At 52.9% G+C, this 65,587-nt stretch overlaps 3 protein-coding genes across 3 annotated transcripts; all 3 read left to right on the forward strand.

Moving 5' to 3' along the window:
- Positions 1 to 2,237: 2,237 nt before the first annotated feature.
- On the forward strand, positions 2,238 to 16,147 carry ZFP28 (ZFP28 zinc finger protein). Its single transcript, XM_079760148.1, has 8 exons — positions 2,238 to 2,520; positions 3,809 to 3,900; positions 5,117 to 5,243; positions 5,361 to 5,456; positions 6,943 to 7,085; positions 7,946 to 8,051; positions 8,293 to 8,388; positions 12,046 to 16,147. Exons 1-8 carry the CDS (start codon positions 2,301 to 2,303, stop codon positions 13,734 to 13,736), a joined length of 2,571 nt encoding a protein of 856 aa, XP_079616274.1. The 5' UTR covers positions 2,238 to 2,300; the 3' UTR covers positions 13,737 to 16,147.
- A 5,348-nt stretch (positions 16,148 to 21,495) lies between these two features.
- ZNF470 (zinc finger protein 470) lies at positions 21,496 to 34,426 on the forward strand. Its single transcript, XM_079760174.1, has 5 exons — positions 21,496 to 21,601; positions 22,440 to 22,553; positions 27,362 to 27,488; positions 27,663 to 27,758; positions 30,766 to 34,426. The coding sequence occupies exons 2-5, from the start codon at positions 22,527 to 22,529 to the stop codon at positions 32,685 to 32,687; spliced, it is 2,172 nt and encodes a 723-aa protein (XP_079616300.1). The 5' UTR covers positions 21,496 to 21,601; positions 22,440 to 22,526; the 3' UTR covers positions 32,688 to 34,426.
- An 11,373-nt stretch (positions 34,427 to 45,799) lies between these two features.
- On the forward strand, positions 45,800 to 48,975 carry SMIM17 (small integral membrane protein 17). Its single transcript, XM_079760305.1, has 3 exons — positions 45,800 to 46,121; positions 47,001 to 47,071; positions 48,044 to 48,975. Exons 1-3 carry the CDS (start codon positions 45,872 to 45,874, stop codon positions 48,152 to 48,154), a joined length of 432 nt encoding a protein of 143 aa, XP_079616431.1. The 5' UTR covers positions 45,800 to 45,871; the 3' UTR covers positions 48,155 to 48,975.
- Positions 48,976 to 65,587: the final 16,612 nt, after the last annotated feature.

Consider the following 65,587-nt stretch of genomic DNA (forward strand, 5'->3'; position numbering starts at 1 on the left):
AACGAGACGTGCCAGTCCCAGGAGTCGGTATGATGCCTGTCAGTAACGGTACTGAGTAATATAACGCAAGAGAAAGAATAACTTAAAGTTTTTTTGCTTTAAGACATGAACTAGAACACAAGCTGTTTTTGAAACACTAGAGGCCCAATGCATGAAATTCATGCACTTGGGGGGGGGGGCGGTCCCTCAGCCCGGCCTGTGCCCTCTCATAGTCTGGGAGCCCTTGGGGGATGTCCGACTGATGGCTTAGGCTGTGGGGATCGGGCCTAAGCCATCAGTCGGACATCCCCCAAGGGCTCCCAGACTGCTAAAGGGTGCAGGCCGGGCTGAGGGACCGCCCCCTTCCCCCCGCATGAATGCTGTGTACCCGGCCTCTAGTATTCTTACAAATGAGTAAACCCCAGTTAATGCTGGATAATGGTATGTAGCAAATTTAAAAGGTCATGAGGGCTGGTGTTTGTGCCAGGGAGGCAGGGTAGCTCTCTCTGAGGAGATACCCAGACGAAAAATGTTGGGACAGCCCTACCCTAACCGGTGTGGCTCAGTGGATAGAGCGCCGTCCTGCATACTCAAGGGTCCCAGGTTCGATTCCGGTCAAGGGCATGTACCTTGGTTGCAGGCACATCCCCAGTAGGGGGTGTGCAGTAGGAAGGTGATCGATGTTTCTCTCTCATTGATGTTTCTAACTCTCTGTCCCTCTCCCTTCCTCTCTGTAAAAAAAATCAATAAATTATATTTTTTTAAAAAGGAAGAAAAATGTTGGGACAAATGAATATTATTTTTTAAATTCAGGTAGTATGGAGTGTTGTGAAGAAAATGAAATCATCCATAATCCTACCACTAGTAACATTTCAGTCAACGTATCTGTATACTGAACTATCCTATATAATAAAAACCTAATATGCTAAGTGACCGGTCGTCCAGTCATCCATTCAACCAAAGGGTAATATGCTAATGATATGCTAAGGCCACTCAACTGCTCGCTATCATGTGCACTGACCACCAGGGGGCAGACACTCTGATCAGTAGGTTAGCTTGCTGCTGGGGTCCGGCCCATCAGGACTGAGTAAGACGGGCTGGACATACCCTAGAGCCTTCCCATGGTCCTTCCCCGGCTGGCCAACCTCCTGTTTCCCTCCCTGCCCCAATCGTGCACCAGTGGGGTCCCTCGGCCTGGCCTGCACCCTCTCACAATCTGGGACCCCTCAAGGGATGTCGGAGAGCCAGTTTCGACCCGATCCCACAGGCCAGTCTGAGGGACCGCACTGGTGCACAAATTCGTGCACCGGGCCTCTAGTTTTTACCAAAAAATGAGATTATAGTATATTATAATTTGTTGTTGTTTTTTAACTTAACATCATGGGTAACTAAATGTCAATAATTCCACGTTATCATTTAAAAAGAAGAAGTAGAAGAAGCAGCAGCTTGCTCAGACCCAGTACAAGGGGAGCCGTCTTGCCCTAGCTGGTTTGGCTCAGTAGATAGAGCGTCTGCCTGCGGACTGAAGGGTCCCAGGTTCGATTCCAGCCAAGGGCACATGCCTGGGTTGCGGGCTTCATCCCCAGTAGGGGGCGTGCAGGAGGCAGCCGATCCATGATTCTCTCTCATCATTGATGTTTCTATCTCTCTCTCCCTCTCCCTTCCTCTCTGAAATCAATAAAATATATTTAAAAAAAAAAAAAAGGGGAGCCATCTTGGGAGGATGGGTGTGGCAGGTGGGGAGAAGGGGCCTCCTGGGGTCAAAGGTGGGCTCCAGGCACAAGAAGACACACTCACACCCACATGCCATCGGAGTCCCTGCGTTGCCCTGCGTTGCTGTTCCCCATTCTGTCGACAACCACACCCCATAGAAGCCCACCTGAGCCCCCCACCCCTACCTGCCCAGCCTAGCAACCGCTCCAACCCAGGCGCCGACTCCCAGAATCCCCTGGGGCGCGGCTCTGTCACTGGGGTGGCCTTTAGTTCCCGTCTGGCCAGGACCAATCGGCCCTGGCGGGAGGGGGGGGGGGGGGGGGTGTCACTGAAGGAGGTAAAGTCAACCCGGGTTGGACCTCCCAGTCGCAGTCTGTTCTGCTGGCTGCCTTTGCAACCTCGGCGGGACTACATTTCCCAGAGGGCGCGGCGGCGGCGGACACGCCCACTTCCGGAGGCGTCGCGCTGTGGGCTCTTGCGTGCCGTGCTGGGTGGTGGGCTGGGCGGCCTGGGTCCGGGCGGGGGCGGGGGCGGGGCCGGGGCCGGGGGCGGGGGGTGGTGCCGCGGTAGCCGGTGGTGCCCCGAGTGGGCAGGGTGTCCGCGGGGTCATGCGGGGCGCAGCGAGGACGGCCGGGAGCGCGGGGGCCCGCGGGCTGGGGTGTCGGGCTCGGGGCGGCGTCCCCCGCACAAAGCCCGGGCCGGGCCGAGGCCCGACGGCGGCGACCCCGGCCCCTCTGGCCCGCCGGGGCCCGGGAAGGCCGCGCTGCGGGAACGGCCTCGCCTCCCCGGGCCAGCGACGAGCGGCGACCGCGGGGCCCGAGGACAGAGGTGAGGGGGACCCTTCCCCCCCTCGCGGGGCGGGGACCCAGAGGTCTGGGCGCTGAACGGGAGCCAGAGCATCGGCTGCGGTGCCGGGAGGGACTGGGCTGGGCCCGGGGTCACCTCGCCAGGCACCCCGATCCCGTGCTCCCGGAGACGGACACCCCGCCCCTCCCTTGGGAGTAACGGCCCCATCCCAGCGGCCCTGCACAGCTGGCCTCATGCTGCTGGTGCCGTGTATTGGGGTCTCCACCTGCCCAAGCCCTTTCTTTTTTTATTAAATATACACGGAGTGGCCAGGTTATTATAATCTCTGAACGCATAATCATCTGGCCACTCAGTGTATATCCTATAGGATAAAAGGCTAATATGCAAATTGTCCCCTCGACCAGGAGTTCGACCAGCAGGCAGGCCGGCCAACCGCCCATGTCCTCTCCCCCTGGCCAGGCTGGCCGGACCCCACCCATGCACAAATTCATGCACCGGGCCTCTAATATATGTGTGTGTGTGTGTGTGTGTGTGTGTGTGTATACACACACACACACACACACACAATATACACACACACACTGAGTGGCCAGATTATTATGTGTTCAGAGATCATAATAACCTGGCCACTCAGTGTAGAGTCCCAGTGCATGAACTTTGTGCACAGGTTAGGTCCCTAGGCCTGGCTGGCGATGAGGGTCGATCTGTGGGGCGACCAGCGGGGCGATCGGCCCCACTCCACTCCCCTCCCCCTTCCCTGGCACCCGCCTTGGCCAGCCTGGCACTGCCAGCTTGCTGGCCCTGCTCCCTGAACGCCCCCTGCAGGTCACCTCCCTCTGCAGGGACCTTGGTTGGCTTGGGGCCTGTGGGCTGGGGGCAGCTCCTGCATTGAGCGTCTGCCCCCTTGGTGGTCAGTGTGTGTCATATTGACCGGTAGTTCCCCTGTTCAGTCGATTTGCCTATTAGGCTTTTATTATATAGGATATTATATAGGACATTTCTATTGATGTCAGAGAGGGAGGGAGAGGGGGAGAGAGTGGGGAACATCCATGATGAGAGAGAATCATGGGTCGGCTGCCTCCTGCATACCCCCCACTGGGGATCGGGCCCACCACCTGGATATGTGTCCTGACCAGGAATTGAACCCTCACCTCCTGGTTCATAGGTCAGCGCTCAACCCCTGAGCCAGGGGAAGCCCTTTCTGAGCGTGGCTGGGGAAGACTCCCCTGGGACCCAGCGTGTGCAGGCTGGTGATTTGAGACCTTGTAGACCTGACCACTCCTTTCTCTCCCCCTCCCCACCCCCCCAGCTCTGCCTTGCAGGGACCCCGCCCTTCTCCAGCCGCGGAGGCTCACGCAGGAGGCTGTAGGGACAGGAAATGACCGCCAAGTCACGTCCCAGGTGAGTTAAGTTCCTGTCTCCTCGCTGAAGCGCACCCTTGCTTTTCTGGACTGCGTACTGTTTATTTTTTTAATTGTTGAGGTCACTTTTTCCCTTTATTTTTCAACTAGAGGCCCGATGCACGAAATTCGTACAAGGGACTCGGCCCCCGCCACTGCGGAAGCTGACTCTGCCTCAGCCCCCCGCAGCCACAGCTTCTTCCGGAACAACGTCCAGTCTAATTAGTGTATTACGCTTTTATTATTGTAGATGACAGTTGACGTGCTCTATAGTATTACTTTCAGGCGTACAGTACAGTGACTAGACGTTTACATAACTTACAAAGTGACACCCCCCACACACACACACACCATTTCCAGTACCCGCTTGGTACCATACATAATTGTTACAATATTATTATTATTTTTTTAAATATATATTTTATTGATTTTTTTACAGAGAGGAAGGGAGAGAGAGTTAGAAACATCAATGAGAGAGAAACATCGATCAGCTGCCTCCTGCATACCCCCTACTGGGGATGTGCCTGCAACCAAGGTACATGCCCTTGACCGGAATCGAACCCGGGACCCTTCAGTCCGCAGGCTGATGTTCTGTCCACTGAGCCAAACCGGTTAGGGCAGTGGTCGGCAAACTGCGGCTTGCGAGCCACATGCGGCTCTTTGGCCCCTTGAGTGTGGCTCTTCCACAAAATACCACGGCCTGGGTGAGTCTATTTTGAAGAAGTGGCGTTAGAAGAAGTTTAAGTTTAAAAAATGGGGCTCTCAAAAGAAATTTCAATCGTTGTACTGTTGGTATTTGGCTCTGTTGACTGATGAGTTTGCCGACCACGGGGTTGGAGCATCAGCGGTTTCTTTTCTCACGGCTCCGGTGGCCACAAGTTCAAGTTCAGGGTGTGTGTGTGGGTGGGGGGGGGCTGGTTCTCCTGGGGCCTCCTTGCTCAGCGTGCAGGCTGCCCCCTCCTGCCGCCTCTGCTCCCTCCTTCCTGCTGCTGCTCCCTCCTCTTCCAAGGACACCAGTCCGATTGCTGATGCCCCGGCCCGTGACTCCACTGAACTTTTCCTCGCCTCCCGGGGCCCTGCCTCACATGCACTCACACTGGGAGGCCTGGGGGTTAGCACCTCCCCTTCGACTCTGGGGGACACCCTGCAGTCCATCGCAGCCCCTGTCACGAGGGGCCCGTGCACCGGCCGAGCAGAAACGTGGTCTGTCCTTCCAGGGCGCCGTGACGTTTGGGGACGTGGCCGTGGCTTTCTCCCCGGAGGAGTGGGCCCGGCTGAGCTGCGCCCAGAAGGCCCTGTACCAAGACGTGATGCTGGAGAACTACCGGAACCTGGTGTCGCTGGGTACGGCCCCCTCGCTCCCACTGCCCCACCCCCTTAGCACCCGCCCGCCCGCCCGCCCTCTCCCCGCGCACACACACACACCCCGCATGACCGCCTCTGCTTCTGTCTGTTCCTCAGGGCTTTGCCGCTCTAAGCCCGACGTGATCTCCTCCTTGGAGCGGAGGGAAGCGCCCGGCGTCGCCAAGAACAGGCTGACAGGAGGCCGGTGCCCAGGTGAGCTGGGGAGACCAGGTGGGGGGCCCCTCCCTGGGGGTCACAGGTCAGCAGCCTCAGGCAGGCGGGGTCAGCAGGAGGCTCCTGAGCTCAGGGCCTGGAGGGCCAGTCAGTCCTCCTGGGACGGACTCCCCCCGCTTTCAGCCGCTGTCTCTGCTCTCCAGCTTCCCCGTCCCTGTAAGCATGGCTGCGTGCCTCCGCTCCCTCCCGCCCTCGCAGTGGGGCTCCCGTGGCCGCTCTGGTCTTCAGAGCCCCTTTGCCTGACGCCGTGTCCTGTTCACTGCCTTACTCCTCTTTGAGGAAGTGGCTGGCTTATGGGATTTTTAAAACAGTTGTCACCGGCCATCCTTCAGAGGGACAGGTGATGCTGACAGGACGGGGCCAGAGGACACCTTAGGGTGGCTCAGGACGGTTAGGGTGGGGGGTTCCCGCAAGGTTTCCATTGTGCAGCCATGGTTATTAGTCATTTTATTAGCAATGAAGCAGGAGGCTAGTGAGCTAGAGAAGACATTTTTGTTGAATAAAATGGAGGAAGAGTCATAGCGAGTGTTGCTGAGTAAACTCAATTAAGAATTAGACCACATTTCCTCCTGTGGCCTCCTCCCTCCCCGTCTGTCCTCCCACACTGCATCTCAGCTGCCCTCTCTGAGCTCTCTGCTCTGACCTCCCAGTCCTCCCTCCTCCCCGTCTGTCCTCCCACACTGCGTCTCAGCGGCCCTCTGAGCTCTCTGCTCTGACTTCCCAGTCCTCCCCACTCCCCGTCTGTCCTCCCACACTGCGTCTCAGCCGCCCTCTGAGCTCTCTGCTCTGACTTCCCAGTCCTCCCCACTCCCCGTCTGTCCTCCCACACTGCGTCTCAGCGGCCCTCTGAGCTCTCTGCTCTGACTTCCCAGTCCTCCCCACTCCCCGTCTGTCCTCCCACACTGCGTCTCAGCCGCCCTCTGAGCTCTCTGCTCTGACTTCCCAGTCCTCCCCACTCCCCGTCTGTCCTCCCACACTGCGTCTCAGCGGCCCTCTGAGCTCTCTGCTCTGACCTCCCAGTCCTCCCTCCTCCCCGTCTGTCCTCCCACACTGCGTCTCAGCGGCCCTCTGAGCTCTCTGCTCTGACTTCCCAGTCCTCCCCACTCCCCGTCTGTCCTCCCACACTGCGTCTCAGCGGCCCTCTGAGCTCTCTGCTCTGACTTCCCAGTCCTCCCCACTCCCCGTCTGTCCTCCCACACTGCGTCTCAGCGGCCCTCTGAGCTCTCGCTGACCTCCCAGTCCTCCCTCCTCCCGCTGACAGCATGGTGTGCCTGCTCGGTCAGCATTTGGGTGCGGAGGCTCACCATGGAGCAGTTAAAGCTCCAGAAACGGGGACGGGAGGTTGGTTACTCAGGGGACAGCTCTCCCCATGATCGCCCCCTGAGGACGAATTCCTCTGGTTGCCGGTGGAGTGCTCCTCACCCTGGCCCCGTGCACGGCCGCTTCCTGTCGGGGTGTCTTTCAGGCGGGAAGGCCCTGCCAGAGGCCCCGGAGGTGCCCGCGGAGGAGGGGCCGAGGGAGAGTCAGCTGTCCAGGGCCGCCTGCCGCCTGCAGGGCTCCGTGCGGGGGCAGCGCCGGGAGGACGAGGCTCTGCTCCGGAGGCAGCCGGTGAGTCAGGCCGCGCGTGGGGGGCAGCGGACGTGGGGGGCAGCCGGCAGGAGGAGGCGTGGGGGGCGGCAGAGAGGGCTCCCAGGCACAGCTGTCGGACCCCCGGAGACAGCGTCCTGCGCCGGAGGGAGGAGGGAGGAGGGAGGAGGGAGGAGGGAGGAGGGAGGCCGGGCCTGCCCTGAGCCCGGGAGGCCTCTCCTTCACTGTCGTGGTTAATCCTCGCCCAGGATGTTCCCCATTGACTTTTAGGGAGAGTAGAAGAGAGGGCAAGACAGACAGACACAGCGATGGGTGGGTTGCCTCCTGCAGGCACCCCGACCAGGCCCCGGGCTAGGGAGGATCCTGCAACCAAGGTACCTGTCCTGGACCAGAATCGAACCGGGACCCTTGGGTCCGCAGGCCCACGCTCTACCCACTGAGCCACACGGGCCAGGCGGGAAGCTCTCCTTTGAGTGCAGGCTCCGCCCAGGGGAGGCGGGAGCGGCCCGGGGCCCAGAAAAGCTCAGTGCAGTGAGTCACAGACACGCGCACCCAGGTCAGGCCCGTTCCTCGAGCGGGTGCTGCGGGGAGGGGACCCAGCGGGCTCTCCCCGTCCGCTCAGGCGAGAGGAGCCCCCAAGCACCCCTGAGTGGGGGAGCTCCTCCTCCTCCACAGGACCACACAGTTCCCACCGGAGAAGCGGGGGTCTCCTGTCCCCCCCCCCCCCCACGTCCGTACTGTAACCGGAGCAGCCACCGTGACCGCAGCCCCGGAACTTGTCCCCCAGGGGCACGGCCGCCTCCCAGAGCCGCGGTGGGGTCCGGGGTCCGGGGTCCGGGGTCCGGGATGGCCTGGTCCCAGCAGCGTCCCTGCCGTTTCAGGGCTTGGCGACCATCACGCCTGCGGCCATGGACTCCTGCCCGCAGCCAGGCCCGGCGCGGGGGCGTGTCTGTGAGGGTGTGACGGGGAGCCGGGACCGGGAGGCCGGTGAGCGCCCCTCCAGCCCACTTCCTCTCTCCGGGTGGCGGATGGCGGGGGGTCCGCGGGCTGAGCCGTAGCTGTGGCTTCTGAGGGTTTGGCTGGCGGAGTGGGAAGGTGTCTCGCTGGCCTGGGGCTCTGAGCTGTGGGCCTCACTTCCCTTCCTGCCCCTCCGTGCGGACAGACACGTCTCTCGGAGCCCAGGGGCGGGTTCCCAGAGGCCGCGCTGACGGACCGTCTTTCCCCGCAGGACGCCGTGTTTCCAGGCCGCACTGGCTCTCGCGGCTGGATCGAGGGCAGGGGCCCCGGCTGGTGCAGGGCGAGCTGGCGGGAGGCCTCTGCTCAGGTGAGCGGGAGGCGGGCATGGGGCGGGGGGGTGCCTTCACAGCGGGGGGCAGAGCGCCCCGGCCGCAGGGTCCATGCTACGCACAGGAGTAACGTTACCCAGGCCTATAGGCTGGAGGGAAAATGAGGCCTGCCTGTTCCAAGTTATTTCCCCCCCCCCACCTCCTCCCCTCCCCCACCTCCTCCCCCTCCCCCTCCCCCTTCTCCTCTTCCTCCTCCTCCTCCTCCCTCCTCCTTCCCCCCTCCTCCTCATCCCCCCTTCCTCCTCCTCCTCTCCCCTTCCTCCTCCTCCTTCTCCTCTTCCCCCTCCCCCTCTTCCGCCTCCCCCTCCTCCTCCTCTTCCTCCTCTTCCTCCTCCCCTTCCTCCTCCTCCTTCTCCTCTTCCCCTTCTCCTCCTCTCCCCTTCCTCCTCCTCCTGGGTGGTGGCTCTGCGGGTAGCCCTCCTCCCGTGTCTGGCCACTCGGACGTGCATCAGCCGCTCTGTTCCTCAAGTGGCCTCTCCTGACCCGTGGGCTTTTGAGCTGTCGTCCCAAGGTTTCCTCCTCCACGGTCAGAGGCCCCGTCACTTCATTGCCGTCCATTCCCGTGAGAACCACAAATGGACAGTTCACTGAGGAGGCCACTCTGCCTGGCACTGGCAGGTGGTTGGAGAGAGACGGAGCTTGCAAATACGTTACTCAGACCATTACTCTAACAACAGGAGGATAAGACATATTCATGGATAACTGGCATGAGGTAGAAATTGCAGAATTTCCCATAAGGCATTGCAGAGGCAAAGGCAAGGATCCGGTAGCGTTCTTGCAGTTGGACAGGGTGGGTGGGAGTCGGATGGCAGGAAGGCATCAGTGGTGGGGAGTCCCTTCCTTGTTGGATACATGAAGGAAGGAAAAGAAATTTCTTTGACAAATAACGGTTTGGAAAATGTAATCCTATCACCTATCTGGATGACCCTGTAAACACAGTGTGTTATCAAAGCAACTTGGACCCCTTTCAAGTCACGATAAGCACATATTTTTAATATAGTGGGAATTGTAGTGTATGCTCAGTCGTGATGAAAATGCTTACTCATTATTTGAAGAAAGATTCTAGCGGAAGTTACTTTTTTATTATGAAAACATTTGAATACTTTCCCTGGATTTGGTTATTCTCTTTATCCTTTTGTAAAATGTTTCTCATTTACACCCACTTATCTATTCATGTCGTTTATAGTCTCAGGGACTTTTCTGTAAAGCTTACTAGTTTTTTGGTGTATTGTCTCAAACTATTTTTCACATCCTATATATAATAAAAGCCTAGCGACCGAACGGCGGAATGACTAGAATGACCGGTTGACCAGTCGCTATGATGTGCACTAACCACCAGGGGGCAGACACTCAACGCAGGAGCTGCCCCCTGGTGGTCAGTGCACTCCCACGGGGGGCCAATCCCCGCAGGCCATGCCCCCACCAGCGCACGTATGGTAATAAGAGTTTTTGTTTTAAGGAGACCTTTTAAAAATGTAAAACTTAGGAAATTTTTACATAGCCTCATGTATTCTTTTATGATATCTCCTTCTGTTTATGTCCTTAGAAACTTGATACACGTAGTTCTTTTTTTTTTAATGGCTGTCTAGTATTACAGTATATAGACACAATTCACTTAACTGACTTACTATTGAGGACATTTGAACATTTAGGTCTTTTCCAGTTTTTAAAAAGTGGTCCTGTTTGCACAGATCTCTTTGCATGATCAAAGTATACATATTTTTAAAGTTTCATGGATATAGTGCTAAACCATTGGTGAGAAACATCTCCCCCAATAGTATTTGGTTGGTTGGTGCGTTTTGTTTTCTTAATTTTTGCCAAGCTGTTGAGTGAACATTGAGTTTTATTTAATATTTATTTCCCAGAAACTCGTGGTGTTGAGAATGTATGTATTTAAATCCATTTGGCGTTCATATTCATTACCCACATTTCTATTGGGTCCTAATTCCTTGCCTTTATATAGTATGAATGTAAGTCCTGTTTTGTGAATGTGATACATTTTTTTCTTAGTTTTGTGTGGTCTCTTAAGTTTGCATGATGTTTCTTGCTGTACAGTAGTTTAAATTGGGTGGTATCTTCATTAATAGAAGCATTTACTCCATTGACTGCTTTTACTCTTAGTTTTTCTTTTTATTAATAGATATAGTAAATAATACATTTGGTTCTTTTTTCCTTTTCTTTTTTACATTTGGTCTCCTTTCTGTTGCTTACTTAATTCTTTCTTGCTCTCTTCCTACCCATGACATATTGTTGAGTCTTCCTATCCATGAACACAGGATGTCTTTCCATTTATTTAGCGCTCCTTAGTTTTATTGAGCAATGTTTTGTAGTTTTCAGCATCAGTCTTGCACATCCTTGGGTAAATTTATTCCTAACTAATTTCTTATTTTAATGCTATTTTTTTATGGAATTGTTTTCATAGTGTTCATTCTGAGTGTATACAAATGTAGTGATTTTTGTGTGTTGCTCTTGTAACCTGCAATTTTGATGAATTAGCTTATTTAACTCTGACACTTTGCTTGTGAATTCTTTAGGGTTTTTTATATATGAGATAATACCATCGGCAAATTTGTTTCTATATCTAATTGTTCTGGCTAGAACTTCCAGACCAATGTGGAATAGAAGTAGTGAAAGAGGCATCCTTGTTTGGTTTGATCTAAGAAGGAAAGCTTTCAGTTTGTTTGTTTTTTATCATTTAAAAAAAGAAGTTTTCCTTTTCTCTATCTTACCATCATCTTTTTACAGACATTTGTCTCTCTGCATCATCTCCCAATACAATTTCATCTATGTATATTTATTAAGATACAAATGCATATACACAATTTTGGGTATATGCTAACTGATTTAGCAAAAGGATTTCAGATATATACATTCCTCCCTATATCCTTAAAGTACGAGATAAAACATACTTTTTCAATAGTATATCTGAGCATAATTAATTATAATATTAAGACTCACCATTATTGTAAAAACAATCTCTTCAAAATGAGAAATTAAATTGCAAGACCCTATCCTTACTAAATGGCCAGGAAAGAAGCGAAGATTTTGTCAGGCTTATGGGAAGTAAACAAATGGTCAGTGGACTGAGCTTTGGCCATCAGCTGGTAATGTCGCTTTTGTTGAAATTACTCAAATAAAATACCGTTTACAGAAGCATCATTTTCTGGTCGTAGGGCAATAATCGGGCTTTCAGATACTCCTAATGCACGCTACAGAGTACAGTCTCTTTTTGTGCGTTTGGCATGTTTCCTAGAACAACTTTTGTGATGTGATGACTGCTGCGGCATCCAAAGCAAGATGGACAGAGAGTGAATGAACTGAAGTCAGTGAGTGTCATAGGGTATATTTTTAGGTGGTGTGATTGCAGAACGTTTTTTCCACTCCCACTCTTTTGATATGTAACCAATCCACATATATATTTTCTTCTACTCATGTCTCCTGAGGTTCCTGTATGGATTCAGTCTGGGGTCTCTCATATACATTGTAGGCTGCATGTTTAAATGCAGTAGCTTTTACAAATGCATAGTATATGTGGTTTAATTCACCATTTAGTGAATCCATTTACAGTTTTCTTTTTAGCATATTTTTTTCTAGTCCATGATAAAGGAACTATTTGTTTTCTTGATATGTTTCAGGCCAACAATCTGTACATGAGACCTGGGAATTATTTCCAAAGCAGGATTTATTTGCTGATGTGGTAACAGACAGAACTATAAGCACTAATCTGGAGTGTTCCACTTTCAGAGAAAATTGGGATTCTGAGGGTGTGTTTGAAAGGAAGCTGGTAGGCCAGGAGACACAATTCAGGCAAGAAACAATCACTAATAGCAAAACCCTCTCTAAAGAAAGAGAGCGTATGTATAACAAATCTGGAAGATGGTTCCCTTTGGACGTTTCAGAAGAGAGAGCTCATAATCATGATTCAATTAAGAAAAGTTTCCCCAAAAATACAGTGGTGATAAAACATACAGGAATCTACACAGGAAAAAAACTTTTCAAATGTAATGAATGTAAGAAAACTTTTACCCAGAGCTCATCTCTTACTGTTCATCAGAGAATTCACACCGGAGAGAAACCTTATAAATGTAACGAGTGTGGAAAGGCCTTTAGCGATGGCTCATCCTTTGCCCGACATCAAAGATGTCACACTGGCAAGAAGCCCTATGAATGCATTGACTGTGGGAAAGCCTTCATACAGAATACATCCCTTATTCGTCACTGGAGATACTATCATACTGGGGAGAAACCCTTTGAATGCATCAACTGTGGGAAAGCCTTCAGTGACCACATAGGACTTAATCAACATAGGAGAATTCATACTGGAGAGAAACCCTACAAATGTGATGTGTGTGACAAATCCTTTAGGTACGGCTCATCCCTTACTGTTCATCAAAGGATTCATACTGGAGAGAAACCATACGAGTGTGATGTTTGTAGAAAAGCCTTCAGCCATCACGCATCCCTCACTCAACATCAAAGAGTGCATTCTGGAGAGAAACCTTTTAAGTGCAAAGAATGTGGGAAAGCTTTTAGGCAAAATATACACCTCGCTAGTCACTTGAGAATTCATACTGGAGAGAAGCCCTTTGAGTGTGGGGAATGTGGCAAATCCTTCAGCATCAGTTCACAGCTCGCCACTCATCAGAGAATTCACACTGGAGAGAAGCCCTATGGGTGTAAAGTTTGTAGTAAAGCCTTCACCCAGAAGGCTCACCTTGCACAGCATCAGAAAACTCATACGGGAGAGAAACCATATGAGTGTAAGGAATGTGGAAAAGCCTTCAGCCAGACCACACACCTCATTCAACATCAGAGAGTTCATACTGGAGAGAAGCCCTATAAATGTGTCGAGTGTGGGAAGGCCTTTGGTGATAACTCATCCTGCACTCAACATCAGAGGCTTCACACGGGCCAGCGGCCTTACGAATGTATTGAATGTGGAAAGGCATTTAAGACAAAGTCCTCCCTGATTTGTCATCGCAGAAGTCACACTGGAGAGAAACCTTATGAGTGCACTGCATGTGGCAAAGCCTTTAGCCATCGTCAGTCCCTTAGCGTGCATCAGAGGATTCATTCTGGAAAGAAACCGTATGAATGCAAGGAGTGTAGGAAAACCTTCATCCAAATTGGACACCTTAATCAACACAAGCGAGTCCACACTGGAGAGAGGTCCTATAACTACAAGAAAAGCAGGAAAGTCTTCAGGCAGAGTACACACTTCGCTCATCAGCGAATTCATGCCGGAGAGTCATCCACACGCCCTTCTTTACCTTCGAGGTCAAGTCCTGTGGACCTGTTCCCCAAATATCTCTGGAATCCATCCTGACTCCCATCACCGGAGACTCAATATCATTCTTTCAGCTAGACTACTCCAGTAGTGTACAGACTGGTCTCTCTGCTCTTTTGTTTTTGTCCTCTACAAGCTTGTTTTTCACATGGCAGTCAGGTTGGTTTGGGTATGAATGTAATTCACTCACTTTTGATGTAAAAACTTGCCACGACACCCTCTAAATTGGTTACTGCCTAAGATGCTCTTAGAACAGTGCCTCGTCCACACTAAGTCTGAGTGACTTTAGCTCCTTTAAGAACATTATTCTGGGACATTGAAGCATTGCCATAGTTAGCTCTGAATAACAATGGTGCATAACACAAGACCAGGCGGAACAAGAGTTTAGATTGGGAACAGGAGTTTGGGGAAGTCAGTGAAGCTTTGCCTATGTTGCTTTAAAACTTGATTCCATTTTGCTGAGTTCGTGTTGTGGGTTTCCACCTTATCTGTATAAATGTAAGGTGCACTTGTTGAGAAAATTCAGCTTTACATCTGACAACAGTCTTAGGAAGTGTGTAGGGAATATGGATGAGTAGGCCACCTGGAACGACCAGAAAAACGCAAGCTTTATATGAATAAAGTTAAAACTACAGACATGTTACTCGAGAACTAGAAAATTTGGCAAGACTTGATCTATTTAAAGTCACCTGGACTCATGAATGAGTTCTCTTAAACTTTCCAGGAACCATTAACCTGAGGTATACTCATTAAGAGTAGGGATCAGCAGCCCTAGCCGATTTGACTCATTGGATAAAGTGTCAGCCTGAGGACTGAAGGGTCCTGGATTTGATTCTGGTCAAGGGCACATACCTCAGTTGCAGGCTCGATCCCTGCACCTGGTCAGGGCTCATGCAGGAGGCAACCAATCAATGTGTGTCTCTCACATCAATGTCTCTCCCCCTCCCTTCCACTCTCTAAAAACCAATGGAAAAATATCCTCAGGTGAGGATTAACAACAACAAAAAAAGAGTAGGGGTGAACAGACTGACTCATGGCCAGAGTCTCACTGGCTGTTTTGGTATGGCCCATGACCTAAATTTTTAAAACATGTTTAAATGGTTGGACAAGTTAAGAGAATAATATTTTGTGACAATGTGACTATTATGTGAAACTTACATTTCAGTGTCTGTAAATAAAGTTTTATTGGCTCATAGCCACACATTTTTTATTTTTATTTTTTACATATTTCCTTTGGCTGCTTTCACTCTACAAGGTCAGAGTTGAGTGCCTGCAACATTGAAAATACAGCCTGCACAACCTCAAATATTTACTATCCTTTTACAGAAAAAGTTTGTCCACCCCTGCTCTAGCCCAGAGAAGTAATATACAAAAGGTTCTAATTATTTCTCCAAATAATTGAAGTCTGTCAAGCGACTTCAAATACAGGTGATAGGAAACTATTAAACCATATTGAACAATATAAAATGTGAGTAAAAAGAAATATATTTTTCTAGGTGTAACACTCGATACTATTAAAATATTTGTAAAGTGTTTTTCCCAACAGAGTCCAAGTAGGATATGTTTACTTGGACAGTTGTTTTTAAACCACACGAGGAAAGATAATTTGTCAAGTATAGCCAGACATTTTAACAATAAGTTTCTTTGCATTTGAGATTTCGGTATGTAAAAAGACTGGTTTTTATTTTTGGGGAAATGATGTTGGACAGTCCATTGTCTACTCTCCAAAAAAAGAAAAAAGAAATTTACACCTTCCAGGGGAATGTAATACAATTGTGTATAATACAGCTGGATTTATTTAGCAGAACATGGAGTCTTAGAACACATTGGTAGAGAGTCAGGTTAGCCCAAATAAAGATGTAAAACTTTAGCATTGAGAAAGGCACCAAAAAGGTATGAAAGACAATTGATAGAAAATATAAATAACTTATATGGAGAAAACAACAACAAACTGTCATTTCGGAGCAAAGTGCTATTTCACATACAAAGCAATGGGAAGAAGTTGCCAGTGTATACCAATAGTCCCGTCACAGTTGAAGAATTCACATGAACAAAATTTGTGAAGCTCTTAACCATTACACATTAAATTGTCTTGGCTCTCAGATGGGTCAGAATCTGAAATTTGGATACCACCAGTACTGGTACCAGTGGGGGGAAAACAGGCACTTGTTCATCATTAGCTGTGTAAGTGAGTCTCATATCTTCTTGGAAAGTAATACAAGACTTATTGACATGAATGTGCATTTCTCTTGAAACTAATTTCTAGATCTGTGAATTTTACCCTATTGGAATAAATAGGGATGTAAATAATGTTTATGGCAGAATGTTTTAATTATGACAAGAAGGATTTCAGTGTCCCACCAAGCAGATTAAATTGTAATTATTCAGTCCTGTATTGTCCAATCAGTATTAAAAGGTTAAGCCCTATGTGTGCTTCTATGGAGAGTTTTCTGTCCACAATCTATTAAATAAAACTTGTGGTTTGCAGAACCTTATGTGTAAAATGATCTTGTAGTTGTAGAGTCTAAATTAATACTGAATATATATATATATGTATAGATATATAGATATATATCTTTGCATGTATATACACTGAGTAGCCAGATTATTATGATCTCTGAACGCATAATAATCTGGCCACTCAGTGTGTGTGTGTGTGTGTATATATATATGTATATTAGAGGCGACCCCGTCAGCAGAGGAGGGCAGTTGGGGGTGACCAGGCCTACAGGGGAGGGCAGTTTGGGGGGAAACCAGGCCTTCAAGGGAGGGCAGTTGGGGGTGACCAGGCCGGCAGGGGAGCAGTTAGGCATTGATCAGGCTGGCAGGGGAGTGGTTAGGGGGTGATCAGGCTGGCAGGCAGAAGTGGTTAGGGGCAATCAGGCAGGCAGGCAGGCGAGCAGTTGGACATCCCTCGAGGGGTCCCAAATGGTGTAGGCTGGGCTGAGGGACACTCCCCCCATGCACGAATTTTGTGCACTAGGCCTCTAGTTTAAAATAACTATGATTAATCCTATATAATAAAAGCCTAATATGCTAAGTGTCTGGTCATCCGGTCGTCTGGTCATTCGTTCAATCAATCAAAGCATAATATGCTAATGGTATGCTAAGGCTGCTCAACCGCTTGCTATGACGTGCACTGACCACCAGAGGGCAGATAGTGAACTGATCAACCAGTCGCTATGATGTGTACTGACCACCAGGGGTAAGACACTCAATGCAGGAGCTGCCCCCAGCCCGCAGGCCTCAGGTCAGTCAAGGCGGGTGCCAGCAGGGGCCCCCCAATCATCCTGCCAGTCACCCCACAGATCAGCTCTGATTGTCGGCCAAGCCTAGGGACCCTACCCATGCACAAATTTTGTGCACCGGGCCTCTAGTCTTTCATAATCCTCTCCCATTGGAAGTGAGCTGGGTCTGGTGACCCACTTTGTGTGTGTGTGTGTGTGTGTGTGTGTGTGTGTGTGTGTGTGTGTGACCCAGTTCTAATTAACTAAATTCTAACCCAGGAACGTCACATCAGTTGTAATATTAGTTTACAAAAAGACTCTGGCGTCCATCTTGGGTACCTTCCCTTGCCGTCTCACTTTTAAGAAAGCCAGCTCCTTGTGAGCTGCCCACGTGGGCAGGAATTGATGTGTCCGGCTAAGTCAGTGCAGCCTTGAGGCTGGCCAACAGTTTAATTGAGTTTGGAAGATGATTCTCCTCCAGTGAAGACTTCTGATGACTACAGCCTTGTAAGAGACCCCAGGAACCAGAGGCACCCCGCTAAGCCATGTCTGAAGCCCTTACCCCCCAAAATTGAGAAATAATAAATGTATGTTTAAGCTTGAGGGTAATTTGTTACACAATAGCTAATGTACATCACAGCTGTTACTCTGATTTGGTGAGTTACAATAGGGATTCTATCAGTAGTCACAGATACCATGTTGATTAGAATTACAGTAGGTGCTATGATGATTAATCCCACTTCTAGGAATGTATCCCAAGAAAACAGAAACACCCATCAGAAAGGACATAGGCACCCCTATGTTCATAGCAGCACAATTCACCATAGCGAAGATTTGGAAACAGCCTCAGTGCCCATCAGCAGATGAGTGGATTAAAAAACTGTGGTACATCTACACAATGGAATACTACGCTGCTGTAAAAAAGAAAAAAACTCTTACCATTTGCAACAGCATGGATGGACCTGGAGAGCATTATGCTAAATGAAATATGCCAGTTGGAGAAAGATAAATATCACATGATCTCACTCATTTGTGGAATACAATGAACAATATAAACTGTACAAAAATAGAACCAGAAAAAAAAAAAAAAGAACCAGAGACATAGAAGCATCAAACAGACTGTACAACCCACGAGGGAAGGCGGCGGGGGGGCGGGGGGAGAGGGGCCACGAGGTCAACCAAAGGACTTATATGCATGCATAGGAGCAAAACCAATGGACACAGACAGTAGGGGGCGCGGTGAGGGCTTGTGTTTGGGGGAGAGGGTGGCGGGGGAGAGGTTAAAGGGGGGGACGGGAAAGGAGACTTGTGCCCTAGCTGGTTTGGCTCAGTGGACAGAGTATCAGCCTGCGAACTGAAGAGTCCCAGGTTCGATTCTAGTCAAGGGCACATGCCTAGGTTGTGGGCTTGATCCCCAATAGGGGACATGCAGGAGTCAGCCGATCAATGATTCTCTCTCATCATTGATGTTTCTATCTCTCTTTCCCTCTCCCTTCCTCTCTGAATTCACTAAAGATATATATATATATATATATATATATATATATATATATATATATATATATATATATTTTTTAAAAAGGAGACTTGCCCTAACCGATTTGGCTCAGTAGATAGAGCGTCGGCCTGCGGACTGAAAGGTCCCAGGTTCGATTCTGGTCAAGGGCGTGTACCTTGGTTGAGGGCACATCCCCAGTAGGGGGTGTGCAGGAGGCAGCTGATCAATGTTTCTGACTCTCTATCCCTCTCCCTTCCTCTCTGTAAAAAATCAATAAAATATATTTTAAAAAAGAATAAAAAAATACTAATCCAATACTAAAACAACAACAAAAAAACAAGTGTCATTACCTTAGCACATAAAAATTTATTTTTCACTCACATAATAACCCATGGCTGGGGTTCTTGGGTGACTTAGGGCCAGAGTTCTTCCATCTTGCATAGGAAAGCAAATCATTCTTTTTAAAAATACAAATATATTATTGATTTTTTTTACAGAGAGGAAGGGAGAGGGAGAGAGAGTTAGAAACATCGATGAGAGAGAAACATCAATCAGCTGCCTCCTGCATACCTCCCACTGGGAATGTGCCCGCAACCAAGTACATGCCCTTGACCGGAATCGAACCTGGGACCATTCAGTCCGCAGGCCGATGCTCTATCCACTGAGCCAAACCGGCAAGGGCAGCAAATCATTCTAGATGCGATTCATCTCCTCCCTGTCTTTCAAACTACAGGTCATAGTAAATGCAGATTTTGGTTACCAACCAAGCAGTAATGGCAGGACTAGAAGAGTGGACTCAAAAATTAAGAGTTTTCCGCCACAGGGGAGGTATGAAAAGGAGAACTGCGAGGGAGGTTTCTTTTCTTTTCTTACTGATTCTTTATAGAGATGAAGGGAGATGGTTAGAGAGTTAGAAACATCAATGAGAGAGAAACATTGGCTCTCAAAAGAAATTTCAATCGTACTGTTGATATTTGGCTCTGTTGACTAATGAGTTTGCCGACCACTGCTCTAGTATATCGTTTTCCTTGGAGAGAAGGACTTTTGTTATGGAGAATGCTCTGAGCTGTGTCAAAATGCTTACTTTTCCCACCCTCTTCCCAAAACAACAAGGTTCTCCCACACCCAGGTACCCTGATTTTCAGTTTGAGAACTTGCGCGATTCCACCTTCGGCCGTGGGTGATGTTGTTGCTGGGGCACTGTTGGCCCCGAACTTGGTTTACTGCACACTTGTGTTTGCGTTCCACACCCTGTATGACAGCAACTTAGCAGAGTGCCCTCTCGCACTCGGGGGATGTCAGAGAGCCAGTTTTGGCCCCATCCCCACAGGCCAGGCTGAGGGACCCCACCGGTGCACGAATCTGTGCACCAGGCCTCTAGTCCTAAATAATAAAAAGCTAATATGCAAATTGAATGGCGGAACAACTGGTCACTATGATGCTCACTGACCACCAGGGGGCAGACGTTCAATGCAGGAGCTGCCCTCTGGTGGTCAGTGTGCTCCCACAGGGGGAGCACAGCTCAGCCAGAAGCCGGGCTCACGGTTGGCGAGCCCAGCGGCAGTGGTGGGAGCCTCTCTGGCCTCCAGGGCAGTTGGACATCCCCCGAGGGCTCCCAGACTGCGAGACAGCGCAGGCCGGGCCCGAGGATCCTTCCCCGCTGGGTGCACAGATTTCGTGCACCAGTCCCCTACTATTTTACAAAACCGTATTCTTCCTGTACCCTTTCTGTGTTTCCATGTGTTGCGATACACACATACTTATAGTGCTATTACAGCTGCCTGCCCTGCACAGTAGCGTGCCATGCCCTGCAGGCCTGTACCCTGGGAGCAGTAGGCTATGCCAGTGGTCAGCAAACCGCGGCTCACGAGCCACATGCGGCTCTTTGGCCCCTTGAGTGTGGCTCTTCCACAAAATACCACATGCGGGCATGCACATACAGTGCGATTGAAACTTCGTGGCCCATGCGCAGAAGTCGGTTTTCGGCCTGGGCGAGTCTATTTTGAAGAAGTGGCGTTAGAACACTCAAGGGGCCAAAGAGCCGCACGTGGCTCGCGTGCCGCGGTTTGCTGACCACTTGGCTATGCCACACCGCCCAGGAGTGGATGTAGCAGGCCGCACCGTCTAGGTTTGTGCCTCTGAGATGGTCATACAGTGAGGAAGTCGCCAACCAAGGACTCATTTCTCAGAACAGCCCCATGTTAGGGGACTCCTGACCATATGCCAGACGCTTTTTTAGTTGGCGGGAAGACGGCCCTAAACAAGACCGGGAAGCTGTGTGCCTTCGTGGGACCCTCATTCCAGCAGGGGGGTGACAAAATGGGCAGGGGGGGGGGGGGTAGATACCAGCCAGGCAGACTGAGTGACAGGTTACCCACACACACTCCCAAAGTCACAAATCACAGTGCAGAAAGCAGCAGGCAAAAGCTGAACCCCCCTGTCCTGCAGGCGCCATCCATCCATCCATCCATCCCCCGGACCAGCCTTTCTGAGTTCCGCCACGGACCGGCCCAAGCGCCCTGTACCCCACTCTCCCGCCCCAGGCCCTGGAGCTGGTGGCTCTCAGCCTGCGGAGCCTGCCCGTGGCTCCCAGGAGCACCCCCCCACCCCCCGCTTGGGGCGGGCACCATGGAGGCGGCCCCTGCTTCTGGGACCCAGTGTCGGGGCTGAGCGGGCTCCAAGAGGTTCTATTCCGGACCCGGAGGCACCTATAGGAGATGGTGATCACTAGGACCCAAGAGGAACCTTGTAGGACAGCTCCGTCGCCTGCTTCGCTGCTGCCCGGCGGGGGACTACATTTCCCAGGGGGCGTTGCCGCGCGAGGACACGCCCACTTCCGGCCAGGGCTCGGAGAACGGGCGTGAGCGAGCGCGTCCGTCGGGTTCTGAGGAGACAGAGGGGAGGGGCGGTGGGCGGGGCTGACGTCGGTGCGTGGCGCGTGCGTGCCGCGGCCGCGCAGGGTAGACGGCGGCAGGTGGGCGGGCGGGCGGGGCGCGCGTCTCGGAGTCGGGGCGCTCCCAGCGGCAGGGGCGGGGCGGGCTGAGGGGTTGGCTCGGGGCTGCGAGCTGGAGCCCCCGCGGGGAGACCGCCCCCTCGGACCCCGCCGCCTCGAGGCCGGCGTGGCGAACCCGGGGGGCCTGCCGGGCGCGGCGGGGCGGCCGAGGCGGCCGAGGCCCGAGGTGAGCGCGACAGGTGGCGGGGGCGCGGCCGTACCGGGGTGAGGGGGGTGCGGGGGCTGGAGGAGGACGTCCCAGGAGCTGGATTGAGGGGGCGGGGGTGTCACCTAACCGCACACTCGTCTTCACGGGCTTCGCCGAGGACCCAGGGGAGACCCCCTCTGGGCGCGCTGTTGCTCTGGGGGCACCTCAGTCCTTAGGTGTCAGGGTCCTGCCCCGCGACGCTGGGGGGTGGGGGGGGCGGGGTCACAGCGCCACCTGGCAGGGGGAGCCCCGTCACCGCTGGTCACCCCGGGGTGGGGAACCCTCCCCCTGCCAAGGGCCCTGTGGGTGTGGGTGGCATCGTGCCCGGCCTTAGAGAATTTCAGCTTAAAAATGAGCCCGCTGGCCCTGGCCCGGGTGGCTCAGTGGGTAGAGCGTCGGCCTGCGGACTGAAGGGTCCCGGGTTCGATTCCGGTCAAGGGCATGTACCTTGGTTGTGGGCACATCCCCAGTAGGGGGTGGGCTGGAGGCAGCTGATCGATGTTTCTCTCTCATCGATGTTTCTAACTCTCTATCCCTCTCCCTCCCTCTCTGTAAAAAAAATCAATAAAATATATTATTTAAAAAATCCCAAATGTCAACTGTCACTGAAAAGTCAGATTTACAAACGGAGAAGAGCTGCTCACAGCCGCGTGCTCCCCTGCTTTTCACTGTGTGCTGTGGTCGCTGATGGTCTGTGGTCGCTGATGGACCCTGCGTGCTGCGGGGGAGACACAATTCTGAGGCTCTGGGGGGGGGGGGTGTTAACCCCAAACCTCAGAACAGGGTGAAGCGGGAACGGCCTTGTCTCCCCTCACAGGTGAGGACGCTGAAGCCTGAGAGGGGAGGAGTAACCGCCCCCAGGAGGAGCCAGGATTCGGGTCCAGGCCCCGCTGCACTGGCTCTCATGCAGTCCCCTGCACCAGGGCTGGAGGTGGGTGCTCTTAAACACCTTTTTACTTTTTAGCACAGTTTGTTCTTGTGTATTATTTCTTTATTATTTCTTTATAGAGGCCTGGTGCACGGGTGGGGTCCCTTGGCCTGGCCAGCAATTCGGCGAATCGGGGCCTTCCAGCTGCGGACAGGTGCCTCCCTACCCCGGCTGCTCGCCAGGACCTCCCTTTTCTGGCTGGCGGGGGGGGGGGGGGGGTGGGGGGGTGGGGTGGGGGGGGGGGCGACAGAGGGGGGGATTCCTTCATTCTGCACCCGCCCCCTGGTGGTCAGTGCATGTCATAGCAAACAGTTGAAGTCCTGGTCTCCCGGTTGAATTCCTGCAGGGACACTTTGCATATAGCTTTATATATATATATATATGTGTGTGTGTGTGTGTGTGTGTGTGTGTGTGTGTGTGTATGTAATTTTCTTTATTTTTGTTTTAGAGAGAGAGTGAAAGAGAGAGAGAAATATCAATGTGAGAGAAACACATCATTTGGTTGCCTCCAACCAGGGACCGGGCTGGGGAGGAGCCTGCAACCAAGGTACGTGCCCTTGACCAGAATCAGACCCGGGACCCTTCAGTCCACAGGCTGAGGCTCTATCCACTGAGCCAAAATGGGTAGGGCTCTTAAACACTTTTGCCCATTGAAGAAACTGATTCTGAGAGAGGTACAATAGCTTCAAGACTTCAGATCCCCAAAACCTCCACTGAACTTTTAAAAAATTTTTATTTATTTTATTTTATTTTGAGGGAGACAGAGAAAACTATCAATGTGTTGTTCCACTTATTTATGCATTCATTGGTTGACCTCCTGTATGTGCCGTGATGGGGTATCGAACCCACAACCATGGTGTATTGGGACAGTGCTCTAACCAACTGAGCTACCTGGCCAGGGCCTCACTTTTTTCCTGGGCCCCTAGATTTTCTGACCCAGTTTCTCATATAAAATGGAGATGAGCCCTGGCTGGTGTGGCTCAGTTGGTTGGGGGCTGTCCTGTGCACCAAAAGGTTGGTGGTTTGATTCCTGTTCAGGGCACATGCCCAAGTTGCAGGCTCTGTCCCCTGTAGGGGACGTGCAGGAGGCAGTCAATCGATGGTGCACTCTCATCATTGACATTTCTCTTTCTCCCTCTCTCTCTAACAATCAATAAAAATACTTTTTAAATTAACATAAAAATAATAAAAAGGAGATGATACCATTCCATACCTCACAGGACTGTTATAAGGGTTAAATGAGCCCATACCTGAAGATATAAGGTGTGGCCCCTGCCACATGGAATGTGCTCAATGAGTGTTCACTCTTATTATTGTCATCACTAGAGGCCCGGTGCACGGATTCGTGCACTGGTGGGGTCCCTGAGCCTGGCCTGTGCCCTCTCGGAGTCCAGGATGTAGTAGTGTGTGAAGCGGCAGGCGGCTGGAAGGAGCCTGAGCGGGCCTGGCCATAGCACTGAGGCAGGAGAGGCTCACACCTCTGTAGCTGTGCTTGCCAGCAGTGAGCCCGGTGTCTGGCGCCCATAGGTCAGCTGAGCGGCACTCCCGCTGTGGGAGCACACTGACCACCAGGGGCACCTCCTGCATTGAGCATCTGCCCCCTGGTGGGCAGTGCACGTCATAGTGACTGGTCAGTCGCTTAGGGTTTTAGATAGATAGATGATAGATAGATAGATAGATAGATAGATAGATAGATAGATGATAGATGATAGATAGATAGATAGATAGATAGATAATGATGCTTTCAGAAAGCCGTGGATTTTAGAGTGAAAATACCGGAACTTTTCCTGATAGAGGAAACTCGCCTCAGGCGAGACAAGGGACTTTATTTCAAAACTAGAGGCCCAATGCACGAAATTCGTGCACTTTGGGGGGGTGCCCTAAGCCTGGCCTGTACCTTCTCGCATTCCGGGAGCCCTGGTGGGATGTCCAACTGACGGCTTAGTGGGCCTAAGCCGTCAGTCGGACATCCTTAGTGCTGCCACGGAGGCGGGAGAGGCTCCCACCACTGCCGCTGTGCTCACCAGCCGTGAGCCCGGCTTCTGGCTGAGCGGCACTCCCCTTGTGGGAGTGGACTGACCACCAGGGGGGCAGTTCCTGCACTGAGCGTCTGCCCCCTGGTGGTCAGCACACGTCATAGTGACCTGTCATTCTACCATTCAGTCATTTGCATATTAGCCTTTTATTATGTAGAATTATTGTCTGTCACAAAGCAAAATGAGAACCAGGGTCTGCTGACAGTTTTCTCCAATGACCTGCAAGCCACATAGACTCTTTCTGGGGAAATCGTTTTTTTTAAATATTTTATTTTTTTAAAAAATATTTTTATTGATTTCAGAGAGGAAGGGAGAAAGGAGAGAGAGACAGAAACATCAATGATGAGAGAGAACCATTGATCGGCTGCCTTTTGCATGCCCCCTACTGGGTATCAAGCCTGCAACCTGGGCATGTGCCCTTGACCAGAATCAAACCTGGGACCCTTCAGTCCACAGGCCAACGCTCTATTCACTGAGCCAAAGTCTCATAGAATCTACACTAATCCTTGCTGGTTAGCTGCACAGGAGGCGTGTTTCCTGTGATATTCTGGTGTCTGCCTGAGCAAAGAGCTTGGGCGGTAGGATCGGGCCCACCAGGCTGGTGACTGGGCTCCGTTATTGCCGAGCTGTGACCTTGCGCAAAAGACTTCCCGTCCCAGAGCTTTCACGTGTGAACTGGTGATGGCATTTCCTGTTTTCACTGAAGGTCGTGAAGGTTAAATCAGAGTGTAAAGGTAGGGTGCCCCCCCCAAAATGAATGCACACACTTTGAATGATTATAGCGGCAGTGTTTATTAACATACGATTCGTTTTCAGAATTGAGCTTTCCACTGTAAAGTGTGCATACATTTTGGGGACACCCTGTATCTGCAGCCCACCTGACACATCCCTGTTGTTGATGGATGGGTGGCTTTGAGGGGGGGGCGGGCATAGGTCGCGCTCAGCCTGAAAACCCGAGCAGAGCAGCGCCCCAGCTGTAACTTCCTGGTCTCCCAGCGGATGCCTGGGCTGAGGGGAGGGTGGGTGGGAGTGAGAGAGGGAACACAGGGAGCTGAAGGCAGAGCTTCTGGGCTGCGATTCTTAGAGCTGCTCAGCCTCTCACTCCTCTCCCCCCCAGCGCGGCGCTCTTGGGGCAGAGCCCTTGGAATGAGGAGCCAGGCAGAGGCGGCCATGGGCATCGCCCTTCTGACATCCATGGCCCCGGTGAGTTCGCACGCCGCCTCCCTCCGTACAGTACGGTCTTGCTCTCTCCTGAAAATGGTCTGCCCACTGGTTCCCCCGGGGGCCTGGCTTCTGCTTCCTCCCTCTCCGATGAGTGCTGGGGCCACGGGCCAGACCCCAGCCGCCCAGTGTCTCTGGGAGCCGCCACTTCTTCCTGTTGGGTGTTCACTCTCCGTTCAAGAAACGACCCACCGGCGCCTTCCCCGCGCTCAGGCTGTTTGTACGCATCTGACTGCACGGCAATGCGGTCCTTAGGGGAATCGGAGAGCCCCGGCCTGCCTGGTTCCCACGCGCCGTCCCGCTCGCAGAGAGCCGCGGCCTGCTGGGGGAATGAAAAGGCAGCAGACATTTATTTAAATGTGTTTTTGTTGATGGCAGAGAGGAAGGGAGCGGGACAGAGAGAGAGAAACATCCATGAGGAGAGAGAATGGTGAATCGGCTGCCTCCTGCACGCCCCACACTGGGGATCGAGCCCAAAACCGGGGCATGTGCCCTGACCAGGAATCGAACTGTGACCTCTTGGTTCATAGGTCAACGCTCAACCACTGAGCCAGGCCAGCGGGGCACAAACATTTATTTACTTATTTAAAAAATTTCTTTATTAAGGTATTACATATGTGTCCTTATTCCCCTATTACCCCCCAACCCCCCAACCCCCCAAACATTTATTTGTACACGTGGTCCGTGCTGTAGGTGGAGAGTAGACTTCCTGTGGTGTGGTGGGAAGGGCCGTTGGGTGCATCTGGAAAACGGTGCTTAGAGAAAGGTGTCTCTTAGGAAAAGGTGAGGCTGTGACAGGCCACACTCTGGCAAGAGGGAATATATATATATATATATATATATATATATATATATATATATATTTTATTGATTTTTTACAGAGAGGAAGGGAGAGGGATAGAGAGCCAGAAACATCGATGAGAGAGAAACATCAATCAGCTGCCTCCTGCACACCCCCTACTGGGGATGTACCTGCAACCAAGGTACATGCCCTTGACCGGAATCGAACCTGGGACCCTTGAGTCCGTAGGCCGACGCTCCATCCACTGAGCCACACCGGCCAGGGCTAGGCACAGCTCTTAACACCTTGAGGACATGAAGATTTCTTAGAACGTGTCGTGTAGGTTGAAATGATGTTCATCAGGTCGGCGTCCTTCCTTCAGACGTCCCCTTACAGTCCCAGAGCTCGTTAAGTCCTCCCTGTAGACGATGACTTAGCTCCGAATACAGATAAAGCATTTAATACTTGATGATACTGTTCTTAATGCAGCCGTTTTTTATACATTTCATAGAATTGCTCCAAGAGCAGAGAATGGCTCTCATATCTTTTATTTTTCCTAATATGTACAATGTAACTAGGCAGAAAAGTTGTCCAGTAACTATGGTAACTCCCACTCATGGGCCAGTTAGACCCCCCATACAATTACTTACACACGTTTCCGGCCCCCCCGCCCCCCCCCCACACACAGTGTGAGCAGCAGAACCTTTACCCTGCAGCCCCCCAAGTGGGGGCGTGAACACCGGCTGAGCAAGATTGCATTTGTGTCATTTCAGGATGCAGTGACTTTCCCAGATGTGGCCATAGACTTCTCCCAGGACGAGTGGGCGTGTCTGAGTCCTGCTCAGAGGACTCTGTACAAGAAGGTGATGTGGGAGAACTACCGGACCCTGGTTTCCGTGGGTAAGAGCGTCCGCCTCCCTCCCCTCCCCACAGGAATCTGTCGGCCTCCGTTCTCTCTCACGCCTTTCTCAGCATTTTCCCACAATGTCCCTCTTCTCTCCGCACCATCTGGGCTGGGTCAGAATTCCGGAATAGCCACAGCACAGCCCGTTTTCTTACCGTTTCCTCTCACAGGTCTTTGCATGTCTAAGCCAGCGGTCATCTCCCTGTTGGAGCAAGGCAGAGAGCCCTGGGTGCCGGATGGCGAGATGGCAGGAGGCTTGTGCCCAGGTAGGTACAGGATGGCTGGCGCTGGGGAAGCTGTTCTCTCCATGTTTCTTCTAAGACTTGGTGGCAAACAACTCTAAAAACCCCTCCCAATGGAAAACATCTTGTTCTAACTCCATTTTAAAAAAAATTTATTGATTTTATGGAGAGAGGATTGGGGAGAGAGAGAGGGATCAATTGGTTGTTCCGCTTATTTATGCATCAATTGGTTGATTCTTGTATATGCCCTGAGTGGGGATCGAACCCATGACCTTGGCATATCAAGATGACACTTTTAACCAACTGAGCTACCAAGTCAGGGCCTCTAACTCCGTTTTTTGAGTCGATCTTCTCTTCCTCACTGGCATGATGTACCACCTGTACCTTCACTGATCTACAAATCCCATAGTCTGTCTCTGGTTATGTTCCACTTATGTTGACCTAGTTTTGCTCAAGTGCAAATCAGCATTTTTGGATTCCTCAGACAAATTTGTGTTTAATTGTTGTAAGTTGTTTAAAACTTTTCTTTTTTTAAAACGTGTTTATGGGATTAACAATCATTATAGCTATGTTCTTCCTTCTACTTTTAATTATTTTTCCTTTGTTGTTCTTGTGGTTATTTCTTCTTGCTTTGTTGTTTATATCTGGTGTTTCTCCTTTCACACCATCCCACCTGTGAATCGGAAAGGTTTTCAGTCCCACAAGGTGTTACCTTTATGTTTTTATGTATTTTTGAATCTACATTTTAAAATTCACGTGAGACTCGGAATACCACCTTTTGATACCCACATGAAAGATGAACAGATTAGCTCACTAATGTTACCTCCTGCCTCTTTATCTTCTCCCACTTTTATAAAAAATACTAGAGGCCCAGTGCATGGATTCATGCACCGGTGGGGTGCCTGGACCTGGCCTGTGCCCTCTCACAATCCAATACCCCTCGGGGGATGTTGGAGAGTGGGTTTCAGCCTGATCCCCACAGGCAAGGCTGAGGGGCCCCACTGGCGCACGAATCCATGCACCAGGCCTCTAGTATGCATATAAGATATTTAGTTAATCTCATCCTGCCCTCCCCTCTCCCCATTTCCCTCTGAGATTCATCAGTCAGTTCCATGTTTCCATGCCTGTGGTTTCCACTCCTGCGTTTAGCGTCTGCCCCCCTGGTGGTCAGTGTATGTCATAGCTACCAGTCAGTTGGCTGGTCGGCTGGTCGCTTAGGCTTTTATATACATAGATATCTTTATTGATTTCAGAGAGGAAGGGAGAGGGAATGGGAGAGAGAAACATCAATGATGAGAGAGAATCATTGATCGACTGTCTCTTATACATCCCCTACTGGGGATCAAGCCTGCAACCCAGGCATGTATCCTTGACTGGAACTGAACCTGGGACCCTTCAGTCTTGCAGGCTGATGCTCTATCCACTGAGCCACACCAGCTAGGGCAATCTTCTCCCACTTTCATTGTAGTCATCAGGGTTTGTGCCCCAGTTTATTTTCTTCAAACTTAATTATGTATTTCCCCCTGCTCCGCGTGAAAGCTGTTTTTCTGGCTTAGAAAACGAGTTAACAGTATATAGATACACATTATGGGGAAATGAGCCTCCGTGAGATGGTTATAGTTTGTTCTGTGGCTGTAGTGTGGCTTTTTCCTGCTGTCAGTTACCATATTTCCAAGAAGAGGATTGTCCCCCTGGCTGGGTAGCTCAGTTGGTTAGAGCCATGGTCGGCAAACTGCAGCTCGCGAGCCACATGCAGCTCTTTGGCCCCTTGAGTGTGGCTCTTCCACAAAATACCACGGCCTGGGCGAGTCTATTTTGAAGAAGTGGCGTTAGAAGAAGTGTAAGTTTTAAAAATTTGGCTCTCAAAAGAAATTTCAATCGTTGTACTGTTGATATTTGGCTCTGTTGACTAATGAGTTTGCTGACCACTGGGTTAGAGCATTGTTCTGAGACACCAAGGTTAGGGGTTCAATCCCTGGTCAGGCACATACAAGAATCAACCAATGAATGCATAAATAAGTTGAATAATAAATAGATGTTTCTCTCTTTCTAAGAGTAAGTGTATTAGAAAACAGTAGATATGAAATTTAGTTGCTTCTTTAGAAAACCAATAAAACATAAACTGTGAGGACAAATGAAAGAAAACACACAAAAAAATAATAGTAAATAACCAACAGTACATAAGTACTTAAAAGAATCATGTGAAATCTATTTTCCTCAACTCTCTATAGATAATTTGAAAACTTAGATTAATTAAATGCATAATACTTTCAGAAAGCATACATGACCACAACTGATGCCAGAAGAGAGAGAACTTCCACAGACCAGTTACAACAGGAGAAATGTAGACAGTCATCGAAGAACTGCCTCCCCTAAGAAAAGCAGCTACTCCAAATACTTACACAAATAAATTCCATAAAAACTTTTAGGAAAAGTATCACCAACGTTAGTTCACATGTTTTGTGACAGAATAAAAAGAACTTAAAAAAAAAAGTGTCAATAAACACAGCATAACATTTGATACCAAAATAGTACCAAGAAAAGAAATTACAGAAAAATCTCAATTATAAATACTGGTATAAAATCTTTAATGAAGAAATAATACACCATAGCCTGACTGGTGTGGCTTAGTGGTTGAGCATCGATCTGTGAACCAGGAGGTCACAGGTGGATTCCCGGGCAGGGCACAAGCCCAAGTTGTGGGCTGTGCAGGAGACAGCCAGTCAATGATTCTCTCTCATCATTGGTATTTCTATGTGTCTCGCTCCCTCTCCCTTCCTCTGAAATCAATTTAAAAAATATTTTTTTAAAAAAGAAAGGTTTTTTAAAAAAATAATAATATACCATAGCCAAGGAGACGTTGTTCCAGAAATGTCAAATTAGGCTGCGTTGCTTGACTTCATCTAAGAACTGTCAGAACATTAACCTCAGTGGGTTTCAGTAATTGTTTGACACCCCTGGTCTCATTTGAGAAGTTTTTTTTCTTCTAGCATTAAATAAAGGAGACATTTGCTTTCTTACTGTCTTTCAGACTTGGAGTGTGTGTGGATGACCAAAGAATTATCTCCAATCCAGGACATTGATGAAGAAAAATTATCCCAGGTAACGATAACGGGAAGACTTACAAGCTATGATAACTTGGAGTGTTCCACTTTAGGGGAAAAGTGGAGAGGTGAAAACCTGTTTGAGAGGGACCTGGTACGTCAGCAGCCACAGTTTAGGCAAGAGACGGTCAATCCACAAGTTGCACTCATTGAGAAAAAGGAACACTCTAACAAATCTGGGACAGGTTTTCATCTGAATACATTTTCTTACGTAAAACACATATTTCCCATTGAAGAGAGAATATACAATTTTGACACAGATAAGGAGAGCTTAAAAACGCATGCATTTGTTAAAAAACACAAGCAAGTCTGTGGAGAAAAGAAACTTCTGAAATGCAAAGACTGTGAGAAAACTTTCAGCAAAATCTCAACCCTTACGCTTCATCAAAGAATCCACACCGGAGAGAAACCCTATGAATGCATTGCGTGTGGAAAAGCCTTCAGCCAGAGTGCCCACCTAGCTCAGCATCAGAGAACACACACGGGAGAAAAACCCTTTGAGTGCGCCGAGTGCGGGAAAGCCTTCAGCCAGAACGCGCATCTCCTTCAGCATCAGAGAGTTCACACTGGAGAGAAGCCTTACCGGTGCCAGCAATGCACCAAAGCCTTCAGCCAGCTGGCACACCTCGCTCAGCATCAGAGGGTCCACACGGGAGAGAAACCCTACGAGTGCATTGAGTGCGGGAAGGCGTTCAGTGACTGCTCGTCCCTGGCTCACCACCGCAGAATCCACACCGGAACGAGACCCTATGAATGCGCTGACTGTGGGAAAGCCTTCAGGCAGAATGCGTCTCTCGTTCGCCACCGGAGGTACTATCATACCGGAGAGAAGCCCTTCGACTGCGTCGACTGTGGGAAGGCCTTCACAGACCACATAGGGCTCATTCAGCATAAGAGAGTTCACACCGGAGAGAGACCTTACAAATGTGACGTGTGTGGGAAGGCTTTCAGCCATGGCTCCTCCCTGACGGTGCATCAGAGAACTCACACGGGGGAGAAGCCGTATGCCTGCGCGCTCTGCGAGAGAGCCTTCAGCCACCGCGGCTCTCTCACGCTCCATCGGAGAGTTCACACCGGGGAGAAGCCCTACGAATGTAAGGAATGCGGGCAGGCGTTTCGGCAGAGCACACACCTGGCTCATCACCGGAGGGTTCACACTGGAGAGAAGCCTTACGCGTGTCAGGAGTGCGGCAAGGCCTTCAGCCAGAACGCACACCTCGCCCAGCATCGGAAGACACACACCGGAGAGAAGCCTTATGAGTGTGAGGAGTGCGGCCGGGCCTTCAGCCAAGTCGCCCACCTGGCCCAGCACCGGCGGGTTCACACGGGCGAGAAGCCTTACGCATGTGCGGCGTGCGGGAAGGCCTTCAGCGACGGCTCCTACCTGGTCCAGCACCAGAGACTCCACACGGGGAAAAGGCCGTATGAATGCCTCGAATGTGGGAAGGCGTTCAGGCAGAGGGCGTACCTCATTAGTCACCACCGGTGTCACACGGGGGAGAAGCCCTATGAATGTAACGTGTGCGGGAAAGCCTTCAGCCACCGTAAGTCCCTTACTCTGCACCAAAGGGTTCATACGGGAGAGAAGCCGTACGAGTGTCAGGAATGTAGCAAGGCCTTCAGCCAGGTAGCACATCTGACGCTGCATCGGAGAATCCACACCGGAGAGAGGCCCTACGGGTGTGAGGAATGCGGGAAGGCCTTCCGGCAGAGTGTACACCTCGCGCATCACCAGCGAATTCATACCGGAGAGCCGCCCTCCTCCTCCTCCTCCTCCTCCTCCTCCTCCTCCTCCTCCTCCTCCTCAACTCGTCCCTCCTCCTCGCCCACATGCCACCGAGTCCTCTAGTTCAGTCTCCCAAGGCCTCTAGAATCCACCCACTCTCCCCCGTCTATGTCCCGTCATCCTAGTCCGAGACTTTTGCAATAGCATTACAGCCATTTTCCCTCTTGCTCCCCTCAAGTACATAATTTTAACACTGTAGCCAGCTTAACCTCTTAAACATTAAAATGTACTCATATTACTGTTCCATTCAAAACACATGTTTTGAAGACTGTTAGGTAATCCATTTAAAGGGCTCAGCACATAATCCCTGGCACATAATTAGTGCCATTGGAGTAAAGGTTGCCTTACGGATATGTTCAGCTGCAAGGAAAGTGAACCAGTAGGTCAAGGTGAAGAAACCCGCAGTTTTCAGAGCAGCCAGAGGGCTCTCTACTCTGCCTGTAGGTACGGAAGATGAACACTCGGAATTGAAAGCGTCTGTGATACACAAGGTGACATGGTGGCTTACCGCTCCCTCTGTGTGAGTAAATGTGAATAGCATTGATGAGGAGGAGCTCTCAGCTGCACTTAGAAGTGAGAATAGGCCAATTAGGACAAAATTGTTGGGTAGAATGGAGGACTAGCCAGGGGAGAGTATTTTTTTTTAATATATATTTTATTGATTTTTTACAGAGAGGAAGAGAGAGGGATAGAGAGTTAGAAACATCGATGAGAGAGAAACATCGATCAGCTGCCTCCTGCACACCCCCCACTGGGGATGTGCCCGCAACCAAGGTACATGCCCTTGACCGGAATCGAACCTGGGACCCTTGAGTCCGCAGGCCGACGCTCTATCCACTGAGCCAAACCGGTCAGGGCCAGGGGAGAGTATTAAAAACAAACTCAAACAAGCTGGAAAACTCAAATAGATTCATAGCATGAAACTAACTGAAAAAGGCAGTTCAATGCTGTGACCTATAGAAATGCCTCATGGACAATTCTGAGATATTTATATTGTTCTAGAGCGTAAAATAAATATAAATCTTCCCATCTTGTTCTATGGAACTGAAGACTGATCCCAAAACAGAAAAACGTATATTGCAATTAGTGTATAAATGTACACGCTAGACAGACTCAGTCTTAGAAAGATATTTCTCCCCACGTTAAATATGTGAATTCACTGATGTTCCAATAAAAGTCCCAGTAGATTTTAAAGGCGGCAATAGAATTGTGATAGACAAGGAACGTAGTGCTGCATTGGGAACGTAGTACTCATCCCACTAACCTTAATTGAGCACTGACTCACTGTTTTAGATGCTGAGGATACAGTAGGGTGCGAAATGGACAGAGAATTTTTGCTCTGACAGATCAGGTGGGGGAAGGCACAGAAGTGAAACACACAGTATGTGACGAGCATGTGACATGTACCATCATGAGAAATCTAAAGAAGGCGCTCGGGGCCCTGGCCGGGCAGCTCAGTTGGTTCAAGTGTCATCCCGACATGCCAAGTTCAGGTTTGATCCCCAGTCGGGGCACATACAAGATTCGACGAATGATGCATACATAAGAGGATCAGCACATCGATGTTTCTCTGTAAAAAGTCAGTGGATTTTTTTAAGAAGGAAGGAGCTAGGGAGTTCTGGGAAGAATACCTTAGTACCCCCCAGAATGTGTGGGCAGTAGCGGCAGGGGAGGGGGAAGAGCAGGTGACTGTCAGACACAGAAGGCATGAGGAGAGGAGTCGCGATGGTCCAGGGCAGAGTGTGACGCTTCGAGTGCTGCGGGAAGAGGATGGATGCTTTATTCTCTTTAGCAACAATGATTTAGAGGTTTTTTTTTTTTTTTTTTTTTTTAAAAATATATATATATATATTTTTAATTGATTTTTTACAGAGAGGAAGGGAGAGGGAGAGAGAGTTAGAAACATTGATGAGAGAGAAACATCAATCAGCTGCCTCCTGCACACTCCTTACTGGGTATGTGCCCACAACCAAGGTGCGTGCCCTCGACCGGAATCGAACCTGGGACCTTTCAGTCCTCAGGCCGACGCTCTATCCCCTGAGCCCTGCTGGCTGGGGTGTGAGAAGAGCTCTTACCCGGAGGACACGGCCCCTCCACTTTGGCAGAGAAACTGCAAGGAAACTGCAAAGAACTGCATTCCTTGTTCTACAGGAGGTGGGCGCGGGCTTCTCCGGCCTGTGTGGAGGGTTAGACCCTCCTTATATACATGTGGTCAGAAGCATGCTTCATTGCAGGGGGAGAAATGGACAAAGCCAACAGCCAGGTCAACGAAGATGAAGTAAAACAGCTAATGGAAAGAACACAATATCAATGATATATTCCCTTTTCCCCAATAGATGGATTTTAAATCACAGAAGAGTGATAATACCCAAGTTTGGTGAAAGTGTGAAAAGACCGTTCCATGGTCAGTTATACAAGTTGTCATCTGTGCATACTATTTGAGTCAAAATGCCTCAGTAACCAAAGTGTGCAAAGGTAGGTGAATATATGATGGCAAAAAAAAAATGTTTAAGTGGTAAATTATTAGGGTAATGGGTAAGTGGGTAAGTTAATGGTTGTGTATTCATTCAATAGAATTATGCAGTTGTTTTAAAAATATGTGTATATAGGCAAAGAGAAATAACTGTGCCATACTAAATGAAAAAAATTTTTTCAGACCTGTATTCTAGCATAAACTCATAATTGTGATATCAAAAATAAAACCTAAATTATATACTTTTCTGTCTTTCTCTGCCTGTTTTTTCTTGCCCCCTTCTTACGACTACACCATCCCTCCTTTTCTTTTGAGTAACTGGCCAGCCCTGCCATCTGGTTCTGATGGACCTAGCCCAGTGGTTGGCAAACCGCGGCTCTTTGGCCCCTTGAGTGTGGCTCTTCCACAAAATACCACGGCCTGGGCGAGTCTATTTTGAAGAAGTGGCATTAGAAGAAGTTTAAGTTTAAAAAATGTGGCTCTCAAAAGGAATTTCAATCGTTGTCCTGTTGATATTTGGCTCTGTGGACTCATGAGTTTGCCGACCACGGACCTAGCCGATCACGGTTTCTGGAGTCCGAAATGCAGTGTGTCTGTGTCACGCGGTGGAAACGCCCTAAGGTGCGAGGCTGGTATTCTTTGGAGCCGCCCTGGGCTTTGTGCTTTCCAAGGTGGTGATCCCTCAAACCACCCATCATCCTCCCAGCACTTCATTGCTGGCTCATGGTCCTCACTTTACTGCAATGCGGCCGGGCGGCCTAGTGGGCTCGGGTCACTGTCCAGGCGGAGCCGCGCGGTGAGTCCCCTGCGGGCGGGCGGGGCGGGAGGAGAGGGGTCCGAGAAGGGCTGAGGGGAGGTGTGCGGGCCCAGGTGCGGGGCGTGCAGGTGAGGAGGGGGCGGGCAGGTCGGGAAGGGGAGCGTGGGCTGGGAAGAGGGTGTGCCGTCCCCCCCGCCGGGAAGTGCTCACGGGCCCGGGGAGGGGGTTGGAGGCAGGGGAGGAGAGGAACGCTGTTCCCGGTGGCGGGATCTAAGGGGATGGGGGCGAAGGTGACGCCTGGGCCTGTGTGTCCGGGCGTCTGTCTACCTTTATTTATTTCTGTCCCTGGTTCTCCCTGTGAGGCGGCCACCCAGGTGTCCTGTGTCTAGATAAGAAAAGGGACTCATCCAGCCGGGATCATGCAGGGTGTACCCCCCCAAAAGGCATACACATTATTTTAAAAAATACATTTCATTGATTTTTTTTACAGAGAGGAAGGGAGAGGGATAGAGAGTTAGAAACATCGATCAGCTGCCTTCTGCACACCCCCCACTGGGGATGTGCCCGCAACCAAGGTACATGCCCTTGACTGGAATCAAACCCGGGACCCCTCAGTCCGCAGGCCGGCGCTCTATCCACTGAGCCACACCGGTCAGGGCCACACTTTTTTTCTTGGATAGCTCAATTTATGTTTCTTTTCAGATTTAACCCATCGGAATGAATAACTGTTCCAAGTTGGTATACGTTTTGGGGGACACCCTGTATTGGTCCTTACAGCAGCCCGCTCACAGCGATAACTTTTTGGTGCACAAGTCAGCGCTCTAACCACTGGGCGCACCAGCCGGGGCACCACAGCGGTATTAACACCCGATACGGGACCGGATCTTACTGTGTGGTGCAGGGCCCCAGGCCCCCTACAGGTATCTGATCATTGAGCCTCACAGTAACCCCGTGAGATCTGGGGGAGCCCCAGAGGGTGGGGTAGTGCTGGGGTGTCTACTGGGGCCTGGGGCCAGCACTGAGACCCAGGGAGGGGGCAGAGGGTCCCGTTCCTCCAGGCTGCCAGCTAGCACATGGACCCCGACTCGCTCAGCCGCACCCTAATCCCAGCTCTCTCCTCTCGGGCTTATTTCTTTGGGCCTCGGTTTCCTCGTCTGTGAAATGGGGTGAGTGGGACTAGCACCCATCTCGTAGAGTGTTGGAGGATTAGATCAGAGACATTGTCGAGTGCCTTGGGTGCCACGGGCCCCCCGTGGGTTCGCTGTTATCCTGGTGAGTGTCCCGCTCTGCCAGTCTCCTAGTGGGGCGGGCGGGCTGTCTATCCCCTCGGCATTGTGGGGCGGGCGGCCTGGGCCCGTTCTCTCACTGTGCCTTTCTCTTCCTCTCCCTACACACAGCCTGCCCGTCCCCTGGTCGCCGTGGGCAGTGGACGGATGGCCACCCAGCTGCTGACGGACAAGGCCCTGGTGAGTAACGTCTCCCTCTAGCACTTCCTTCCCAAGGGTCAGGCTCTGGGGCAGGGACAGCCCTCTGCTGATCCAAGCCCCCCTCAGGCCCGGGCCCCCCGCCCTGTCTCCTAGGGGCTGTGTCCAGCCTGAGGGGGGAGGGTACGGCCCCGACACTGGCTTAGGAGTGACCTGCCCGGCCCTGGGGGATCTCGGGAGACACAGGTGTGCACCTGGGAAGTGGCGGCTTAAACTCGTTCCATCGTGTGTGACAAAGACCCCTGCAGAGGCCCGGGCGGCCCAGTGCCGGACAAGCGGCCTTCCGAAGCGGGCAGACGGCCCTCCATGTCCAGGGGGCAGGAGGAGGCCGCCTGTGGGGAAGGACCCGTGAATATCACCCTGGAGGTTTGATGATGTTTTAATGGGCGGCTGCGTGTGGTATTTCCCTCTGAACTTCCTTTTATGCAAGAAATATTTCACAATAAAAAAAAATAGCCCTAACCAGTGTGGCTCAGTGGATAGAGCATCGGCCTGCAGACTCAAGGGTCCCAGGTTCGATTCTAGTCAAGGCCAACCCTAACAAAAAAGATGACTGGCACATCTCTTCAGCTAAAGCGATACTAAAATAATAAACACAGCTTACAATTTACACAATTGGTCGTATTAGAACGTACGGATTTTCAGGAATTTTTAAATTGCAAGGCTTCTTGTCATTTCAAAAAAAATGCCATTCAATATCATCATTTCAAAGTTTGTAATTCAAGTTAGCATAAAATATAGACATGCCGTATTTTTATTGTTTTTTTAAAAAAATATTTTATTATTTTACAGAGAGGAAGGGAGAGGGATAGAGAGTTAGAAACATGGATCAACTGCCTTCTGCACACCCCCAACCAGGGATGTGCCTGCCACCAAGGTACATGCCCTTGACCGGAATCAAACCCGGGACCCTTTAGTCCGCAGGCCGATGCTCTAACCACTGAGCCAAACCGGCTAGGGCTGTATTTTTATTGTTGATGGTATTATCAATGTCCTCCATTTCCCCCTCCTTTGCCGCCCTCCACCCAGCCCCTGCCCCACCCCAGGCCTGTGTCCTATTTGTATAAACACACAACAATATTCTAGTGACCCAACCTCACAACCTAAAAACTAGAACCTTGCCATAACGCACATATAGTGATATAGAACCGCCTCCCGCATCCTCCAACCCAAGGTAACCATCAACTGAATCCTGATACATCTGTCTCCTGTTTTTCCTTTTTGGGGTACATTTTCCTACAGAAATGGCTTCTAGACTCTGTGTTAATAATCACAGTCAGGTTGTAGCCAGGCCCTGCCGTCCTAAGAGCCAAGGCGGCCTCCTAAAAGTGACGGTGCAGTTTTTGCCCTCATCTGCTTCATCCCATGCTCCCCACAGCCCAGAGAGCTTTGTTTCTAGGCAACAGCAGGGCTTTCCCCAGGCGGCTGGGTTCTTTGAAGACGTCAGAGATAGAGAGAACTGTGCATTCTGCCTAGAGAGTCAGCATCACAGATGGGTCCCCCCAAGGAGGTACAGCGCCATGGCCAGGTCTATGGGGAAAGGGTTCTGTACCACGGACAGCTCAGTCCCTTGGGCGGGCCTATCTGAAATGGGTTTCAGCACTATGGACAGGGTCACGTGGGGGAAGGATAGCTCGGTCTGTCTGGCTTGGCTCTACAGACAGGTCTATATGAAATGGAGTTCAGCACCACGGGCAGGGTCTGTGGGGAAGGGGGAGGGGCACCACAGACACGTCACAAGGTCAATCCGGAAGAGGGTTCAGTGCCATGGCCAGGTCTATGGGGAAAGGGGTTCAGTGCCATGGACAGGTCTGGGGGGGGGGGGGAAGATGGTTTTCAGCACCACGGACAGGAGCCTTGGGCATCTGTTTCAGCCGTGCGACAGGGCCGTGTGGTTCAGCACCATGGACAACACAGCAAGACACCATTGCAGTATAGACAGGTCTATGGGAGATTTCAGCACCACGGACAGGTCTATTGGACCGAGGGCCCGGTGCCGGCCGGATCTATGGGAAAATGGTTTCAGCACCACGGACAGGTCGTCACAGGAGAGGTGGTGTCAGAACCACGGACAGGTCACGGGAAAGGTGGTGTCAGCACCATGGACAAAAAAACCTTGGGCATCTGTTTCAGCCTTGTGGACAGGGCCGTGCGGTTCAGCACCATGGACAGCACAAACCGGACAGGCCTATGGGAGGTTTTAGCACCACGGACAGGTCTATAGGACCCAGAGGTCAACGCAGGCCAAAATCTATGGGGGGCTGATTTCAGCACCACGGACAGGTCCTCGGAGGGCTGGTTTCAGCACCACGGACAGGGTAAATGGGGGAACCGGTTTAAGCACCTCGGACAGGACTTCAGCACAGACAAGTCTATCTGTATGACGTTCAGCACCGCGGACAGCGCCAGGGCCCTGCTTTCCCCCAGGCCTTCTCTTGCTGCCTGTGCTCCTCTGAGCAGATTCCTGACCAAGGCCGCTCCCCACCCTCACCCCAGAATCTCCGAATGCTGGCACCTCAGAAACCCAGGCTCTCCTGGTGTGAACCTCAGAAACACAGGACTGAACACTTCCCGTGCCCCCGAGGGAATCCGGGTTTTCTCCATGCACACACACAAAACTGACCCTGCCTCCTGGGCACTCGGCGGCACAGGCTTCAAGTCCAGAAGTCTCCCTTGAGTTCTTCCCTCTCACCTCTCACGCCCCGTCCATCCGCGAGTCCTCTCAGCTCCATCTCCAAAGTGTATTCAGAATCGGTCCCCTGTGCCACCCCCTCATTCCGGCCACCGTCATTCTCATTCTCACCTGGTTTATTGCAACCGCCTGGAACAGGGTCCTTCCATTGTACCCGGTGCCCCTTCGTGAGCCCCTTCTCCCAACAGCAGCTTCAGTGATGCCTTCAGAATGTCAACCAGGTTATGTGATCCATGGCTTCCCAGCGCCCCTGCGATCACATTTAAGATGTTCCTGTGGCTTTCAAGACCCCGGATACCTCTCTGGTCTTATCTCCCATCACCCCCTTTCTTGCCTGAACACTGGACACGCAGGCCGGGAGAAAATACCTCCAGACAAACAGGCAAAGGAAATTGATATCCAGGACACACACACACACACACACACACACACAGAGTGGCCAGATTATTATGATCTCTGAACGTATAATCATCTGGCCACTCAGTTTTCTTCTCTTGAGTAACCCATTTATTTGACATCAAAGATACTATAAATCATGCAACTGATCAGTTTTTTCCTTTGCACTGGCTGATAGAAAGCTCAGGGCAAATAGGTGGTTGATCTCCAGAATACTTCTGGTGCCCATTTGAGATACAAATACACTGAGTGGCCGGATTATTATGCATTCAGAGATCATCATAATCTGGCCACTCAGTGCATGGGATGATGTTCAACCAGCTGAGCCACACCAGCCCGGGCTATTTTATTTCATTTATTTTATTTTGATGTAGCCTCCATGAGAGCAGTTTGGAGGTAGTCGCTGCATTGTCCAAGGTGAATAATAATAATTAGAGCCACTATCAGATAACAGCTATTGTCTATTAAACAGTATATAGGCACCCTAGCTGGTTTGGCTCAGTGGATAGAGCATTGGCCTGCGGACTGAAGGGTCCCAGGTTCTATTCCAGCCAAGGGCACATGCCTGGTTGTGGGCTCGATCCCCAGTGGGAGACGTGCTGGAGGTAGCTGATCAATGATACTCTCTCATCATTGATGTTTCTATCTCTCTATCCCTCTCCCTTTCTCTCTGAAATCAATAAATAAATATATTAATCCCTAAACGGTTTGGCTCAGTGGATAGAGGGTCGGCCTGCGGACTGAAGGGTCCCGGGTTCGATTCCGGTCAAGGGCATGTACCTTGGTTGGGGACACATCCCCAGTAGGGGGTGTGCAGGAGGCAGCTGATCGATGTTTCTAACTCTCTATCCCTCTCCCTTCCTCTCTGTAAAAAATCAATATATTTTAAAAAATAAATATATTTTTAAAAACACGTATATAGGCATTACTTATTTTTTTTTTTTATCTTCACAGCAATCCTGCGAGGGAGTAAGCATATTACTTCTGAACAGAATGGGAAACTGAGGCACGGAGATGGTAAGTGGCAAAGACACAGTAGCCAGCCTCTGACCCAGGGTCCCCAGGCTGCCACGCTCCCGCCAGCGCCTCCCTCCCCCCTCCCTCTACCCCCCCCCCATCCCCCGCCATCCCCGTCACTGCCGCTGCTCCGCTCCCCTCCCCACACCCTCCCCCCGGCCCGGCGCAGGCTCCCCGCCGGGAAGGAGGAGGGGACTAGCGCCCCCCCCCGCCCCCCCCACCCGCAGCCTCCGCGCCTGCGCAGCCGTGATTCCTGCCGCGCCATCTCTGCAGCAGCGCCTGGACCGGGTCTGCTGGCGGAGGGTGAGTCCTCCCAGGGGCCCCGCGGGGGGAGGGGGCGGGGGAATGGGGCTGGGGGCGCGGAGGACGGGAACGAGTGTGCCCGGGGCGCGGGGCCGGGGCCGCGGCTCGGGGAGGGGCCGGCAGCCCGTGGTGGCTGCGGGCTGGGTCGGGCTGTGTCTGCCCAGCCGCCGGTCCCCGGCCCGGGCGTTGGCTGCCCCTGAATTCCGGCCCGGACGCCGGGAGGGCGGGAGCCCCGCGCTGCTGTCCCTGCGTCTGTCTGCGCGCGGCCGGTCGCGGGCTCCGTGTCCCGTGCGCCTTCCCCGCGCGCGTGCGCCCCGGGTGTGTCCGGGTCCGTGTGTCCCGCTCCCCCCCCCCCCCCCCCCCGCAGTGGCTGGGGTTCGGGGCGGGGAGACGGGGTTCGCCTCCCGCCCAGCTCCGGGGAGCCCTGCGGCCCTGACCGAGGGCCTGGCCCTCCGTGCGCGCGGGGTCTGCCGGGGCCGCGGCCGCGGGGCTCAGCCACAGACGCGCGTGCGCAGCGCCTGGCCCAGCACCGCAATGCGGACCGGCCGCGGGGCTGCGGTGACGGTCGTGGTCGCGGTTGTTCCCGCCCCTCCCCGCCCCTCCCCCTCTGATCTCCCCGCCCCCTCCCATCCTCCCCCCTCCGTCCCCCCCCCCCTCCATCCAGCAGATCCAGCTCCTTCTGACCTGGACCCCCGGCTCTCGGCCTCTCCCTCCCTCACGCCGCTCCCCTGCGTTTCCCGGATTAAACACACGACCCGGAACGCCTCCCGCTGAAAATAAAGCAAAACCAGAAACGAGCCAGCACCCCCCGACCCCCCCACCCCTCCCCAGCGCGCTCTCCCCTCTTTCCATCCAGGCAGATTCATTTCGTTTTGGTTTAATTGCTGGCACTGTTACCTGATGTCCGCCTCCTGCCCCTCCCCCTCCTGCCCCTCCCCCTCCTGCCCCTCCCCCTCCTTCCCCTCCCCCTTTGCCCCCCTCCCTCCCTCTCCCTCCCCCCCTCCCTCCCTCTGGCCTTCACCACACTGAAGTCTGGGTTTTCTTATTTTTTTTTTTTTAATCCTCACCCAAGGATTTGTGTTTATTGATTTGAGAGAGAGAGAGGGAGGGGGAGAGAGAGAGACATCCATCAGTTGCCCTCCCGCATTTGCCTGGACCAGGAATCGAACCCCCAACCTGGGTATGTGAACTGACTGGGAATCGAACCCGCAACCTTTTTGGTGTGGAAGACGATGCTCCAACCAGCCGAGCCACCAGGCCAGGACTCGTCTGGGCTTCTTGGAAACTGTGTCCATGCTGGTGGCTCCTCCCCCAACCCCCTGCACCTCCCCCAACCCACAGTGCCCTGCACACCCCAGCCCAGGCCTAACCCAGCCCACAGCCTGTGCTCATTGGCTCCTGTCTTCCTTCTACTTTTTAATTTTAAATAAATAAATATATTTAATTTAAATATGTGTTTTTATTGTTGACAGCATTACAGATGTCCCCCATTCCCCCGTTAGTCCCCCTCCACCCAGCCCCCACCCACCTCAGGCCTTCACCCCACTATTGTCTGTGTCCATGGGTCGTGCATATCATATCTAATAAAATGGTAATATGCAAATTAACCGTCACTCCATCACAAAGGATGGCGGCGCCCAGTCCTCTCAGCCCGCCGGAGTCCCCCAGTCCCAGGGGGGCGGCCGCTGAGAGTGGGCAGCGTGAGTGGCCTGGCGGAATGCTTGCTTTGTCGCCGCGGCGATGAGACACGCGTTCCGCCCCCGGCCGCGGATGGGCCTCTGGGCCAGGCCCCGCAGAGAGCTACTGGCGCACGGATTCGTGCACAGGGTCACTGGTCTGCACAGGAAAAGCCTAAGTGACCCTTACGGCAGAGTGACCAGAACGACCGGCCGCTGTAATGCGCACTGACCACCAGGGGGCAGACGCTCAATGCCGGAGCTGCCCCTTGGCGGTCAGTGCGCTCCCAGAGGGGGAACGCCGCTCAGCCGGAAGCCAGCTCTCAGCTGACGAGTGCAGCAGCGGTGGCGGGAGCCCCTCCCCCCTCTGCGGCAGCGCTAAGGAGCAGCGAGCAGGCAGGTGGTAAGGATCGAGGGCCTAAGCCGGCGTTCGGACATCCCCGAGGGGTCCTAGACTGCGAGAGGGTGCAGGTCAGGCTGAGGGATCTCCCCCTCCCCCCGGTGCATGAATTTCGTGCACCGGGCCTCTAGGATGCACATAAGTTCTTTGGTTAATCTCTTCCCGCCCCCACCCTTCCCTCTGAGATATATCAGTCTGCTGCATGCTCCGGTGTCTCTGGATCCATTTTGTTGTGGGATTGTTTTGTTCATTAGATTCCACATGAATGCGATCGTGGGATATTTGTCTTTCTCTGACTTATTTCACTCAGCATGATGCTCTCCAGGTCCCTCCATGCTGCCCCAAAGGGTAAAAAATACTTCTTTTTTACAGCTGCCTAGTATTCCATGGTGTAAATGTACTACAGGTTGTTGTTTTTTTATCCACTCCTCTACTGATGGGCATGTGGGCTGTTTCCAGACCTTAGCTATTGTAAATTGTGCTACTATGAACGTAGGGGTGCATACATTCATTCTTCTGATTGGTGTTTTGGATTCTTAGGATATATCCCTAGAAATGGGATCACTGGGTCAAATGGCAGTTCCATATTTAATTTTTTGAGGAAACTCCATACCATACTGTTTCCCATGTTGGCTGCACCAGTCTGCATTCCCACCAGCAGTGCACTCCTGGGAATATAGCCTAAGAACCCAAAACACCAGTCAGAAAGAATGAATGGATGCACCCCTGTGTCCACAGCAGCACAATTTACAGTAGCCACGATCTGAGAACAGCCCACGTGCCCATCCGTAGGTGAGTGGATAAAAAAGCTGTGGTGCATTGACAACATGGAATACTATGCGGCTGTGAAAAAGAAGGATTTCTTACCCTTTGAGACAGCGTGGAGGGACCTGGAGAGTATTGCGCTAAGTGAAATAAGCCAGTCAGACAAACTCATCTCTTAAACAACAACAAATGTGGACATTTTCTTACATACCTATATGGCCATTTCCATAATAAAAAAATCAATGAGAATTCCTTGATGTCATAGACTGCTCAGTCCAGAATAAATTTCCTTGCGTGTCTTATTTTAAAAATTGTTTTTTACATCAGGTGCCCTTGAACGAGGCTCCAGACATGGTCGCACAGGCATTTGATTGTGGAGTTGCTCACATTTCTTTGAAGCAAAGCATCTGCCTTTGGTGTGTTTTGTACTTATTTTATTTTTTTTGAGAGAGAGAAACATCAATTTGTTGTTCCACTTATTTAAATATATTTTTATTGATTTCAGAGGAAGGGAGAGGGAGAGAGAGATAGAAACATCAATGATGAGGGAGAATCATGGATTAGCTGCCTCCTGCACGCCCCACACTGGGGATCAAGCCCACAACCAAGGTACTTGCCCTTGACTGGAATTGAACCTGGGACCGTTCAGTCCACAGGCTGATGCTCTATCCACTGAGCCAAACTGGCTTGGTCTCTCTCTCTCTTTTTTTTACAACAAAGCAGAAAGCCAGGTCTGCAGGCGGCTGGTGGGGGGACAGACCCTTTGCTCTGCAGCCAGAGGGATTCTGTGTGTGAGTGTCTCCCAGGAACTCCTGGCCCTGCCTTGGCTCATGGAATGAGTGTGTGTGAGTGTGTGTGTGTGTGTGTGTATGTGTGTGAGTGTGTGTGTGTGTATGTGTGTGTGAGTGTGTGTGAGTGTGTGTGTGAGTGTGTGTGTGTGAGTGTGTGTGTGAGTGTGTGTGTTTGTGTGTGTGTGAGTGTGTGTGTGTGTGTGTGAGAGTGTGTGTGTGTGTGAGTGTGTATGTGTGTGTGTGTGAGTGTGGCTTTGTCTGTCTCCAGAGCACACACCATCGTTCCGCACACTGTCGTCTCTCTCCCCGCACTAGACCGTAACCCCAGGAGGGGCGGGCACGGAGCTCCGCTCCCCTCAGCGGGTCCCTGGGCCCCCAGGGCGCTGGATGACCGAGTGTCTGTTGGTCCTCAGGTTCCGAAGCCTGCGCCCGGAGGACCCGACGGGACCTTGGGACTGAGGAGAAGGCCGCCTGGGAAGGCCCCCCTGGAGACATGCAGAGTCTGAGGCCTGAGCAGCTGCGGGGGATGATGCAGCCCGAGATGACCCAGCTGCTGCTGCCGCCCTATGAGAGCAGGGTGCCCTATGAGACCAGGGTGCCCTACGAGACCAGGGTGCCCTACGAGACCAGGGTGCCCTATGAGACCAGGGTGCCCTACGAGAGCAGGGCCTGGGACCGGCGCGCTGCCTTCCTCCAGGACTGGGTGGCGGTGAGGGTGCCCGCCAGTGCCGGTGACCAGAAAGGTGAGGGCGTGGGTCCTGCGAGAGGTGGTGGGGAAGTCGGGGCAGAGCCCAAGGAGGACGAGACAGTCGTTGCTTCACTGACCCATTCAACACGTTTTTCAATTTTATTTACTTACTAGAGGCCCGGTGCATGAAATTCGTGCACGGGGGCTGGGGTGTCCCTCAGCCCGGCCTGCACCCTCTCCAATCTGGGACCTCTTAGGGGATGTCCAACTGCTGATTTAGGCCTGATCCCTGTGGGATTGAGCCTAAATTGGCAGAGGGACATTCCTCTTGCAATCCAGGACCGCTGGCTGCTAACTGCTCAACTACCTGCCTGCCTGATTGCCCCAACCACTCTGCCTGCCATCCTGATCGCCCCCAACTGCCCTCCCCTGCTGACCTGATCGCCCCTAACCGCCTCTGCCTCGGCCCCACCACCATGGCTTTGTCCGGAAGGACATCCGGAAGGTCTTCTGGAAGGTCTCCCGGTCTAATTAGCATATTACCCTTTTATTAGTATGGACTAGAGGCCAGATGCACGAAATTCATGCAAGAAGAGGCCTTCCTTTCCCTGGCTGCTGGCACCCGAGGGACCCAGGCTTCCTTTGCAGCTCCGGCTTCATCCGGAAGGTCATCTGGAAGGACGTCCAGTCTAATTAGCATATTACACTTTTATTATGATAGATTTTTATTAGTCCTCACCCAAGGATATTTTTTCCATTGATTTTTATTTATTTACTTTCTTTTTTTTTCTTTTCCATTGATTTTTAGAGAGAGTGGAAGTGAGGGAGGGAGGGAGGAGAGAGAGAGAAACACCGATGTGAGAGAGAGCAAGCAGAGCCCTCCAGCTGTCCTGGTCTCTCGCCCACGGCTCCTTTCTCTCCCCCCCTCACACAGACATGTCTTCTCAAGAGACCAGGCTCCCCCAGGAGTGGAAAGCAGTGGAAGAGGAGTCGGAGGAATCCCGGGTAAGTCGGGTTCCCGCCTCAGTCACAAACGTCCACCGACGACCTCAGGGGTCGTCTCACTCCCTTCCTGCCGTTTCCCTGCCCACAAGCGTCTGTTGTGGGTGGGAGCCCCATGAGGTCGCCCAGGGGAAACAGAACACGTCTATGGCGGTCAGACATGGCGTGGATGGTGCCATGGGGTGTGTGACTCCAACCACGAACACCTTCCACTCTTCACTCATAAACTCATTATAACTAACCACTCACTCATCTGTCCCCTCACTCAGCCACCCTAGCCTTCATTTGTCTACTCGTTACATACCCATTCCAGCCAGCCATCTATCCACTCTCCATCCATTCATCCAGCTCTCCATCCATCCATCATCTATCTACCCATCTACCCATCCATCCATCCCATCTGTCCATCATCTAGCCATCTATCCACCCTCCATCCATTCATCCAGCTCTCCATCCATCCATTTACTTATCCAGCTCTCCATCCATCCATCCATCCATCATCTATCTACCCATTCACCCATCCATCCATCCCATCTGCCCATTATCCATACATCCATACATCCATTCATCATCCATGCATTTATTCATCCATCCATCTATCCATCCATTCATCATCCATCCATTTATTCATCCATCCATCCATCCACCCACCCACCTTGTCTGTCTATCCACTTCTCCATCCATTGACCCTCCCATCAACTCACCCTCCCATTTACCCATTGAACATCCACCAACCATTCAATATCACAGGAGGTATTTAAAATGGTGAGACTATCACTTGGGAATTTTCCTCCCACGTTCCGATATTTCCTCTCTGGGGCGTAGGGATGCTACATCCTTTATCTTCCATCCGTCCCCTAATTCCAACAGCTCTTCCGTCCACATGCGGGTCAGTCCCGTGGCCCGGTTTCCCCGCAGTAACCACGCTGGCCCCGCCCTTTCCACATTCATCCTTTTCTCCCCCGTCTGTTTCAGGGCGCCGTGGAGTGGCCGAGACCCCCCCAGCAAACGACCTTACTCCTGATCGTGTGCGGGCTCTTCCTGTTCCTGGTGCTAACCGGGATGCCCGCGGTGTTCTACATCTGAGCCCGTTGGGAAGGCACGCCCTGCGTCCGGTGAAGGAAGCGCCCGGATGATCTTTTGAGAGAGAGATGGAGGGAGGGAGGGACAGAGAGAGAGAGAGAGAGAGAGAGAGAGAAACATGGATGTGTTGTTCCACTTACTCATGCATTCATTGGTTGACCCTGGTGTGAGCCCTGACTGGGAATCGAACCCCCAACCTTGGTGTATCCAGACAAAGCTCTGACCAACTGAGCTTCCCAGCCAGGGAGGGCTCCTGGTCCCGTTTTTGAGCACTTCATTCATTTACAGTTTCTTTTTACAAAATCACTTGCTCTAATAGTAGACGTAATCGCACCGACGTGCTTCTGATCCTAGCCGTGGCCGAGTCGTGAAGTCCGATCATTTCGTGTCCTGTTCGGTAGGTTGTCCTGCTTCAAAACTCGGTGATTGGGTTTATTTATCTGGTACAACCCGTGTTGTGTCCGTGACTTCCTGCCTGGTGGACAGAGAACATGGCCTGTGACAGCTGTGTTTCCCACACCTTCCCAAAGCTTTCACCGTGGCCGGAACGAGTCCGATGCTTGTGCACGATCCACGGGCATTTAAGAGGAATCCGTGGCTACTGTCCGTGGAACTGAAAACCCTGTTAGTCAGCTCAGTCTCACCAGTCCTGTTGTTTGGAGCCAGGCGCCGTGTAATGGTGGCCTGAACCCCAGGGAGGTCATGCGGAAATCTGTTCGTGCAATCCTGTGTGCCAGTGTAGTCTTTCTAGCCGCTGTCTGTGTTCGTCAGCTGTGTACTGCGGTGCCCACGTGCAGCATTGTGACGTCTTTGCCAAATAAATAAAGAACTCGTGGTCACACACGTGCCCGGCATTTAGGAGGAGCTCAATAAACGGTAGTGAAAACCCGACTGCGAATCTTTGTCGAACAGGAAAAGATCGTCTTTAACCCGTTCAGTCCTTGGCCTTGAATTCTATCTTGTCTCATTACAGTCCTGATTTTTTAAAAATATATTTTATTAATTTTTTACAGAGAGGAAGGGAGAGGGATTGAGAGTTAGAAATATCGATGAGAGAGAAACATCCATCAGCTGCCTCCTGCACACCTCCTACTAGGGATGTGCCCAAAACCAAGGTACATGCCCTTGAGCGGAATCGAACCTGGGACCCTTCAGTCCGCAGGCCGACGCTCTATCCACTGAGCCAAACTGGTTAGGGCACAGTTGTGATTTTTAAAAATATATATTTTATTGATTTTTTACAGAAAGGAAGGGAGAGGGATAGAGAGTTAGAAACATTGATGGGAGGGAAACATCGACCAGCTGCCTCCTGCACACCCCCATGCCCTTGACCGGAATCGAACCTGGGACCTTTCAGTCCGAAGGCCGATGCTCTATCCACTGAGCCAAACCGGTTTCTGCAGTCATGATTTTTTTTTAAAGATGTTTTAATTGGGGCAACCGGTTTGGGTTCCCTCCCTGCAGCAGGTAGCTTTCCTGTAATGAAACTGCTTTTGCTTAAAAAACAAACAAAACAGATTTTTAATTGATTTTTTTTTCTTTTTTAGAGAGAAGAGGGAGAAAGAGTGAGACATCGATCAGCTGCCTCCTGCTTGCACCCTTCCCCCGCCCCCACGGGGATCAAGCCTGAAACCCCCAGGTGTATGGGATGATGCCCAACCCACTTGGCCACACCGGGCAGGACTACCACCCTGGTTTTTAAAATCCTGTGTGTGTGTGTTTGTGTGTACTCATGCATAGAGTCTTTGTGTCATTTTTTAAAAATGCGTGCTATTGATTTTTAGAGAGAGTTGAAGGGAGAGGGAGAGTGAGGAACATCATGGATCAGCCGCCTCCTACACACCCCCCTACTGGGGGTTGAGCCTGCAACCTGGGCATGTGCCCTGAAGGTGAATTGAACTGGGGACCTCTTGGTTCCTGGGTGGATGCTCAACCGCTGAGCTACACCAGCCAGGCTCATTTTGAAAAGATAGATTTCAGAGAGAGGGAGAGAGAAACATCAATGATGAGAGTCCGACACTCATTGATTGGCTGCCTCTTGCACGCCCCCTACTGGGGATCAAACCCACAACCCAGGCATGTGCCCTTGACTGAAATCAAACTCAGGACCCTTCAGTCTGCAGGCCGATGCTCTATCCACTGAGCCAAACCGACCAGGGCCCAGCGGGACTAATTTTAACGGACTTCCCAGGGCCTCACGGGATTTGGGGGGAAGTATCGGATCCTCCCTCCTCTTCCTCTCCTGCTGATTGCAGGCAACACGCCCCAGCTGGCCCTCGTTCAAGGCACTTACGTCCCGACTGGCACATTCCTTAGGATTGCATTGGTTGCAAACGGAGAAGCTCAGCCCGGCCGCATGGCTCAGGGGTTGAGTATCGACCTATGAACCAGGAGGTCAGGGTTCGATTCCCTGTCAGGGCACAGGCCCGGGTTGCGGGCTCCATCCCCAGTGTGGGGTGTGCAGGAGGCAGCCGGTCCATGATTCTCTCATCATGGATGTTTCTCTCGCTCGCTCTCTCTCTCTGAAATCAATAAAAATCAATGTATTTTAAAACACAAAATAAAATCATGGGGGCGAGCCAGGGGGCCCTGGCTGTCATTCTCCTCATGACACCGCCCACTCCCAGGGCGTCCAGGCCGCTGGGGGGCAGTTGCTGGGTCGGGCTGTGCCGCCGCCGCCACCAGAAAGCGGGGCTCCCCTGAGCCGCCACCTGCTCCTCTTGGCTTCAAAGGCTCCGGAGGAGGATTTGTGCTCCCGCCTCCACCAGGGGGCGCAGCCTCCCCGCAGCCGGGGGCGGGCAGACTCCCCTCACACCCCTTCCTCCTCCCCCCCCCCTCCCCCGCGCCGGGACCGGGGCCACAGCCCGGCGATGAGCCACCAGGGGAGGCGCTGTCCGCGGGCGCCGCAGAATTCTGCGTGGGAGCCCGCCCCGCAGCCACAGCCCCGCGCCTGCGCACGAGCAGCGTGCCCGAGCCTCTGCGCCTGCGCACTACGACCAGGCCGGCTCTCCTGGAGTGGCAGAGGCTCAGAGGAACCACGCTGGCCCCGCCCACATCCTGGCTGACTCAGGGCCCCGCCCACAGCCCGGCTGCCCCACGGCCCCGCCCACAGCCCGGTAGACCCAGGGCCCCGCCCACAGCCCGGCTGCCCCACGGCCCCGCCCACAGCCCGGCTGCCCCAGGGCCCCCCCCCACAGCCCGGTAGACCCACGGCCCCGCCCACAGCCCGGCTGCCCCACGGCCCCGCCCACAGCCCGGCTGCCCCACGGCCCCGCCCACAGCCCGGCTGCCCCAGGGCCCCCCCCCACAGCCCGGTAGACCCACGGCCCCGCCCACAGCCCGGCTGCCCCAGGGCCCCCCCCCCACAGCCCGGTAGACCCAGGGCCCCGCCCACAGCCCGGCTGCCCCAGGGCCCCGCTGCTGGGGGGTGGGTTTCTCCTGTTCTCTTGGGTGATGGGACTCATGTCTGTAAACTAGGATTCCTTTTCACTCATTCATCCATTCACCCGGCATTCCCTGAGCACCTACTGTGTGCTGAGGCCCAAGCTGGGCGAAGTCTGGATCAGAGAGAGGAGCCAGACTGCGTGGTCCATGACCTTGAGGGGATGTCAGGGCTGGCACTGAGGAATAGTCACCTGTTATTCACATACCCCACCTACTGTGTGCTGAGACCAGAGCTGGGCCCTGTCTGTGGCACAGGGAGGAGCCAGCTGGGTTGACCCCAACCCTAAAGGACGCCAGGACGGATGCTGGGACGTATAACTATTCATTTGGTCACCAGGCACTTCTTGAGGACATACTATGTGCTGAGGCCTGGGCTTGGCAATGTTTGAGTCAGTGGAAAGAACCAGAAAGTGTGGTCTTTGACTCTGAGGGGATCCGGGGCTGATGCTAAGGATGCTCACCTGCTATTTACTTTTATTTGGTCTATTAATTTATATCTCCTGAGGACCTACTGTGTGCTGAGGTCTGCGATGGGCGCTGTCTGGGGCAGAGGGAAGAACCAGCTGTGTTGTCAACCCTGAACAACCCAGGGCTGGTGGTGGGATGTACAATTATTCATTCAGTAACCCAGCACTTCTTGGGGACCTAGTGTGTGCTGAGACCTGTCCAGGAGATGCTAGAAAAAAAAAAAGGCACTCTCCTCCCAGGCCCTCATCAAAGGGACTAAGCCTTTTATTAATTTATCTAACAAATGCCTGCTCAATCATGAAATCAATTACAAGGCCAGCCCCAAACCCACAGATACTTCCTCGGGTCTGCGTTGGTGGCTCACATTTGTAATTCTGAACCCCAGAGGGGGTGGGGGAGGGTGCCAGGGAGTCTGGCAGATGCAGGGTGCGGTCCCAGCCCCGTGCCGTCCTCCGTGTGTGGCCTTCTCCGGGCCTCGGTTTCCTCACAGGCCGCAGGGGGACGACCGGGTAGTGAGGTTGGAGAGGAGGCGCGCGCTCGGCACAGAGCCTGCAGCAGGAGCCCCGTTACCCCTCAGCTCTCACCCTGCTGGCCCCCGGAGTTTGCTGCGGGGTCACTAGGGCTCGCGGGCTTCTTCCCCCGGGGCGAGCGCCGGGGTCCGGTTGGGGGTGGCAGCTGCGCCGCGGGGTCCCCGCACGGGCTGCGCTGGTGGGGCTCCCGGTCGCTGTGCGTCCTCTGGTGGCGGGTGAGGGCGGAGCAGAAGCCGAGGCCTTGCCGCAGGGGCCACACTCGTAGGGCCGCCCGCCCGTGTGCACCAGGCGGTGCTGGATGAGGTACCCGCGGCTGCGGAAGGCCTTGCCGCACTCGGGGCACGCGTAGGGCCGCTCCCCGGTGTGCGTGCGCCGGTGCAGCGAGAGCGCCGCGCCCTGGCTGAAGGCCTTGCCGCAGTCCCCGCACCGGAAGGGCTTCTCGCCCGTGTGGACCTTCTGGTGCTCCAGGAGGGAGGACGCGTGGCCGAAGGCCGCCCCGCAGCTCGGGCACTTGTAGGGCCGCTCGCCCGTGTGCACGCGCCGGTGCTGGGCCAGGTGCGCGCGCTGCGCGAAGGTCCGGGCGCACTGGGCGCAGGTGTGGGGCCGCTCGCCCGTGTGCACGCGCCGGTGCTGGGCCAGGTGCGCGCGCTGCGCGAAGGTCCGGGCGCACTGGGCGCAGGTGTGGGGCCGCTCGCCCGTGTGCACGCGCAGGTGCAGGGTCAGGTGCACGCGCTGGCGGAAGGCCCGGCCGCACTCCGGGCAGGCGAACGGCTTCTCCCGGGTGTGGGGGCGGCGGTGCAGGGTGAGCGCCGAGCGGTAGCGGAAGGCGCGGCCGCAGTCCTCGCACTCCCAGGGCGTCCCGGGCCCCGCGGCCTCCGCTTCCTTCGGGCTCTTCCGCTTTGCCTGTGCCGCGTGCCCGCGGGGCCGGCGGGTGGCCTGGGTGACAGGCGGGCTCGGTCCGGGTCCTGGGACCCCATCACGGTCCGCACTGCCCCGGGCGGGGTCTTCTTCCCGGGCCTCTGGCTTCACACCGCCCTCCTGGCCTTCCTTCCGGTGACCCTCGCGTTCCCAGGCTTCTCCCAGCTCAGGGCGGCGGGAGGCGGCCGGGGCCAGGAGTCCGTCCATCCCTGCCCCCCCCCCCCCCCCCCCCCCGCTGCCTTGCTTTCACTCCTCAGTGCCAGATCCGGACAAGATAAACCAAAATAAAAGATAAAAATCTGAGAGGTTTGCCATTTGTCCTGCGCTGGTTCTCCGCCTCTGACCTGACGAGTTTGGTCAGGTCACAAACAGGCAATGGAAGGAGACAGACAGGCTCAGGGACAGACTCACATCACGCCCCACAGACACACACGGAGTTGCACAAAATCACACCTTGGGGGGCAGTTACGGCACCAACTCAGCCTTGGCACACGGGCCTCCTATGCTGTGGTACCCTTGCACATGCACACACACACACACACACACAGGCGCGCGCGCACGCGTGGTGACGCACCCCGGCCTCCTCACGCAGTCACGCTCAGAAGGCACAGGCACACCCAGGGGGCCCGCTCCAGGCTGGCGGCGGGCACAGCTGCACACCCGCACACCCGTGGAACCACGCCCCCTCGCCCAGGAGGTCAGCTGCACGTGTGCCCAAAGTCACACCGGGACAGAGGTCCCCACGTGCATGGACGCACGCTCGTTGATGCACACGCCCCGGGGACCAGGCGTGTGCAAACGCAAAGTGACACGTGGGCACAGGCTCACACGCCGAGGCTGAGGGACGTGGGCAGGGCACACACCTGCACAGAGTCACGCAGGTGCAAACACACGGGGGACACATGCACACGCCGCTGGAGTCACCGACGTGAAGACACACGGGCACGGGCACGGGCACGCGCACATCCACTCGCGCGTGCGCACATCACACGCCCCGCGCCCTCGCACCCCGGACCAGCTCCGAAGGCCTGGGGCGGCTGCGCCGAGCCTGGTGGGTTCGGTCAGGTTCTCCTCGGCCTCCGGCCCTGCCAGGCCCGCGCGGACCTCCGGTGCCCCTCGTCCCGCGGTGGCGCGGACGTGCAAGCCGCACAATTCAAGGGGAGGTGGTCGCAGAGGGGGCCCCCAGGGCCAGGCTGGCGCGGAATGCGCATGCGCACCGGGAGTGTACAGCCCGCCCACTGCCCCCAAAACTACAACACCCAGAAGGCGTCGCGCGCCAGTCTAGGGGCCGTAGCGCTTGGGTAAACGAAACTGCAACTCCCAGAAGGCCTTGCATTTGCACAAGAAAGCCTAGGAGGGGTGGGCGACTGAGGGTGAGGCTTAGACTTGTCATTTTAAAGCTCCGCCCATCACGGCCTGGAAACGGTGGTGGGCGGGACCAGTCCTATGGGGGCTGGACTCTTATTTTTTTAACATATTTTATTTATTATTTATTATTATTTAAATATTTCTTTATTGATTTCAGAGAGGAAGGGAACAGGAGAGAGAGATAGAAACATCAATGATGAGAGAGAATCATTGATTGGCTGCCTCCTGCACGCCCCCTACTGGGGATCAAACCCGCAACCCAGGCATGGGCCCTTGGCCGGAATCGAACTTGAGACCCTTCAGTCCACAGGCTAATTCTCTATCCACTGAGCCAAGCCGGCTAGGGCTATTTATTAATTTTTAAAATATATATTTTATTGATTTCATAGAGGAAATCAACAAAATATATTTCAGAGAGGGAGAGAGAGATAGAAACATCAATGATGAGAGAGAATCATTAATTGGCTGCCTCCTGCCCACCCACCACTGGGGATCAAGCCGGAAACCTGGGCATGTGCCCTTGACCGGGAATCAAACTGTGACCTTCTGGTTCATAGGTCGACGCTCAAACCACTGAACCACACGGGCCAGGCAGGTCTCTTCTGACTCGGGAGGTTTCAGAGTCCAGAGGCTTAGAAAAAAAATGAGTCTGAGGATCAGAGAGGCCGCCTCACTTACCCCAAGCCACACAGCACAAAAGGGTGGGGGCTGGTGTTTGCCACCCACAGTTCATCCTTCAGCCACAGAAGTGCTTCGTCTCAGAATTGGATGTGATTCCGGTCCAGGGCAAAGACGGTGACAAAGGTGTGAGCACAAGGTTGTGACAGGTACACGGGATTCACCGCTGGCCAGCCGCCATCGGAAAGTGCTTCCCCTGTAGGAATTCTGTTCGCCTTCATAAATTCTGTCCTCATCCGTTAGGAAAGCGGGCACAGAGCATTTTTAGGCCACTGGAAAGCGAGGACACGGAATGGGAGGGAGATGTACTTCACCAGCATCCACGTGCTGTGAAATGTGAGGCATTGTTTTAGGTCCCCTCTAGGCTGCCCACTGAGCCTCACAATGCCTTCTTCACATGCCAGCTTTAATTTTATAGGTAGCCCTCAAGGGCATTGCGTGCTGCCCTTCATCCTTCTGGAAGTTTCTGGCCTTGGCCTGGTAAGAAGGTGCCTGGTGTCCCTCCAAGCCTGGGACTCAGCGAGCAGGGCCTCCCAGCAGATTCCCAGACCCATCAGCGCGAGAATAAAGCTTGTGGTTTTATTTCTAGTTTCGTTTTATATTAAAAAAAAATCTCACCCTGGTCATCAGGTGGCTCAGTGGGTTGGAGCATCGTCCTGTACACCAAAAGGTTGCAGGCTCAATTCCCAGTCAGGGCACATACGTAGGTTGGGGTGGGTCCCATCCCTGGTTGGGGCAAGTATGGGAGGCAACCGATCAATGTCTGTCTGTCTGTCTCTCTCTCTCTCTCTCTCTCTCTCTCTCTCACACCCTTCCTCTCTCTAATATCAATAAAAACATATCCTCGGGTGAGAGTTAGTATATACATATCTCACCCGGCCCGTGTGGCTCAGTGGTTGAGCGTTGACCTATGAACCAGGAGGTCAGGGCACATTCCCAGGTTTCAGACTCGATGGCCAGTAGGGGGCGTGCAGGAGGCAGCCCATCCATGATTCTCTCTCATTGATGTCTCTCTCTCTCTCTCTGAAATCAATAAAAATGTAATTAAAAATAAATGGATGGCCCTGGCCGGCTTGGCTCAGTGGATGGAGCGCCAGCCTGCGGACTGAAGGGTCTGGGGTTCGATTCCGGCCAAGGGCACAGGCCTGGGCTCAACCTCCAGTAGGGGGCGTGCAGGAGGCAGCCAATTGATGCTTCTCTCTCATCATGGATGTTTCTATCTCTCTTCTCCCTTCCTCTCTGAAATCAATAAAGAAATACATAAAAACCACAAATGGGTGAAAAGGAAATAGGCCAAACGTGGACCAAGATAAACACCGCGTTGGTCTTCAGTCACCACCACGGACACTGCGAAGAGGCCAGGAGAGCGGCCCACCACCAGAGGGCGCTGTGGCACCAGGGAATGAAGGAAACCCGCTCACACAGCGCCTTTTCCTCTCAAAATAAAGGAAAAAAGAAGATTCCGGCGGGAGCCTCTGGGGTCAGGGGGAGGGTGGGAGGCAAGGAGGTGACACTGTGAGCGCGTTGGGGCCCCCAGTCCCTTGGGCCCAGGAAATGCGGGTTTAGGGGCCCCCCCCCACCCCAATTTTTGCAAACGGGCTCCGGGAGCAGCAGGAAGACACCTGAGGGGACCCGGCTTTCCTGCCGCGGTTTCGGCGCCTGGAAACGGGAGCCGTGGCCAAAGCGCACCGCGTCCCCGCCCGCCCCTCCTAGCGCCTGGGTCCCGGTGTGCGAAGACAGCGTTAGCGGTTGCCATGACGACGGAGAAGCGTCTCGGGACGTCACTGGCGTCCATTGAGTCTGGGTCCCCGGTCCCGGTTCTCTGTAACCCGCGCAGGGCCGGCCTGACCCGGCGATGATGCCACAGCAGGGCCGCCTGGAGGTGAGAAGCGCCTTGTGCATCTGGGGACCCGGGTCAAGTCCACCTCCCAGCTGAGCGTCTTGGACAAACTCCTTTTTTTTTTAAAATATATATTTTATTGATTTTTTACAGAGAGGAAGAGAGAGGGATAGAGAGTTAGAAACATCGATGAGAGAGAAACATCGATCAGCTGCCTCTTGCACGCCCCCTACTGGGGATGTGCCCGCAACCAAGGTACTTGCCCTTGACCAGAATCAAACCTGGGACCCTTCAGTCCGCAGGCCGACGCTCTATCCACTGAGCCAAACCGGTTTCGGCGACAAACTCCTTTTTAAAAAATATATATATTTTTATTGATCTCAGAGAGGAAGGGAGAAGGAGAGAGAGATAGAAACATCCATGATGAGAGAGAATCATGGATCCGCTGACTCCTGCACGCCCCCTAGTGGGGTTCAAGCCCGCAACCCGGGCCTGTGCCCTGACCTGGAATCGAACCCGGGACCCTTCAGTCCGCAGGCCGGCGCTCCCTCCACTGAGCCAAGCCGGCCCGGGCTTAGACTTGTCATTTTAAAGCTCTGCCCATAACGGCATAAAAACGGTGGTGGGCGGGGCCATCCTATGGAGCCTGGACTCTTTTTTTTTTAACATATTTTATTTATTATTATTATTATTTAAATATTTCTTTATTGATTTCAGAGAGGAAGGGAGCGGGAGAGAGAGATAGAAACATCAATGATGAGAGAATCATGGATCGGCTGCCCCCTGCACGCCTCCTACTGGGGATTGCGCCTGCAACCTGGGCGTGTGCCCTTGACCGGGAATCAAACCGTGACCTTGTGGTTCATAGGTCAATGCTCAACCACTGAGCAACTCTGGCCGGGCTGGACAAATTCTATATATATATATATTTTTTTTTTGATTGATTTTTTACAGAGAGGAAGGGAGAGGAAGAGAGAGTTAGAAACATCGATGAGAGAGAAACATCGATCAGCTGCCTCCTGCACACTCCCCACTTGGGATGTGCCTGCAACCAAGGTACATGCCCTTGACCGGAATTGAACCCGGGACCCTTCAGTCCGCAGGCCAACGCTCTATCCATTGAGCCAAACTGGTTTCGGCTGGACAAATTCTTTCGCTTCCCTGTGCCTCCCCTCTGATGGGGAGGGGAGGAGGGTATCTCCAAGGACCCAATCCTCAAAGTCATTACTTTTTAAAAAATCCTCACTGGAGGAAATGTTTTCTACTGAATTTTAGAGAGAGGATGAGAGAGAGAAGAGGAGGGGGGGAGGGATATGTGAGAGAGAAACATCAACCGGCAGGATTGAACCCACCACCAAGGTATGTGCCCACAACCTGTTGGTGTACAGGACACTCCAGCCATGAGCCAAGCATGTCAGACTCACGGCCCCCAGGCCGCGTGGGGCCCACAACGAATATTTTTGTAGCCAAGCCAATAAAACGGCATGTAAGAAAGGTTTTAATAAAAATTTCATAACTTAATTTTTACAATATCCTGTTCTACATAATCTATACTGATAAAAGGGTAATATGCTCATTAGACCGGGAGACCTTCTGGAGACCTTCTGGACATCCTTCCGGACAAAGCCATGGTGGCGGGGCCGAAGCAGAGGCGGTTAGGGGCGAGCAGGCCAGCAGGGGGGGCCAGTTGGGGGCGATCAGGCCAGAGGGGGGCCAGTTGGGGGTGATCAGGCCAGCATGGGGGGGAAGTTGGGGACGAGCAGGTCAGCAGGGCGGGCAGTTGGGAGCGAGCAGGCCAGCAGGGGGGCCAGTTGGGGGCGATCAGGCCAGCGGGGGGGCCAGTTGGGGGCAAGCAGGCCAGCGGGGGGGCCAGTTGGGAGTGAGCAGGCCAGCAGGGGGGCCAGTTGGGGGCGATCAGGCCAGCGGGGGGGCCAGTTGGGGGCGAGCAGGACGGCAAGGGGGCCAGTTGGAAGCGAGCAGGCCAGCAGGGGGGCCAGTTGGGGGTGAGCAGGTCGGCAGGGGGGCCAGTTGGGGGCGATCAGGCCAGCGGGGGGGCCAGTTGGGGGCGAGCAGGTCGGCAGGGGGGCCAGTTGGGGGTAAGCAGGTCGGCCAGCAGGTGAGCAGTTAGCAGCCGGCAGTCCTGGATTGCGAGAGGGTGCAGCCTGGGCTGAGGGACACCCCCCCATGCACGAATTTTGTGCACCGGGCTACTAGTTATTAATAATGAACTACAATGTTCATTATAATTGAACACATTCATTTTCCTTAAGCAACTTACGCGCAGGGGCACCATTTCTCTCCACTAACACCAGCAGTGAATGTTCTAGCTGCTGATGGCCACGTCGTTAGTCTTGGACTGACTTGTTTGGTGTGCGCAACAGGAAATATTTTGCTTTTGGAGAACAAGAAAGATAGGTTTATTTGCATGATGCTTATTCATTTGTGCAGTTATTCAGTGTCTGGTAAGTTCATGTTCAAGAAAAAAATATTAATTTAAAAAAAAAGTTCTATTTTGTCCTAACCAGTTTGGCTCAGTGGATAGAGCGTCGGCCTGCGGACTGAAGGGTCCCAGGTTCGATTCCGGTCAAGGGCATGTACCCTGGTTGCGGGCACATCCCCAGTAGGAGGTGTGCAGGAGGCAGCTGATCGATGTTTCTCTCTCATCGATGTTTCTAACTATCCCTCTCCCTTCCTCTCTGTAAAAATTTTAAAAAAATGTTCTATGTTATGTTAACGATGACTCATTTATTTCAGCCTTTTGTCTTCAGCACGTCTCTGTCGATATAAACCTACGTTTCTATGAAAATGGAAGCTTTTGTTTTTTTACAGCCACATCCACTTCCACCTTGTTTATTTGGCCCGTGTTAGCCCGTGAGTTGGACACGCTTGAACTGAGCCACCGGCCAGGGCATCTTAGCTGTTATTTTTATTTTTTACTTGAGGCCCAGTGCTCGACATTTGTGCACGGGGGGAGGAGGGGTCCCTCAGGCATGCCTGCACCACTCAGCCAGAAGCCGGGCTCGCTGCTCCTTAGTGCTGCCTCGGAGGTGGGAGAGGCTCCTGTCACCGCCATTGTGCTACCCAGTGTGAGCTCGGCTTCTGGCTGAGCGGTGCTCCCCCCGTGGGAATGCACTGACCACCAGGGGGCAGCTCCTGCATTGAGCGTTTACCCCTGGTGGTCAGTGCGCATCATAGAAACCGGTCATTCCGCTGTTTGGTCTATTTGCATATTAGGGTTTTATTAATAGGACTAGAGGCCCGATGCACGAAGATTCGTGCAAGAATGGGCCTTCCTTCCCCTGGCTGCTGGCACTGCCTTCGCTCTGGCCGGAGCTGCCTTTCCGCCTTCCCACACTGCCTAGCATCCTGCCCCACCCCCCGCCACTAGGCGCCTGCGTATGCAAATTAACCCACCACCTTTGTTGGGTTAATTTGCATACTCACTCCTGATTGGCTGGTGGTGTCACAAAGGTACAGTCAATTAGCATGTTACTCTTTTATTAGTGTAGATTTTTCCGTAGGAAGCTACTCTCCTGAGAGGCTTTGTCTGCAAACCCCAGCACCTCCTCTGTGGGGCTCTCAAAGCCAGAGCCACTGTCCCCCTGCCCTAATTTCCCCTCCCCCAGGCACCAGTCACCTAGCAACAGCTCCTGGGCCCCAGAGCCCATGAAAGGACTCAAACCAGCCGATCCTACGCCTCTCGCTCTGCCTCATCTCTTACTCCCCTCCCCCCAGAAACCACGATAAAGGCTCCTGTCCACATTGCCCCCCAACCCCAGCTCTGCCTGCTGACCCACCCTGTTGCTGCCCCAGGTTTACCATCTCTTGGGAAAGTGAGTAACAGTTGACTTTTTTTTGGTAAAGATTACTATTTTAAAATTTATTTTTAAAAATATATTTCTACTAGAGGTCCGGTGCACAAAATTCGTGCATGGGGGCGGGGTCCCCTCAGCCCAGCCTGCACCCTCTCCAATACAGGACCCCTCGGGGGATGTCCGACTGCTGGGATTGGGCCTAAACGGGCAGTAGGACATCCCTCTCATAACTTGGGACCGCTGGCTCCTAACTGCTCACCTGCCTGCCTGCCTGATCGCCACTAACTGCCCTCCCTGCTGGCCTGGTTGCCACCAACTGTCCCCCCTGCCTGCCTGGTCACCCCTCACTGCCCCCCCCCTTCCTGCCTGGTCACCCCTCACTGCCCCTCTCTGCCGGCCTGGTTGCCCCAAACAGCCTGCTGTTCTGTTGTTTGGTCATCCCTCACTAGCCACCTGCCATCCTGGTCACCCCACAGAGCCTGTTGTTCGGTCGTTACTGTGAGGGCGTCCTGACCAATTTGCATATTACCCTTTTATTAGTATAGTTTGATTTCAGAGAGGAAGGGAGAGGGAGAGAGAGAGAGAAACATCAGTGATGAGAGAGAATCATGGATTGACTGCCTCTGCACGCCCCACACTGGGGATTGAAACCCAGGCATGTGCCCTGACCGGGAATCCAACCAGCAACCTCCTGGTGCAGGAGATGACGCCCAACCACCGGAGCCTCGCCAGCTAGGGTGCAATTTGTACGTCTTAATCCCTTCGCCTTTCTCACCCAGTCCACTGACCCCTCCCCTCTGGCAGCCATTAGTCTGTTCTCTGTGTCTATGAGTCCGTTTCTCTGGTTTATTAGTCTACTAGAGGCCCGGTGCATGAAATACGTGCACGGGGGGCAGTTCCTCAGCCTAGCCTGCACCCTCTCCAATCTGGGATTGCTGGCTCCTAACCACTCACTTGCCTACCTGCCTGATTGCCCCCTAACTGCTCCCCTGCCAGCCTTATTGACGCCTAACTGTTCCCCTGCCAGCCTTATTGACGCCTAACTGCTCCCCTGCCGGCCTGATTGCCCCCAACTGTCCTCCTCTGCTGGCCCAATCACCCCCAACTGCCCTCCCCTGCCAGCCTGGTTGCTCTCAACTGCCCTCCCCTGCAGCCTTGGTCCCTCCCAATTGCCCTCCCCTGCAGGTCTGGTCACCCACAACTGTCCTCCCCTGCTGGCCATCTGTGCCAGCCATCTTGTGGCGGCCATCTTGTGACAATGTGGGTGGTGGCCATCTGGTGACGGCCATCTTGTGATGACATGGGGCAGCCATCTTGTGATGATGTGAGGGCATTGCGTGAGGGTGTGACATCACCTAGGCTTTTATTATAGATTTTGTTCTTTAGGTTCCACATATGAGTGAAATCACGTGGCATTTGCCTTGCTCTTTCTGCCTTATTCACTTAGCATAGTACCCTCTAGGTCCATCCCACAGCATAGGCTGTGTGTGTGTGTGTGAGAGAGAGAGAGAGAGAGAGAGAGAGAGAGAGAGAGGTGGGCAAGAAGGAGACCCTCGCGGGCATCCTCAGTGACTGGAGGGGAAAGGGGCGGATCAGTTTGTCACTCGTTCCCTGCCTGCCCCTGGCGTGTGTGTCCCTTCCAGGCCCTGGGCTGGGAGAGGAGGAGTGGGGAGGAGTCCTGAGCCCGGATGTTCCCAGGGTGGAGTGGCGGCGGCCACAGGCAGTGAAGAGGGAAGAGGAGAGGCCAAGAGGAGAGAGGACCATCAGGGGCCTTGGCTGGGACGCTGAGAAATGCAGGGCAGGGATCCTGACAGTACCAGGTGAAAGGAAGGAAAGGCGGAGGAGAGAGGAGATGAGGGTCAGGCAGAGGGGAAAGGAGATGGAGGCAGGGAGGGAGGGAGGGAGGAGGAGGGACAATGGAAGGGCAGCAAGAGGACCCAGAGCCGGAGACATGGAAGTAAACATAGCATGAAACCCAGGGATAGCCTTGGCCAGCTTGCTCAGTGGTTAGAGCATCGGCCAGCGCACCTGAGGGCCATGGGTTTGATTCCCAGTCAAGGACACGCACCTGGGTTGCAGGGTCAATCCCCCAGCCCCAGGTTGGGGGTGTTTGAGAGGCAACCAATCTCTCTCTCTCTCTCTTCTCTCTCTCTCTCTCTCTCTCTCTCTCTCTCTCCCCTCTGTCTCTCCTCTCTCTTCCCCCTCTCTCCTCTCTCTCTCTCTCTTCTGTCTCTCCTCTCTCTCTCCACCCTCTCTCTCTCCTCTCTTTCTCCCTCCTCTCTCTCTCCTTCCTCTCTCCTCTCTCTCCCTTCTCTTTCTCCTCTCTCTCCTCTCTCTCTCTTTTCTCTCTCTCTCTCCTCTCCTCTCTCTCTCTCTTCCCTCCTCTCTCTTCTTTCTCTCTCTCTCCCACTCTCTAAAAACCAATGGGAAAACATATCCTCTCACCTCTTGGGTGAGGATAAAAACCAAACCAAACCAACAACAATGAAAACCAGGGATAAAGAGAAATGGAAGGAAATGGGGTACCAAAACAGAGAGAGAGGGGGCCAGGGAAAGAGGGGTTCTGAATGGATTGTGAGACCCAGAGGGTATGTTGGTGGCAAACGAAAGACTCCTGCACAGATGGGGGTTGGGTGGGAGGTGGTCCGACGGGAGGGAGGGATGGAGGGAGGGAGGGAGGGAGGTCCCCAGGCTCTCACAAGTGAGGGACCCAGAGCCCCTGGGGGGATCCACTCCTCCCAGCGAAATGGACCAAAGCACCTGATCCTGAATGTGGGGGCTCCAGGCTCCCGAAGTGTGGCCAGTGACCTCGGGTTAGCGGGGCTTGGCCCATGGAGGGAAGGGAGCGCAGAGTCACGGGGAGGGGCCCAGAGTGGAGAGAAGGAGACGGGAGAGGAAGGGCGGCCACAGAAAGGGTGCAGTCTGCCGAAACCAGTGTGGCTCAGTGGATAGAGCGTCGGCCTGCGGACTCAAGGGTCCCAGGTTCGATTCCAGTCAAGGGCATGTACCTTGATTGCGGGCACATCCCCGGTGGGGGGTGTGCAGGAGGCAGCTGATTGATGCTTTCTCTCTCATCGATGTTTCTAACTCTCTATCCCTCTCCCTTCCTCTCTGTAAAAAATCAATAAAATATATTTTTTTAAAAAAGAAAGAAAGGGTGCAGGTTCGTTGGCCCGGCATGGCTCAGTGGTTGAGCATCGACCTAGGAACCAGGAGGTCACGGTTTGATTCCGGGTCAGAGCACATGCCCAGGTTGTGGGTTTAATCCCCAGTGTAGGGCCTGCAGGAAGCAGCCGATCTATGATTCATGCTCATCATTGATGTTTCTCTCTCTCTCCCTCTCCCTTCCTGTCTCTGAAATCAATAAAAACATATCTACACTAATAAAAGAGGAACATGCAAATTAACCATCACTCCGCTACACCCACCAGCCAATCAGGAGGGAATATGCAAATTAGAAGGGAAAAAAATGGCGGCCGCCCAGCTGCTCCAAGTGCAGAGTGCCCGAATGGGGCAGGATGCCTGCTATGAGAGGGAGGTGGCACTCCAGCACAGCGAAGACAAAGAAGGCAGATTCCAGCCGGAGCAAAGGCCTGGGTCCTGGGTGCCAGAGGAAAACCGGTGCTGGAAGCCAAAGGAAGGAAGGCCTATTGCACGAATCTCTTCATGCAACGGGCCTCTAGTATATATATATAAAGGTTGCAGGTTCGATCCCCGTTGAGGTGTTTCAAGAATTAACCAGTGATGATATTTCCCCCCCCCCCCTCTCTCTCTCTCTCTCTCTCTCTCTCTCTCTCATCAATAAACATATGCTCAGGTGAGGATTAAAAAAAGAAAGAATGTTACAGTCTATAGATGATGCATTATAAAGCTGTACCCCTGAAACCTATCTAAGTGTAATAATCAACGTCACCCCAATAAATTTTTTAAAAGGCGGCAGAATGGGACACAGCAGTGGCATGTATACCCCTGACCCCGGGCCCCTGTTTGGTTGTGCAGGTGGGATGCACGGGGGGCGGGGGGGAGGGCCCTCCGTGACCTGCCACATACACAAATACACACACCTCTGCCACATGGTGAGAAAGGGAGGGACAGACTAGCCAGAGAAATGAAGGCAGAAATGATGGGGGGCGGGGGAAGGGATAAGGGAGAGGAAATGAAAGAGAGGATGGGGAAAGAGAGATGGGGAGAGAACGGAATGTGTTTTACCAAATCTTCCAAATAATTGATAAAGTAATTCTCATACAAAATACCACACAAAACTAGAAAACTAGCCCTGGCCGGGTGGCTCAGTGGGTTAGAGCATTGTTCCTACACACCAAGGTTGAGGGTTCAATCCCCGATCAGGGCACATACAAGAATCAACCAATGAATG

The sequence above is a fragment of the Cnephaeus nilssonii genome (genome assembly GCF_951640355.1).
Source record: "Cnephaeus nilssonii genome assembly, chromosome: 20".
Classification (NCBI taxonomy): Eukaryota; Metazoa; Chordata; class Mammalia; order Chiroptera; family Vespertilionidae; genus Cnephaeus; species Cnephaeus nilssonii.

Bases quoted from the DNA above. Each gene is read 5' to 3' on its own strand.
- ZFP28 (XM_079760148.1), top strand. From the start codon at position 2,301: ATGCGGGGCGCAGCGAGGACGGCCGGGAGCGCGGGGGCCCGCGGGCTG. The intron at 5,244-5,360 runs GTACGGCCCCCT...TCTGTTCCTCAG, and splicing joins CCGGAACCTGGTGTCGCTGG to GGCTTTGCCGCTCTAAGCCC. The intron at 7,086-7,945 runs GTGAGTCAGGCC...CTGCCGTTTCAG, and splicing joins CTCTGCTCCGGAGGCAGCCG to GGCTTGGCGACCATCACGCC.
- ZNF470 (XM_079760174.1), top strand. From the start codon at position 22,527: ATGCAGTCCCCTGCACCAGGGCTGGAG. The intron at 27,489-27,662 runs GTAAGAGCGTCC...TTCCTCTCACAG, and splicing joins CCGGACCCTGGTTTCCGTGG to GTCTTTGCATGTCTAAGCCA. The intron at 27,759-30,765 runs GTAGGTACAGGA...ACTGTCTTTCAG, and splicing joins GGCAGGAGGCTTGTGCCCAG to ACTTGGAGTGTGTGTGGATG.
- SMIM17 (XM_079760305.1), top strand. From the start codon at position 45,872: ATGCAGAGTCTGAGGCCTGAGCAGCTGCGGGGGATGATGCAGCCCGAG. The intron at 46,122-47,000 runs GTGAGGGCGTGG...CCCCTCACACAG, and splicing joins CAGTGCCGGTGACCAGAAAG to ACATGTCTTCTCAAGAGACC. The intron at 47,072-48,043 runs GTAAGTCGGGTT...CGTCTGTTTCAG, and splicing joins AGGAGTCGGAGGAATCCCGG to GGCGCCGTGGAGTGGCCGAG.